The sequence below is a fragment of the Equus quagga genome, chromosome 1, assembly GCF_021613505.1.
Source record: "Equus quagga isolate Etosha38 chromosome 1, UCLA_HA_Equagga_1.0, whole genome shotgun sequence".
Lineage (NCBI taxonomy): Eukaryota > Metazoa > Chordata > Mammalia > Perissodactyla > Equidae > Equus > Equus quagga.
The window spans coordinates 19,059,406-19,121,603 of NC_060267.1; the positions used below are offsets into that span (position 1 = coordinate 19,059,406).

General features: G+C 50.2%; 3 protein-coding genes across 6 annotated transcripts; 2 read left to right on the top strand and 1 right to left on the bottom strand.

The window, feature by feature from the left end:
- Nucleotides 1-21,907: 21,907 nt before the first annotated feature.
- RND1 (Rho family GTPase 1) lies at nucleotides 21,908-28,860 on the top strand. Its single transcript, XM_046652421.1, has 5 exons — nucleotides 21,908-22,114; nucleotides 22,892-22,979; nucleotides 25,659-25,768; nucleotides 26,641-26,775; nucleotides 27,770-28,860. Exons 1-5 carry the CDS (start codon nucleotides 21,995-21,997, stop codon nucleotides 28,013-28,015), a joined length of 699 nt encoding a protein of 232 aa, XP_046508377.1. The 5' UTR covers nucleotides 21,908-21,994; the 3' UTR covers nucleotides 28,016-28,860.
- Nucleotides 28,861-32,052: 3,192 nt separating this feature from the next.
- Nucleotides 32,053-46,205, top strand: DDX23 (DEAD-box helicase 23). Its single transcript, XM_046680365.1, has 17 exons — nucleotides 32,053-32,165; nucleotides 36,292-36,500; nucleotides 36,921-37,031; nucleotides 38,189-38,282; nucleotides 38,385-38,450; nucleotides 39,004-39,142; nucleotides 39,425-39,558; nucleotides 39,688-39,800; nucleotides 40,018-40,161; nucleotides 40,260-40,485; nucleotides 40,800-40,945; nucleotides 41,569-41,746; nucleotides 42,708-42,950; nucleotides 43,390-43,541; nucleotides 43,772-43,880; nucleotides 44,664-44,838; nucleotides 45,293-46,205. The coding sequence occupies exons 2-17, from the start codon at nucleotides 36,292-36,294 to the stop codon at nucleotides 45,514-45,516; spliced, it is 2,463 nt and encodes an 820-aa protein (XP_046536321.1). The 5' UTR covers nucleotides 32,053-32,165; the 3' UTR covers nucleotides 45,517-46,205.
- An 898-nt stretch (nucleotides 46,206-47,103) lies between these two features.
- Nucleotides 47,104-60,550, bottom strand: CACNB3 (calcium voltage-gated channel auxiliary subunit beta 3). Of its 4 annotated transcripts, XM_046644246.1 has the most exons (14): nucleotides 59,318-59,466; nucleotides 56,013-56,661; nucleotides 52,244-52,366; nucleotides 51,903-52,025; nucleotides 51,322-51,437; nucleotides 50,973-51,037; nucleotides 50,740-50,759; nucleotides 50,463-50,543; nucleotides 50,200-50,258; nucleotides 49,921-50,030; nucleotides 49,475-49,626; nucleotides 49,183-49,278; nucleotides 48,908-49,057; nucleotides 47,104-48,499 (listed from the first exon to the last, which is right to left on the bottom strand). In XM_046644246.1, exons 2-14 carry the CDS (start codon nucleotides 56,055-56,057, stop codon nucleotides 48,185-48,187), a joined length of 1,455 nt encoding a protein of 484 aa, XP_046500202.1. In that variant the 5' UTR covers nucleotides 56,058-56,661; nucleotides 59,318-59,466; the 3' UTR covers nucleotides 47,104-48,184. The 4 variants fall into 4 exon arrangements, with proteins under 4 accessions (XP_046500202.1, XP_046500213.1, XP_046500207.1 ...); XM_046644257.1 differs by lacking the exons at nucleotides 56,013-56,661; nucleotides 59,318-59,466 and adding an exon at nucleotides 60,485-60,550; XM_046644251.1 differs by lacking the exon at nucleotides 56,013-56,661 and having other exon boundaries at nucleotides 59,318-59,491.
- Nucleotides 60,551-62,198: the final 1,648 nt, after the last annotated feature.

Genomic DNA, 62,198 nt, shown 5'->3' on the forward strand with positions numbered 1-62,198 from the left:
TTTTCCCCAATGCATAGTTACCCTGGTAAAGGTATAGGTCCTCTTGGGGAAGGCTAGGAGAAAGACTAATAGTATAAATTTTGGGTAGTGTACTGGGGTCCTTCCTCAAGAGGACCCAACCTTCCCTTCATTCAAGGGGTTCTGGTCCATAAAGTGGCTCGAATCTGAGAATTCCTGGAGGGGCCACGACTATCTCTCTTTTTATGATTCAGGTTAGAATTTTGTTCACTTGACCTAGAACTTTTCTGCTTATACAAATCAAGTAAGAATTTAGCAGGCTACCTATCTATTTTACTTCTAGGAACACCCTGATCAACTAGCCAATGCCATAGGTCTTTGTGAGTCAGACTATTCTGAATTCTGCTTGAACGGTCCATTATGGTAACCACTCCCACCCTGCCTTTGGTTCCCTCATTACTTGGCCCCTGCCACTCTGGGATCCAATTACTCCTATTGCACTTGGGTTTACCAATTCAGTGACTGCAGTTCCTACTAAAAGGTCTGGCCTACAGAGGAGAGCAATCCAGAGCTCTCCAAGGAAGCTGAGGCTCCTCTGACAAGTTTATTTCTCACAGTCATGGTGGAAGGTATGTCTTCGGGACCTTACCAGTGTGTGTGAATAGATCTTAAATGATAAATACACTCTAATATTCCAATCTCTCTAAGCCTTTGAATTCTTCCCTGTACATTAAACCAAGGCAGGTCTGGCATTTCCAGCTTGATCACTGTGGATCACCTTTTGGTCCATGTTTTAGCCAACCAACCAAATGGTTAGAACTCTTTCTAACTTTCTGAGCTGCAACATTAAATGCAGAATCTGCTTAATGAGCCCATGTCAATAAATTCAGCCTGACCCAACTTTATGTTCTTTCCACCATTATCCCACATTCTTTTTGTTTTGTTTTGTTTTTTGCAGAGGAAGATTTGCCCTGAGCTAAAATCTCTGCCAATCTCCCTCTATTTTTCATGTGGGTTGCCACCGCAGCATGCCCGCTGATGAGTGGTGTAGGTCCATGCCTGGGAACTGAACCCAGGCTGCCGAAGTGGAGTGCGCTGGACTTAACCACTAGGCCACGGGGTGGACCTATCCTACATTCTTAATATCTATTCCCAGACATGTTCTCTAGATTTCTGTCCGTATAAATTAGAAAATTCAAGTACTTCTTTTGCAGTGTAATGCACCTCCTCAAGGTCACACTTAGGGGTACCTCACCTTTAGGTGTCTGCTGGGGCTTGAATCTAGTTATAGGTCTAAAGCAGAGAGGGGTAGCGAGGGTGGGTCCTGAGGAGACTCAGCATTGTCTTGTACGGCAACTGCCGTGGGGGTGGCCATTACTGTTTCTTCAGGCAACACAAGACAAATCCCCTCAGATGAGGGTGGGAAGGCCTTTTCTGCTGGCAAAGAAGACTCATCAGAATTTAGGGGCTCAATGTCCTCAGCTTCAGGGTCTTCCCACACATTCCCCATTCCAACTTTCAAGATCTCATTCCTTCCAAGTCAATGCCCTCATTTTAACGGTAGACACCCTGTGAGGCTGGGAGTTCAATTTGCTTTGTAATTCAGCCAGTCAGCAGGATGAGATTCTGCCTTCTGATTTTCAGCAATCTCAGCCCTGAAGCTACAGGTGATCAGGGTCTCCTTGAAGGCACACATAGAAGCTTTCAGGTCATTTATGTGGCACTTGGGCTGGGAATTTGAATCTCTAAGCTCTTTCTTTTCTTTCCTTATTTTGTCCAGTAACAATAGGAGGAACCAGGTAATCTCAATGTCTTTGTTAGTTCGCCAAAAATGTTAGAAGTATCACATACATAGTCACCCAGATCCTTGCTTCTCATAAGTGGTTGATTAAGAGTATCCAATGGTGATATGTTGCATTTCTCTATGGCCAGATCAGTGTTGTCTTTACCACTGGAAATAGAGTTATTAGCATCTTTAAATCTAATCAGAATTAGAGAGCCAATTCCAAAACCCCAGCACTAATTCAGAAGACTCGTTTTTAAAATTCTGTTCATCTAGAACCACCCCCAGTACCAACCAAAATCTGTATTACTCGAGGTTCTCCAGAGAACAGAGCCAATAGGAGATATGTACATATGCATATATACACACACACACACACGCTCATATGATTATGGAGGCTGAGAAATCCCAATATCTGCAGTCAACAAACTGTAGTTTGCTGTGGCCTTTTTTTTTAACTATATAAAAATGAAATCATAAGCATGTATTACTTGTATATTACTTCTACTGTCAGTGGACATTTGGGTTGTTTCCGGTTTAGAGCTTTTATGAATAATGAGGTGGTGAATATTCTTGCATATGCTCCTTGGGGGCACCTATGCATGCATTTCTCTGGATGTGTACAGGTACTGGTTCACAGGGTTTGTAGATAATTAAACTTTATCTGAATAGACTGAGCTGTTTTCCAAAGTGATTGTGTCAAGTTACACTCCCACCAACACTGTATGAGAGTTCTTGTTGCTTCACTCCTCCTCAACACTTGGTATTTTCTGTCTTTTCAGTTTGAGTGTGTATTTTCTTGATGACTAATGAAGTCAAAAACCCTTGCCAGTGTTTAATTCCCATTTGGACATCCTCTTTTGTGGTGCATCTATTCAAATTTCTTGCCCACTTTGATACTAAGTTGTGTATCTCTCTTTTATTGATTTGTGGTAGTTCATTTTATATTCTAGATATAAGTCCTTTATCAGTATATACGTTCTAAATTCATTCTCCTAGTTTGTGGCTTACCTTTTCACTTTTAAAAAATTTAATTCACATACCATAATATTCATCCTTTTCCATTTCATCTTTTTACAGAATATTTAAAAAATTTAACATGATCAAATGTATCAGTCTTTTTCTTTAGGCTTACTATTTCTTTTTTGTATACTGTTTAAGAAGTCTTTCCCTACCCTAAAGTCATGAAGAGAGGGTCCTACCTTATTTTCTAGAGGTTTTATTGTTCTGCCTTTTACGTTTATGTCTATAATTCACCTGGAATTGATTTTTTTTCCTTTTTCTCCCCAAAGCTCCCCAGTACATAGTTGTATATTTTTAGTTCTGGGTCCTTCTGGTTGTGGTATGTAGGATGCCTCCTCAGCATGGCCTGATGAGCGGTGCCATGTCCGTGCCCAGGATCCAAATGGGCAAAACCCTGGGCCACCGAAGCAGAGTGTGGTGTCATGTCCGGGCCCAGGATCTGAACAGGCGAAACCGTGGGCCACTGAAGTGGAGCGAGCGAACCTAACCACTCAGCCACGGGGCAGCCCCTTGTTCTTCTTGAAGAGTGTCATGGTTATTCTTGGCCCATTGAATTTCTATATAAATTTGTAAGTCAGCTTGTCAGTTGCCATCAAAAAACTCTACTGGGGGCCCACCCGGTGGCGTGGCATACTGGTTAAGTTTGTGCTCCACTTCGGCAGCCCAGGATACGCAGGTTCAGATTCCAGGTGCAGACCTACTCACTGCTCATCAAGCCACACTGTGGTGGCATCCCAGATGCAAAATAGAGGAAGATTGGCACAGATGTTAGCTCAGGGCCAATCTTCCTCACCAAAAAAATAAAACCTCTATTGGGATTGCATGGGGGATTGCAGGGAATCTCTGGATGAGTTTGCAGAGAATTGCCAACCTTACAATATTGAGTCTTCTAATTCATGGACATGATATATCCCTCTATTTATTTACATCTTCTTTAATTTCTTTTAATATTGTTATATAGTTTTCCTTTTAGGGGTCTTGAACGTATTTTGTTAGAATTACTCATAGATATTTGATATTTTTTACTCAAATATAAATGGTATCTTTTAAAACTTACTTTTTCTGTTGCTGATATATTGATTTATATGAAATATTGATTTTTGAAAATTGATCATGTATTCAGCAATATTGCTAAACTCACTTCTTAATTTTTATAATTTATTTGTAAACTTCTCTATATTTTGTGTATCACAAATATGTCATCTGTGAATAATGACAAATTTTTCTCTTTTCCTCAAATCTTTTTCCCCCAAAGCCCCCCAGTACATAGTTGTATATTCTTCCTTGTGGGTCCTTCTAGTTGTGGCATGTGGGACACTACCTCAGCATGGCTTGATGAGCAGTGCCATGTCCGTGCCCAGGATTCGAACCAACGAAACACTGGGCCACCTGCAGCGGAGCGCGCAAACTTAACCACTCGGCCACGGGGCCAGCCCCTCCTCAAATCTTTTATTCCTTTTTCTTACCTTCCTGTACTGGTTAAGACTTCTGGGACAATATTAAACAATATTGAATAGAAAAATTATAGGAGGCATTTTGTCGTTGATCTCAAAGGGAAAACTTTCAACATTTCACTGCTAAGGGTGGTATTTGATTATGGGGATTTTGAAGTTATTCTTTATCAAATTAAGAAAGTTTTTGTTTATTCCTTACCTTATTAGATTTGATTGTTTTGAATCATGAATGGATGTTGAATTTTACCAAGTACTTTTCTGCATCTATTGCTCTGTACTACCCCCTTTGTCATAAATCAAGTGCCCATATATGTGGACAAAATCATCTGATTTTTCTTGCATGTTTGGTTCGTATAGTAAATTACATTGATTTTCAAATGTTCGAACAACTTTTCATTTCTAGACTAAAGAGAACATAATCATGATATCCTTTTATGTATGGCTAGATACTATTTGCTTATAGTAAAGCAAATGACTTTGCTTATAGGACTTTGCATTTGTGATCACGAGCATAATTTTCCTTTCTCGTAATATCTTTTTTTTTAAAGGAAGATTTCTAATTTATTTATTTATTTATTTATTTATTTATTTATTTATTTTGAGGAAGATTAACCCTGAGCTAACTGCTGCCAATCCTCCTCTTTTTGCTGAGGAAGACTGGCCTTGAGCTAACATCCGTGCCCATCTTCCTCCACTTTATATGTGGGACGCCTACCACAGCATGGCGTGCCAAGCGGTGCTATGTCCACACCCGGGATCTGAACTGGCCAACCCTGGGCTGCCGAAGCGGAGAGTGCGCACTTAGCCGCTGTGCCACTGGGCTGGCCCCAGATTTCTAATTTTTAAAAAACTTTTCCTTCTTCTCCCCAAAGCCCCCTAGTACATAGTTGTATATTTTAGTTGTGGGTCCTTCTAGCTGTGACATGTGGGTCGCTGCCTCAGCATGGCTTGATGAGCGGTACTAGGACCTTTCCCAGGATCCAAACCGGCGAAATCCTGGCCCCCCGAAGCAGAGCGTGCGAACTTAACCACTCGGCCATGGGGCCGGCCCCTCTTGTATTATCTTTATCAGGTTTGGATCAAAGTTATGCTTGCCTAATAAAATGAGTTGAGGAGAGTGGACTTTCTTTCCATTATTTGGAAGAATCTGTGTCCAACTGGCATTATGTCTTCCTTAAATGTTTGGTAGAATTCAGGTGACACATCTGGGCCTGGTATTTGATCAGTCGGAATTTTTTAAATAAGAGATTTATTGAGATAAAATCCACATCGCATATAATTCACCCACTTAAAATGTACAATTCATTGTTTTTTAGTATATTCACAGAGTTGAGCAACCATCCCCACAATCAATTTTAAAACATTTCCACCACCCCCAAAAGAAACCCTAAACCATTACCTGTCACTTTCCTTTTATGGGAATATTTTTAATTATAAATTGAATTGAGAGCTTTCAGCTTCCTTCACAGTCAAACCCAATACCCACACTTCAGGATGAGCTCTTCCCCAAGACTCCCTCTCCAGGATCAACGGCAACAAACAATGAGGCACTGACAGTCTGTGGCACCATGCTGGGCACAGGGACACACAGAAAGGAGTGACTGAATGGAGCAATGAACCCAGGCTCTATAGAATACTGAATTTTAGCACCAGGTTAGAGCTGAGCCTTTGAACAAGCTTAAACTCTGAATCTGCATCTTTGTCTGCCAAGTGGGAAGAGTAATCCCTTCTCTATTTTTCAGGATTGGGGTGAGACAAATGAGAGAATGTGTGTAAAAGCACTTTGAAAATTGTAAAGTATTAAGGTGTTATTGAAGGGCTGGCAATTTGGCTAAGGAGATGCAAATAATAAATATAGACACATAAGCATGTGTAACAATAACTACATTTTTGAACATTCAGTGTGTGCTAAGCACTATATTAAGTGCTGTATATGCATTACCTCATTGGACTCTTGTGAAGTAAGTGCTGCTATTATTTTTATTTTACAGATGAGAAAAGTGATGCTAGAGGGGTTAACTCACTCAAGGTTATACAGCTACAAAACAGCCGGTGGGGAGGGGGTGGTCAGTTTGGACCAACCTGTGGCCCAGGAGAGGTCTGTCAAGGGAGTTGCCTCTCTTCACCCCCCCCCCCCCCCCCCCCCATCTTCCATAGTTTCTGTGAATGTTTTCTCTTTTGCCCTTCCTATGCACCCACCCTGAAGTCCGGACTCTTCTCGTAGGTTCACAAATCAGCTCTGGAAGGGATGCAGAGACTCTTGTTTCCATGGTGATGAGGGGAGGCTGGTACACCACACGCCAAGTGTAGGCGATGCAGAGAATTGGCTCAGGATCCAAAGGTGTCGGCAGTGGCCAGGCCCCGAGAAAAAAGATCGATGAGAAAGCCAAGTCTGAGTGACTGAACCTCCCTTGAGCTCCAGAAGGACCTCCATCCCCACCACGCCCCGCGCCCTCCCCAAACTCCTAATTCAGGAGTAGAAGATAGGAAGGGAAGGGAAGTGGTGGAGGTGCCAAAGCAGAAGCTACCGCGCCTGACTTGTTTGAAGACAAAGCTTAACCTTGATGGGAAAGACTGCCAAGTCGGGGGCAGCCCCTTCCCCTGGCCCCCTACCTTGCCTCGCTCTCCGGTTCCGGCTCTGACCTCCTTTGAGCCGCCTGGCTCTCGGCCGCGGCGCTGAAGGGGAGCAGGGCAGCCAGCAGGGGGCAGAGTCTCCCTCCTTCAAGCCGCTGTGGGGCTCCTTCCCCTGCTCCCGCCACCCCTGCTCGCACCAGGATTATTTTCAGCTGACAGGCTGCAAAGGCGCAGTGGGTGGATTTCAGGACAGGAGGTAGGGTTCTGGCAGGGGCTGTGAGCCTCTGAAGCTTTCGTCTTAAGCCCACTCGGTTATTGAGCGTCCGGGAGTCAGGGGTGAAGCAAGGGACGCTTTAACTTTTACTGGCAAAGGTACCCTCAGATGTTTTTCTTGATCCGTTGAAAACATTAAAATCACCCTAACCCTGAGGAGGAGGCTTAGTCATCCATTCAATAACTGTTTATCGACTATCAGCGATTATATTCACGGATGGATGCATCCAATCAAAAGCAAGTGTTTGCCGAATGCCTACACAGTCGTTCTGACCCTGTTTTGCAGGGGAGGGGTGTTACATATCCTTTGAGATTACGATAAAAAAAAAACAGACTCTCTCCCATAAAGAATGCACTACAAATCTACAAACATTTTCGTATGATTTTTGGGAACCTCCTTGAAGCCCTGGAAGCTCATCCATGGGCCCCAGGGCATAAATCCTGGTCTATTATGGGCCCTGTGCTGGGCACCGGGGATATGATAACAAATAAGATCAACATGATCTCTGCCCTACCTGAGCTTGACAGGCTCGTGCGAGACACAGATGAGTAGACAGATGCTTGAGATACAGTGGGGAAATCCAGGCGCTGGGAGACCCACCTCCCTAGACCAGGGCCTTACAGAAGGCTTCCTGGAGGAAGTGACGGTAAGCTGCGACCTGAAGAAGAAGTAGGAGCTGGCCTGGCAAAGACCTGAGGAAGAACACTCCTGGCAAGGAGAAAAGCACATGTAAGGACCCCGAGGAGAGAGGAACAGCAAACCTGAGCAGCTGACAGCCAGCCTGTGTGGCTGGCTCAGAGATGCCAGGAGGAGGACTGGTGAGAAATGAGGCTGGAGGGATAAGTGCCATATGTAGGCCCTGGGATGCAACAGAGAACAGGGAGACAGCTGCTGCCCTCAAGGACAAAGACAAGAAAGCCGGCGGTTATAATAAGAAGCGTAAGCTCGACATTGAGAAGGAGCACAGGGTGGTAGGGGAATATGTGGGAGGAGCTTCAAACTCAGTCTTGAGGATGAGGCCCGGGGCTCAGGAAGTGGGGCTCGATGATACATTCAGTGTGTCCAGAATACCCTTAGCCTCTGAAACAGCTGGAGGGGGAGAAGGGAGGGTGTACCTTGATCTGACTGCAGCCTACCATTAGGAAGATCTTTTATTCTGGGGATGAAGAGGTTTGGTCTGGAGTGTGCTCAGCTCTGCCTACTTTCTTAAGTACTAGAGTTGCGGCCAGAGGCAGCCTTGGCTAGAAAAGTGGGTGAGGAAAGAGCAGTAAGCTTGGCTCCTGGCTCCTTGGCTGTAGGCCTAGGGGTAGACCTGGGAAAGCGTAGGATGAGACAGGGAAGTAGGAGATGTCACAATGATTTATCACCAGTGATTTATTTGACTTACCAAACACTCATATAGCACTTACTATATGCCAGGTGCTGTCTTAAAGACTTAACAGACGTTAACTCATAACACTCCTAGGAGATAGGCATGATCATTATCGTTTTACACATGGAGAAACTAAGGCACAGAGCAGTTAAGTAACTTGGCAAGGTCAAACAGCAAGTAAGTGACAGAACCAGCATCTGAACCCAGGCAGGCTGGCTCCAGAGTCTGTGTTCTTCGTTCAACTATGCTGCCTCTTGGGAGGAGAGGCAGGTGCAAGGGTTAAGAATTGAACCTGGGTGTCCCACAGAAGGTAGATGAGAATTCTACCATTCCACCTCCTAGGACGCTGATAGAGTACCAGCAGCAGCTGCTCTGTGGGAGTCCCGGGGAAGTGGGAGGAGCCACAGGGAATGGCGAGGCATTGCAAAACGATGGGGGGAGTTGGGGGGGGGGGGCTGCCAGAGACCAAGGCCTAGGGATCCAGGACTGGAGAGGGCCAACTAGTTAAGAGATAAGGTCAGGGGATGGGGTGAAATTGAAACTCCCACTGTGGCCTCTGAGACCCAGCCCCTTCCTCCCTTGTCAGAGTCATCTCTTGCCATTCTCCCCTCACTCACAATTTCTAGTTACGCCGTTTCTTCCTGCCCCAGGGACTTCTTACTTGCTGTTGCCTCTGCCCTGAACACCCTCCCCCACCCCAGCCTGCACACACACACACACCCTTACCTTTTCCTAGGCTGACCTCCACTCATCTTTTAGATCTCAGCCTCACTGTGGGTTCTTTAGAGAGACCCTCTTGGCTCCAATCTCTGAATTAGATCCCTTCTGTTATTCTCTCACAGGAGTACCCTATATTATAATTAGAAATTATATATTCAGTTGTGGTTATTTATATAATGCCTGACTCTCCCATTAGACTCTAAGCTTCCAGAGGGCAAGGACCCCATCTTACTCCCCACCGTAAATCCTGTCTTTGGCATAGTGCTGGGCACACAGAGATACTCCATAACATTTTGCTAAGTGAGTATATGAATTTAGAGGGATCTCAGAGGTCTAGTTGTCCAATGTTTCGTGCCCAACAGGCAGTCATCTACCTCCTCCTTGACTATTCCCCCTGGCAGAGAGCTCACTACTTCTCCAAGAGGCCCATTTCACTTTTGAAGAGATTTAATAGTTAGAAAGTTCTTCCTTATTTTCCTTAGAAAAATCTGACTTCCTGTTGCTTGTTGGTCCTAGTTTGGCCCTCTGGAGCTGTATGCGATCAAGATAACCCTTTAAACAGTTGCGCACAGCCATCATGCTCGCCCCCTCCACCCTCAAGGCTTCTCTGTGCCACCTAAACATTTTAGCTTTGAAAGGCTTGGTTTCTTAACTCTTCTCTACCCTGGTCCCCTTTCTCAAGGAATACTCCCTTTGGTCAGCACCCAGAGTGTAGTCTGATTTATGAATTGTTCTCATCCCCTCCAGCCGCTCCAGCTACTGGAATACAGGTCCAGCAGGGTGAGGGAGGAGAGAGAGGAGAAAGTGGGAAAATAAAAGGCTGTTTCTTTCTCACCAATGTAACTCGGGATGTATTTCTCCAGGAAACAATGTTATTAATGATGGTTAGGGCCCCGGGCTAGTCCTGAACCAGATGTACCATTGTCATTGTCAGCTGCATTATGGGTCAAGTGGCCTTTCTGGACCCATTTAATGCCTTTTCTCTGGGAAAAATGTCTTCGGTTTCCAAATAACCAAGTTATATATAAACCCTTTAGATAACCAGCTTACAAATTGGGAACTGCTTCTATAGAAGTATTTAGGTAACACCGAGTGGGAGAGTAAAGGGACGAGAACAGAGTGGGCTTGCTCAGAAAAGTTTCCAAGAGGTTTGTGAAGCAAAGGTGGGGAATGAGGAAAGGCACACAGGTTTTAGAGTCAGACAAACCTGGGTTCAAATCCCAGCTCTGCCTCTTACTGGCTGTGACACCTGCTGGCTTTACCTAACTTCCCCTCATTTCCTCTCTCCAGGAAACAAAGACAATCATTTTTGCCTCGAGAGTTAGAGGGGGCCTTAAAGAAAGATTGTTTGTATTGCCTTCAGCACAGTGCCCGGCACAGAAGTGGCAATGAATGGTAGGTGTTGTAATGTTGTCAAAATGGGGTCTTTCCCCTCCACGTGAGGTAACAGGATCTGTGACCTGCTGAGGTCTCTGAACCCGATATGCAGCTCTCCCACATGCAGGAGGGAGCCCAAGCTGGTCACAGAGAGGACTGCCTTCTGCCTTCCCTAAAGAGACGTTCCAAAGGATGCGGATGGAAAGGGGACTCCAGAGGAGGGTTGGGGGGGGAGGGGGAGGACAAAGGAGTAGGGGGTCTGAGTGCCCCAAAGACAGGGTGCTTCAGTGCACATTGTTTCTGTGGAGGTGTGTGTCTGTGGGGTCCTGTGCGGCTCTGGTGACTGCGTGTGTGAGCGTGACAATGTGTGCAAACGTTCTGCCTGTCAGCTGGACTCAGGAGATCCCCCTTCCTCTCTCAGGCCCCATTACTCAGCTCTTTGCGGTCCTAGGCCTTATCGCTTAGCTGTCTGCCCTCTGGCCTCTTCCCTTTGTTTACCAGCTTGGCTGGCTTTCTCCTCTGGGAACAAAGGAGGTGTTCAGTTCTGGGCAGTGCCTGGCTCCCGCTGCCCCACCCCCACTCCCTTCCCCTTTCTGGAGCATTGCCCCTCCTGGCTCAGGCAGACCCCTTGGTTCTGAGAGGTCCTTTTCCACAGTTCCAGGGAGAGGGGAGGCTGAGCTCCTCAGTTGGCACCCCATTTTTCTCATCCTCTGGCTCCCATTCCTGTCCCCATCGAGGCCCCTGAAGCTTCACTTGTCTGGGCCAGAGGCAGCTCCTCTCCCCATTGTCTGGCCAGGATTTGGAAGCTCTGGTTTCCATAGCAACCCCTGGGCATTTAATTAAGGGAGGAGGCCTTCATCTCTTCTAGTCTGGGCAGTTCCAAATCTCTACCCGAAAAGGGTACCCTGAGGGGGTGAGGGAAAAGCATTGTCCTCCAATATAGCACAATTCTGGCTTCTCCACAGAGCCCATTATAGCCTTCCCAGCCCACCCCCCTCCCACCTGCCACCCCTACACCCACCTCCCACCAGAGCAGCTGGGGGTGGGAGCCTCCAGACCACATAGGGCCAACCTCAGGTCCCAGGATAGCAGGGGTTTCCAGGGGGGGCAGGCAATTGTAAGCCCCTTCCTCCCCCAAGTACACTGTCACTTTGTTTACTGGACTCTGGGGCTGGGGGTGGGGTGGGAGGTAATTCAACACTGGCCCTACTATCCAATTGCTTTACCATGGAATGGGTTTATGGGTGCTTTGAACCCCCTGTAGTTGAATGTAAAATGTTGTATATACGTTCATTATAAGCTTTTTCCTGGGTAGTGGGTACACAGCTTTCATCAGATCCTCAAAAGAGATCTGTTTTCTCAAAAAGGTCCCTATCTCTGCCATTTGTCAGCTGTGGGACCTTAGACAATTTACTTAACCTCTCTGTGCTTCTGAGTCCTCATATGTGAAGTGGGGATAATGATACTTACTTCACCAGATGGTTGGTATCGGGTGAGCACTTGGTCAGGGGTTGCTGTTAAAGGTATTATGACTATGAGACAGGGCTAAATGGAGGACCCCACACCTTATCCGTTCCACACTCCCTCAAGACAACAGGTCTGCCCTCTCAGTGGGAGGCACTCACCTCCTCCCCGCTCATTCCTTTCCCTCTTTGCCCCACCCCAGCCTGCTGGAAAGTGCTCCAAACTCTGATCGGAAGCCAGCCGCTTTCAAGAACCTCGTCATGGAGTGGAATTTCCGAGTTATCCCAGTTCCTGAAATTCCTGTCTCTGATTTTTCAGCTGTTGCCATGACCACTTTTCCCCACTTCTGGTTAGGTTACTTTGTGTGTGTTTCCTTTTCGTTGTATTTTTAGACTTTGGAAAAAGTAAACATAGTTCACACAGTAGCACCTTCCTGATCTTTTGGTTCTCCACGGGCGCAGGGGCGGGGGCACTCCTTTCCCCTGACCATTCTTCAACCCTGCCTGCCTGCCCCCAAACATCCTTACCTTCTTTTAAAAATTCCCAGACTTACACCACCCATCTCTCATCACTCTGCCTATCCCATCCTCTCCGCGCTGAAACATGCAGATTGTAACACAATTCTGAACTGCATGTAACTCTGGGTCTTTTATCATTTTTATATTTTTATCATGTTTCCCTCCTGGAAACATCCCCCACTGTGGTATTTTTTCCTCCCTTCAGAAGACACAACTCTGTCCCTGTAGGTCTTTGCTTGTCACGCTGCGATCGCACCCTGATTCAAAGGAGGAGCTGGGAAGTCAGATGAACCCAGGACCCTGCACCCCATCAATTATGTTTAGGCTTCATCATCAATAAAATAGTATTTAACTAGTAGAGTTGTAAGAGGTTTAAGTGAAATAATGCAAGGAGAGCACTGAGCGCAGGGCCCTGCAGGTGGCCAAGGCCTCAATAACGGAGCTGTCATTCTACGGACCTGAGGCTTTCCAGGATGCAGCGTTATTTCTCAGCCTTCCTTCAACTCAGTTCACACCCCAGCCAGAGTCATGGAGCTGGACTGGGCGCTGCCAGTGTCAGAAGACACGGGTGCTACAGGGAGGTGGCGAAGGAGAGAGGTGGGAAGGACTGAGAATTAGACTTGTGAGGGCAAGAGAACGGGATCTGGATTATTCAGTCTGGAGAAAACCAGAAGAGGGAAGGACTCAATAATAACAGAGTTCAGGGCTCTCTCTGGCAATTATATTTTCTCTCCCTTGGAGAAGAGGAAGCGTTGGGGTTGAAGAGACCGAGGGTGGTCGTCAGAAGAATGTCCCCGCTGTGGATAAAACCCTGGCTCAGGAAATCCATGATCCTTGCTGAGGAAACTGAGGCTCACAGAGGTCATGGCTTATCTAAGGTCACAAGTCAGTAAGTGCTGGGCCCTGGGCTCAGACCTCAATCTGCTGAGTGCAGAGCCAAGGCTTTCTAGTGGCATCTGTTCCCCAGAGGCCAGGAGCCCCGTGGGGTCAGGTGGGATGACAGGCCGAGTGGAGACTCCTAGTTTGCTTCAGATTCCCACTCCCCAGGAAGCGCTGGAAAGAACATGAGGTGATGCAATTAATGCCGTCCCCATTTGAGACATAAGAAAGCTCAGTGAGAGGTTGAGTAATTTGCCCAAGGTCACACAACTGGTAACGGCTGGGCCAGGAGTCAAAGCCAGGCCGTGTGGCTTGAGTCTGCGCTCTCCACCTGTGCTGCCTCTGGAAGCTTCAGGAGTCAGGTTTTGAGTCTCTTCCGGCTGACTCCTGAGCCAGAATGCTAATGCTGTTCTGTACCACCTCTCTCACCCTCAGAGGCCAGAGGACTGAGTGAGAGAGTGCGGGGAGAGCACAGGAAGCATGCTGACGAGGCTGTCTTCCTTATGTGTGGCTGGCTCTGGTTCTGCCTTTTTTTTCCAGTGTTTGCTCTGTGCCTGGGTTTACACCTGGGCCATCACCAGCCTGGAAGCCAGGCCCTCCCTCAGCATTTTCCTCAGTCTGTACCCAGGATTGCGGTAAACAGGTGACTGCCTGACCCTCTCTGTCCCACTCGCCGCAGGACTCCTGTTGTGTGGAGCACATCCTCTAGTGTGTCCTGGAAAACCTGGCTGTAGGTAGAGCAGGAAGTGAGTCCAGGCTTGCATTTTGTAGCTGAGAATGCAGAGGCCCAAAGAGAGAAAGAGTTGATTAGGGTCATTCGCTCGGTCTAGACATTTACCGAGTGCCTGCTGTGCTCCAGGCTCTGTCGGGTGTTGGGGACATGGCAGGAACAACACTGATAAGGCCCTGCCCCCTGGAGTCCACCTTATCAGAGTGGAGGAGAAAGACAATCAACAAAAGAATAAGTAAATGAATAACATAAACCAGAACACTATCATATACCAGAGAACATGAAAGAGGACGATCAGGTGGCTACTTTAGTCCGGGTGACCTCTCTGGGCAGATGACATTAAACCTGAGATCTAAGGGATGGAAAAGTGCCAATTGGGACAGTCAAGGAGAAAGACATTCCTGGCAGAGGGAAGGCAGTGAAAAGGTCCTGAGCACAATCAGAGTATATTATCCTTAGCCAAGATACGTGTTTCGGGAAACTTTAATTTCAGTATAAATATATGCGTGTGTGTGTATATACTGTACATATGTATATATACGCTTGTAAAGCATGAGTATGTACAGGCGTTGAGTTGTGATATAACATGTATTTCTAACAGGTATTTCTGAGATGTAATATGTATTTCTGACACAAATCTGCATGACTTGTGGACAGAAAAGTTTGAAAGCCATCATTGGAGGGATCAAAACAAGTTCAAAGTGGCTGGAGCACAGTGTGGGAGAGGAAGAAGGTAGGCGATGAGGTCAACCAGGGGGAAAGGGCAGATCATGTAGGATGCTATGAGCCAGGATAAGAAATTGGACTCCGGGGGCTGGTCCTGTGGCTGAGTGGTTAAGTTCCTGCGCTCTGCTTTGGTGGCCCAGGGTTTCGTTGGTTCGGATCCTGGGCATTGACCTAACACCGCTCATCAAGCCACGCTGAATTGGCACCCCACATAGCAGAACTAGGACTTACAACTAGAATATACAACTATGTGCTGGGGGCTTTGGGGAGAAGAAGAAAAGAGAAGAAGAAGAAGAAAAGATTGGCAACAAATGTGAGCTCAGTGCCAATCTTTAAAAAAAGAAATTAGATTTTACTCAAAGTGGACTTGACCCCATAGGAAGGCTTAAGCAGAGGATGGACATGATCTACTGATCTATTAGTTTCTTGGTTTTATTTTTAATCCAACCATTTAGAAATAAAGAAACTAAGTCCCCTTACAGTCATTTCCCTACCAAAGCAGGTTTGCCTCACTTTTGCAGGCAAGAAATCTAGGGGCAGACGGGGAGAGTTATACTTATGTCTGTCTTGGCCAGCTCAGGAGGGACCTGCTGCAGGGCCCCAGGGGAGTGCAAGCACAAAGATCCCCAGGGAGGCTGTGATGAAGGGTGAGCAGAAGGAGGACCAGTCAGGGTATAGAGGGTGAGGGAGTTGCTACGCGGGAGGATGAGGAAGTGGCTGGACTTGGGAAACTGAAGAGGGAGTAGGTCTGGCTTAGGGGCCATATCATTTCCCAGCTCACTCCCATGTTCCTGAGGTGCTTTCCTCCCTTAGAATTCCCCTTGGCAAGAGGACTTCCTGCCACTAACCCAGCAAGTGGCCACCTTGGTCTTGACCAAGCCTGGGGTGGTGGCAAGAGAAGGCCTTTATGCTGTGGTCTCCAGTCTCCTGTACTCCAAGTGCCTGCCCCACATATGGCTGCTGTGAATTCCCTTCAGCTACATTCTGCTCCTCTGTTCCCCTCACTCCTACTCCCCAACTCAGCCCGAACCAGATAGAACACAGGCTTCTTCAGGACCACTCTCCTGCCTCTCTGTGTTTCCCCTCCTGCCCCATCCTCAGCTGAGCCATCTCCATCCTTCCCTCCTCGTTCTTAGTCCGGCTCAGGTGGCTTTTTCTTTTTCTGTCTTTTCTCCTCCTAGCTATACCTTTACTACCACAGACATATACATTCATTCGCTGGTCCTCTTCCCAGGTCTCCATCTCTTGCTTCCAAGCCATCCTATTCCCCTAGAACATTCCCAACGTCCTGCCATCCCATTCCCCTAGAACATTCCCTATACCCTGCCCCACTTCTCAGCATCATATTCTTATTTTACATCATGGCTCAGTGCTACTTCCTCCAGGAAATTTTCCTGGAAAATTCTCTTTCTTTTTGTTTCTCCTTCCAATCTTTCATCAGACTCATGTAAAAACACTCAGCTCCCAGGAAGGGGAGCAGCAGAGCATGGGAAGGAGAAAAGCCCCAGGAATGGGCCTGGAATTCATAGCCAGGCCTTAGTTTTCTCCTGTGGAACAGAGACAATTTCACAGAATACCAACCCCAAGCAAGGCCACTCTAGGACCATGATTGGTCAAGCACAAGACCTCTTGTAGTCACATCTGAACTCAGACAACAACAAGAACATTGTCCAAGCCACAAAAATGACCAAACATCCCCCATCTGGCTAATGTGTGTGGCTGCTTCCTCTTTCCCAATCACAGCTTTTGTTCTGCTTCATTCCTCCCACCTTCTAGAGAAGATTTGTTAAGGTATCCAATCGTAGAATTCTCCAGCTTTCTGACATCATCCAACCCAGAGTGAATCCTTGCTTCCTTGACCTCTCCCCAAATCAGCAAATACAAGTCCAAATCCCAAGTCCTTTCTAACCCCCTTTTCCTGGATGCCTCACAGTTCTGCCACAGTGTGTGTTCTCCTTGTTGAAATGAGCCCATAAGCCCAATTTTGTTCAACTGAAAGTGTCTGCTGGTGGTCTTTGGCTGGAGGGCACTGACACTCAAGAACAACATATAGGCATACTTGTTTGTATTTTTTTAAAACTATAAACTCCTGGGGCCAGCACAGTGATGCAGCAGTTAAGTTCCCACGTTCTGCTTTGGGGGTCCGGGGTTCACTGGTTCGGATCCCGGGTGCGGACATGGCGCCACTTGGCAGGCCATGCTGTGGCAGGCGTCCCACATATTAAGTGGAGGAAGATGGGCACGGATGTTAGCTCAGGGCCAGGCTTCCTTGGCAAAAAGAGGAGGATTGGCAGCAGATGTTAGCTCAGGGCTAATCTTCCTCAAAAACAAAACAAAACAAAACAAAACAAAACTATAAACTCCTGTATTTTGGATTTTAAGTGAATTTTATGATATTTTAGCATCGGATTTCCTTTCCTAATTATGTTCTCAGTCAAACTGCCCCACTCCCCACTCTGAATCATCTGTTCCACTTGAGTGGATTGATTCTTCAGTCTCTGGGCATGTTTAGCATTTTCCTGCATCCATATCTTGTTTCAGAATTAAGCCCAGGCAAAACCATCATCTTCCTAAGCCTTCCACATCACCTAACCAGATCTGACCCCTCCCTCCTCAGCACTTCTAGTGCACTTGGTTTTAATTACCCGCAGGCCTCGGCTTTATCTCCCCTTGTAGCTATAAACTCCCTGAAGGCAGGGACTGAGTCTTAAAACTTTTTAGCACTGTAGTGGCTGCTCCAGCTAAAATGCCCTGTCAAAAGGTCAGGTGTTCCCAAGTGCCAGGGGCCAGAGGTCCCTGAGATCATGACAAGTTATGACTTAGGACCGAGGACTGGAGCACCTGAGTCATATTGAGTGGGGAGAATGGGCCTTGCCCTGCCAGACTCCTGGGGGTTGCAGGTGGCCGGGTGCTTGGGAGCTCTTTGTAAGGAGCCCCAGGGCAGAGAAAGTACTGGGCTTGTGTACCCTGCTAAGAGTCAGAGTGAATTTGAATTTGCATCACCCTGAACACCTTTGTGTATTATGTCGCTGTCCCAGATAATGAACTTATCAGAGAAATCAGAGCCAAAAAATGATACTGCAGCCCTGAGCTTTGCATATGTGGTACACACACACGCACACACACACTATCTAGGCTAGTGGTTTTTAAACTGCATTCCCTGGGGTTTGTCTGTGGAGTTACTCCAGGAGAGGAGGGGAGGCTGAGTGAGTCCCACTCCGAGTCCCTCATTCTTTTTTTTCCTGAGGAAGATTCACCCTGAGCTAACATCTGTGCCAATCTTCCTCTATTTTGTATGTGGGTTGCCACCACAGCATGGCCGCCAACAAGTGGTGTAGGTCCCTGCAGGGGGGAACCGAACCCAGGGACCAAACTTGGGCCACCAAAGCAGAGCGTGCTGAACTTAACCCATGGGCCATGGGGCTGGCCCCAAGTCCCTCATTCTGATTCAACCAGAGCAGTTTTGTCTTTTTGGAATTCTGCATAAGATTTAATTTTTAAAGGAGTTTACTATATGTAAACAACACTATGGAGATGCAATCAGCAAAATCCAGAACATGGAAGACGCTGAAGAATAAACAACCTGGTTTCTTCAACAAATAAATTGCACAGAAAAAAAAGGGAGGTGGAACCTATGAAACAAAAGACACCTAAGAGCCACGTCAGCCAAATTCAACGTGTGGACCTTGTTTTGACTCTGATTTGAATAAATCAATGTATGACACAGTTGGGGAAATTTTAACACTGATTGGCTTTTGGGTGATATTAAGGAGTTACTTGTTTATTTTTAGTTGTAACAATGGTACTGTGGTTATATTAACAGAGTCCTTTTCTTTTAGAGATGAGTACTGAAATATCTATGGATTAAATGATATGATGTCTAAAACTTGCTTTAACATCCCCCAGTACAGGCGGCGCGGGGGAGACGTGAGGGGTCTACATGAAGCGAGGCTGTGCTGGTAATGGTTGAAGTTGGTGATGGGTACATAGGGCTTCATTGTATTATTCTTTTGACCTTTTTAAATGTTTGAGATTTTCCACACACAAGAAAGGCTTTTTAAATAAACAAGTTAAAGGAGACTCTATAAAGAAGATTCGGAAATATAACCTTATTTTTTTTAAAGAAACAGCTTTATCAAGCTATAATTCATATACCATACAATTCACCAATTTAAACTATACAATTCAGTGGTTTTTAGTGTATTCACAGAGTTGTACAACAATCACCACAATCAAATTTAGAAGATCTTCCTCATCCCAGAAGAAACCCCATACCCATTAGTGGTCATTCTCCATTGCCCCCCAGATCCTACGGCCCCAGGCCACCACTAATCTACTTTCAGTTTCATTGGATTTGCCTACTCTGGACATTTCATACAAAGGGAATTGTACAATATGCTGTTTTTTTGTGACAGGTTTCTTTTTAATGTTTTCAAGCATAACCTTGTTTTAAACTTGGTCTTGATAGGAAACAGCCACTTTGTAAATTTGTTATTCTTCTATGGATTTTTAGATAAATAATAAATTTAAAAGTATTTATTTTTAAATAAAGACACTTGGAAGAGGTTTAAACAAACTTGGGGGAGGGAGTCTAACTACTGAAAAAAAAGGCTAAAAGCTCCTTCTCCAGTCCAAACCCCTCACATTACATTCAAGGAAACAGGGGCCCAGAGAGGGAAGTGACTTTCCCAAATGCACACAGCTTGTTAAAGGCAGAGCTGGGTCCAACACTCAGGCCTGCTGGACTTTGGCTCCATCCTCTTTTTGTGTTGTCATGCTGCCTTCTGACCTAACACACAGACACAGGCACACACACCACTTTTCCCACCACAATGCATAAATATGTGACCCACAAAATATCTTCAGTGACACATCTTGAGAATCAGCCCTGATGGAGCCTGCTCTGTTTCACAGCTCAGGCTTTCTGCTGCCCTTCCCTGAAATGAGCCACCCAGGGAAGAATCAGTGTTAGCACTAGCTCCTAGAATTTCTATCTCAGAGGAGCTCAGGAATGGCAATCGTGTTAGAAGCCAGAGGAAGCTGTTTGCATAGCAGGAGGAAGCTGTTTGCATAGCAGGAACAGTTTTTACTTATATTGACTATTTATTTGGAGTGGCTGGTGGAGGGGGTGGGTGGAGGGGGAGGCTGTGGAGAACATGCGGGAGAGAGAGGGCTAAAGCCTTTGGGGCTGCCATTGGAGGGAACCCAGTTATGAGTTAAGAGAATGTATGGGAACCCTACTGATGCTTCCAGAACTGAGTCCAGATGAGACTGAGGGTGGGGAACAGGGGGAAAAGGTCAGGCTGAGGGAAAAGGACTCGAGGTTGAGGAAGTCTATGATCTTACAGCTGTTTCTGGAACTCTCCCAAACCATACTAACAGGCAGTTCAGAAAAAGGGCAAGAAGAGGACAAATTCTATATACAGAACATTATCTGAGGGCTGAGGATGGGGCCTGGGGAAGGGAGAGGGAAAAAACTTCCAGAGAGCCTGGGAGAGGAGGGCAACCAGCTAATGGTAGCACCTGGAAAACTCTCTTTCTAGTCTAGAGGTTCCTGTAGGTGATCCCTAATCCCTGGAAGGGGGACCTGAGGAGGTGGGTAGAGGACAGTCAAGGCCTTAGCCCCAAAGCCCTCACACAAACATGGATGGTGGACTTGGACTTGATGGAAGACATGCTGGCTGGGTTACGTTCTCAGAATACCCTCCATTCTCCTGTCTATAGTGGACATTGGAAATCTCACTCTCAGAGAGCTTTCCCTTCGGGTCTGGAGAAGGCTTTTAAACATCCTTTAGAAGAGGGAAAATAACCCTGAGTGGGGCAGCAATGATGGTGAATTAGGAGTAAAGCTCAGATGGAACGAGGCCTGCTCCAGAGGCACTGGGCTTGACAAGGGGACAGGACCTAAGGATGAACTCTGGAGTGCTCTCACTTTTGCCCAAGGTCAGTCTAATCCAGTCCCTGATCCGCAGGAGGCCTTATTTAGGCTGCCTTTGTTCCTGAATAACCAGTGGGTTATCCAAGCTATGTACATCCCATGGTTCTGCTAGCGGAGAGCTGCCTTAAGATGCATGGGCTCTGAGGGGCAGGGCTGGCAGGCAGTTAGGTAGCTCATTTCAACCTTAGGTTGCCCTCCAGCTTTCTAATCCTAGAGCCCCAGTCTTCCAGTCTGGACTTTCACCAGGTGACACACGCAGCGCGTCGGCATCAGCAGGTGTCAGCCTGAAACTGGACCTATGCCTGATTCATCCAGGAAGCTGAACCCAGGCAGCAGAACAAACACCCCTAAGCAGCTCCTGCCAGGCATGGGTAAGAGGTTGTCCAGCCAAACAGACAGTGGCTTTGTGTGCTTTGTTCTCCTCCTCTCTCCCATCCCCACTTACCAGAGTCCCCCCTTCCTTTCTCTCTGCCCATCTGTGGGTCAGAAGCTGTGTAGGTTTTTTCCAAATGATGAAAGAAGGCTTGTTGATTTATTTACTTTTTTAGTGAAGGTGATTCCTAAGGAAGAGACTTGGGTGTTGAAAGGGGTACAGCTGGAGCTAATAAAGGGGTACAGAGGGAGCTTCTGGGAGGGGAAGCCAGAAATGGGAACCGGTTTGGATGAAGATTAGATGGAACAAAGAGGTGGGAGATCCCTGGGGCTAGGCCCCGCACACATCCGGGGTGCCACTCGTCTATAGTTTAGGCAGGTCCTGCTCTTCTCTTGGGGCAATTCCAGCTTAACCTCACTTTCTGCGTTGATGGCTAGTTTATTGTTTTTGGCACTAATTGGTGGACACTCAAGACCATTTAATTTTGCTTCAAGTTCCCTCCCTCTTCCCAAATACAAATGGAAAACAGCGTGGGAATCCCCTTTCGGAGGAAGCAATGGTGCAGCTTTAAGAAAAAGGGAAGGGAGGAAGAGGGCACTGACTCAGATCCTCCTACCATTGGCTGCTGGAGGGGATCCCACCTCAGGGATTGGCCTGGACAGAGACCGCCTCCTCTTGTGATTGGCTCGGCTAGGGAGATATAAAGGGGCTGTGCTGGCCTCATTTTCAGTAGGAGGGAGGCAGGGAACCCGGCTGAGTTTGTGTGCTGAGACGCACCTGGCGCAACCCTCCTCTCTGAATCGGAGTCCAGGTCCCGCGGAGCCCGCAGCCATGAAGGAGAGACGGGCCCCCCAGCCGGTCGTGGCCAGATGTAAGCTCGTTCTGGTGGGGGATGTGCAGTGTGGGAAGACAGCGATGTTACAGGTGTTAGCGAAGGACTGCTATCCCGAGGTGAGCTGCTCGGCCGCCCGCTGGCCGGCTTTTCTCCTTGCCTACCTGTTCCGGGGTAGATTCCTAGCTGCCCAGGGGATCTGTCTCCCCCACCCCGCCCCGCCCCATCCTTAGCCGCCTTCTAGCGGAGGACCGCGCTGCCTTAGCCTCCCCTGAGACCTGTTCCACTTCTGCCGCCCTGCTGGCTCCTCCTCACCTCTTCACCCATAGGCCCCAATCAAATCCCCTCCCACCTCCCTTCATTCTGGAGTCTGCTCTCAGGAGAGGGAACTGGAGGCATTTGAGAGTCTGGGGTTTCTTCTTGACGTAATACCTGCCTGTCTTGTCACCCCATCCGCAAAGGTTCTATGAGCACGTCCCCAGGGAGGCTGCTGCTGCCTCTTTCTGCTGTTCTGCTGGACCAAGGGGCTTGTGGGGAGAAGATAAAGAGCTAGAACTGGCTTGTGGCTCCTTAATTGGGAGACAGGCAAATCTGGGGACGAGAGGAATCTGTGTGTGTGTGTGTCTCCCTGGCCATCTAGGATATGGGGGGCTTGCCCCTGGCTGGAAGTCATTCACATTTCTTACTTCAGTGTACCAAGTGCCTGTGCATCTACATTCCCCTCCTTCCTGTCCTATGTGGTTTCTCCTGCCCCAGGCATCCCCTCCCCTGGCCCCTTATCTTCTGCCACTTTAGTGTCTCACCAGGGTGAGTGGCTTCTTGTGTAGCCAGCAGTAATGGGGAGGATTATGGGGTAGGGGTGCCCAGAGTGTGACCAGTTCTTTTCTTTTTCACAGACTTATGTGCCCACCGTGTTTGAGAATTACACAGCCTGCTTGGAGACAGAGGAACAGCGAGTGGAGCTCAGTCTCTGGGACACGTCAGGTAAGACTGCTGGCCCCAAATCCCCGCTTCCCACCTCCACGGGGCTGCTGAGGCTGCTGCCGTTTAGAAATTGTTTCCCTCTTGGGTGAGGAGAAGGAGTACGGTGCCATCTTCAGAAAGGGACCTGAAGATTCCTTGGTTGGGGATGGGAGAGGGGTTTGATCAACTCACTTGGCTGGTCTAGGGGTGCAGAGTGGATGCAACCCCAGAAGCTACTCATTTCTTTGAGTATAGCTCCACCCTTCAGAGGTCTGGGAGGGTGAGGTGAGTGGACCTCTGAAGACTACTGGGGGACAGTCAGACAGGGTTTCTTCATTTCCACTCCCAACACATACACACATACACACACACACACACACACAGCTTTTACTGCCCCAGAGCAAAGCCAATTAGCAGGCAGGTGGCAGTGCTGCTGCTGGAGGCAGTTGTGGTCGAGGCAGGGAGACAAGCCTGCTTTTGGGGAAATATTGCTCCTGACTCAGTTTTCTCTCCTGCATTCCATCGTGGGCCACTGCTGTTCGCCTGCCGCAGCTCGGCTCTACTCGTCATGCCGCTGCGGCTCAGGGATGAAGCGATGCATCATCGCTGTTTTGGCGGGTGGGGGAGATGGCTTAATGTGGGGCATAGTCACACTGTGGACAGTGGCAGGAGGTGGGGGGTGTTGGCTTTGACCATTTCCCCCCATTCTGGGCTGAGGTAGAAGATGTTGTGTCCTTCTAGAATGTAGGAAGCAATATTTTTCCAGGCTCTCAGCCCTAAACCCTCAGTGCTAGGTTGATCTTTGCTTGGATTGTGACCCCTTCCCATTATCTCTTTCCTCTAGTCCTTTTTTAATAGCCTGGGGTCAGAGTCATAATTAAGGACTAAAAGCCAGGAATAGGAGAAAGAAAATCAAATCGACTCCTCTCCAAAAATGCATATTCAGGCTGAGTTTAAAGAGGAACTATAAAGCACTCAGGATTTCCTGTTACAGATAATAAATATGCTGGCCCTACTCCTCCTAAGAGCTCTTGTTCCTATGATCTGATTTTGAGATTTGAAAAGATTGGGGGTAGGGGATGCGTGAAAAGAAAAGGAGACTTCCTCTTGCTCCACCCTCCTCAAAACCAAACCAAACCCAAATTCCTCAACCTGGTGTGCTTTTCTCTGTTACAGCTCCAGGGCTTGGGAGGCAGGGTCTGGTTATCCTGGACTGTTCTATGCTGGCGAGATCAGACTGGAATGCAGCTTGGCTGCATGATATATGGTTTTTCATCTGCTGTACCCTGCCCACCTCTCACTCTTCCCAGAATCTTACTGCAGCTCATCTCTTTTTACTACCACCGCCTCAAAGCTCCCCCACCCCTGCTGCTTCCCCCCTCCTCCCACAGCCAGAAGGCAGCCCTTGAATCCCAATCCAGATAATAGAAAATCAGCAAGGTGGTCTGTATTCCCCGTGTCGCATCCCCACCCCTCAATTTCCCAAAGGATGCAGGCTCAAACTCCCTCTTTCAAATTAGGTGCCCACAAAAAAGGAGGAAGTGGCAGAGGTGTGTGGCCTGGGGCTTCCCAACACTGGGGCCAGGGTCGAACCTGTTCCCATTATTCACTTACTCTCTTAGGGGAGGGGGATCGCTTGGAGCCAGATGGAGGCCTCCTCCTCTCCCCCTCCCCCGTGCTGCAGTGCTCTCTTTGCTCAGTGCTGCCAGGATGAGACCCCACCTCAGAGAGGGGATGGGGGTGGATTGCTGAAGGAGCAGGCAGATATCCCAGGTCTCCTTTACTCCTTTTTTTTTTATGACCAACCCCCCCCCCCCCCCCCCGCTTGGATACCCCCCAGTTTCCATGGCAATTGCGGTGCAGGGAGAGGGGCTGCTTGCTATTCTGAGCACGAATTGTCTGGGTTCCAAATCTGCTACTGTTCCTTCCCCAGGGTGGAGGGGGCAGACTCAGCCCCTAGCATCCTACCATATTGGACCACCTGGGTCTGCAATGCCTACTCCCCTCCCAGTGAAGGACCCTCACTCAAGCCTCTAAATCCCCAGCTCTTGGTGGTGCTGTCTTTGAGACTGCCTCCCTGTGATCTTTGGGGGGTGGGGGTGGGTAGGGCTCTAGCTTTCCTTTTGCTTTTTTCAGTGTGAGCTGATTTGGGTGGGAGGAGGAGTGGGACAATGAATCCTTGATGCTCTCTCTGCTCTACCAGCCTCCTAGAGTTCTGACCCCATGGCAAAGAAGCAGGTCAGACAGTTACATAACAGGCAGGTTTGTTTCTTCACTAGGGGGACCCTGGAGCAGAGGAAGGGAGCAGAGGTTGGGCAGAAGGCAGGCAGACTCTAGAAAAGAGACATTAAACAGCCCTGGTCCCTCTGCAGGGGTGGGCACATCTTCCTCTATGACTCAGAAAACTGGCAGACCTTAAATTCAGCCCACTGTAAGACCCAGACAGGGTCAAATTATACTCCACCCCTTTTATTTTGCCCCCTTTCCCCTTTTCAGGACTAAGAAAGATGATACTCTTGCACTGCCTTTTGCAGGTAGTCAGGTCACAGGCTTCTAGGCTGCAGCACATTTCCCTGGGAGATGGGTGGGGCCAACAAACCTAAGGGACTGAGAATGATATTCTTAGGATTCTTTGGGTGTAGGCCTGTGGGAGAGGGAAAATGCCATGGCTCACCATCAGCTCTTTCTCTCCTGTACCAGGATCTCCCTACTATGACAATGTCCGTCCACTCTGCTACAGCGACTCAGATGCAGTATTATTATGCTTTGATATCAGCCGTCCGGAGACAGTGGACAGTGCACTCAAGAAGGTAAGGCTGGATAAACTCTACAATCTCAAGCTCAGCTTGAGAACAAAAAGGATTCCTGGGGACCTTGTCACTTAATCCCCATTGGTGTAAAAGGAAGAAACTGAGGCCAAGGAGAGAAGAGATTTGCCCAAGGCCACACCATTAGCTACAGCTCTGGGACTAGGACCAGATCTCCTGTCCCCTTGCCACTCTCCTATACTGCTCTTCCAGAGGCCTAGAAGGGGGATGGTGTGGAAGACTCAGGAAGCAAAGGACTGAGAGTCAGAGAACCTTTCGGTGATATGGTTTGGGGGTTGGGGATGGGGCCTTTTGGAGGCAGCTTCTATAGGCCTTGATCCCAGGCCCACTGGGACTGGGCAAGGCAGGCAGGCCTGAGCCGAACTGCTGGTAGGAAATGTCTTGGTCCGGGTGGCAAGGTCTGCCCATACTGAGGAGTCCCAAGATACCTTGTGGAACTAGCCTAGTTTTCCAGAAGACTCTAGGATTATCTCCTTCCCTTGGAAAGAAACTGGTTGGCTTCCCGCTGGCTTTCTGGACTTGAGAAGCCATTTGACTGGGTTGAAGGGGCTGATCCATGCCCTGTCTGCTTGGCAGAAGTGGGAGGAGATTTGCCTCTGTGCTTTCTCTGGTGACTCGGCTGTTGAATGAGGGCCCAGGCTCTTGGGTCAGCACTCCTGTGGCCCCAAAGGGCTCATGGGCAGGAAGATGATGTAATTAGTGCAGTGGCGATGCTGTGACTCAGAGAGAGGGCTGGGCTGGTGATAAGCTGGATGCTGTGTGTGACGTTGCCAACTGGGCTTCTCTGGGTATCTGTCAGCTACTGACTCCTTCCTTCCTCCTTCCCCTTCCCTTTGTCATGCATGGCTCTTCAGTGGAGGACAGAAATCCTAGATTATTGTCCCAGCACCCGTGTTTTGCTTATTGGCTGCAAGACAGACCTGCGAACAGACCTGAGCACTCTGATGGAGCTGTCCCACCAGAAGCAGGCACCCATCTCCTATGAGCAGGTGTGTGTGTGTGTGTGTGTGTGTTGAGGGGTGGGGTGGGGAAGGCCACAGGTAGAAGGCTTGAAATGTAGCCCTTGCTCAAATTATTTCACTATGCAAGAGAACTGGTATTCCAGGGGGCCATCTATAAGGAGCAAACTAGTCACCTAGATAGAGGTGGGGGGTTCCTGTTTACCCAGATTTATGCTATAGGTTGGCAGGTGAGACATTCCTGTGTGTGCCAGTGGTTCTCAGATTGCTCTTATGGAGCCACATGCGTTTACTCACTAGAAGTGCTTGTTAGAATTCCTGACTCCATACCTAGAGAGTCACTCTGGGAGAAAGATATGGGAACTGCATTTTTATTGATAATAAAATAATCATTTTAATTTGGATAATTTCTTATGCACATAGAAGTGTGAAGATCATTTCTTTTATTTTTCTTTTCTTTTCTTAGGAAGATTGGCCTGAGCTAACATCTGTTGCCAATCTTCCTCTTTTTTTTTCCTCCTGAAAGACCCCAGTACATAGTTGTATATCCTAGTTGTAGGTCTTTCTAGTTCCTTGATGTGGGACGCTGCCTCAGCATGGCTTGATGAGTAGTGCTAGGTCCGTGCCCAGAACGTGAACTGGTGAACCCTGGGCCACCGAATTGGAGCACACGAACTTAACCACTAGGCCACGGGGCCAGCCCAGATCATTTCTTTTAAACCAGTGTTTCACGTTAGAATCATCCGTGGAGCTCTTAAAATGACTAATGCCTGGGCCCTACCCCAAGAAATTCTGATTTACTTGCTCTAGCATCAGTATGGTTTTAAAAGTGTTCCAGGTGAATCTAAGGTACAGTGAGGCTTCACCTTCAGAAAAGTCAGCAGAGGGTGGTAGTAGGGGACTGGCAGTTGGGTCCCATCCAGAGTAGTCCTGGGGAGTACCACTAACCACAGAAGGTGGTGTTTCAGAGCCATTTTGGACCACTGCATTGATGACTCCCTCCCACCCCCCACCCCCCCCACAGGGCTGCGCAATAGCCAAGCAGCTGGGTGCAGAAATCTACCTGGAAGGCTCGGCTTTCACCTCGGAAAAGAGTATCCACAGCATCTTCCGGACAGCGTCCATGGTGTGTCTGAACAAGTCCAGCACAATGCCCCCGAAGAGCCCCGTCCGAAGCCTCTCCAAGCGACTGCTCCACCTGCCCAGTCGTTCTGAACTCATCTCTTCCACCTTCAAGAAGGAAAAGGCCAAAAGCTGTTCCATCATGTGAAATGGGGGTTGGAGAGGGGAGACAACCTCCCACTTCCTCCCTTGGGTTGCAGAGGCACGGGGAGAGGGAGGATGAGACAATTTAGGACTCTGGACACGAGTTTTTCAGATGGCCACGGTGAGGGCTTGGAAGGAGACAGGAATGGGATGAGGAAAGAGCCAGGCCCGGCTTGAGGACCTGACACTTAAGAAAGAACCATCACACCCCAAGCCAGGCACTAGGTGGTGGAGGGGGCAGCTGCCCCAGTGCCCCCCACTCCAGAGGAAGGAAAGGTGTGGGGGTATGGGGCATGCTGGCCTCAGGGGCTCGGGGGCCTACAGGAGCCTCACCTTCAGCATCATGCCTCTTCCACACAGCGTTTCCATGCAGGCCAGGGGATGAGAGGGGTCTCTGAGCCCTTCCCTTCCCCTCCGAGGAGGCCACAGAGGAGTGGAGAGTGGGGAAGCCAAGAGGCAGCTCCCTTGGGAGCTGAGCCCGGGTGCTTCAAAACTGAAGGGCAGGAGCTGGTCAGAGCCGATGAGAAGGAAACCTCATCTTTGCATAGCCCATGCCTCATGGAGAGGTGACATCATACATTCACATGCTTCTCACCTAAGTCCCCACGGTCCAAGGGAGAAGCCCCAGACCCCCTTCTCTCACAGTGTGGGGGTGGTGGTGCTGCAGGGGGCAGGGCTGGGTGGGGGTCACCAGACTCTTTCTGCCTTTAGGGCAGTACAGCTGGCATTTGTTTTATAGACTCTTGTCTTTGGAATCGGGGGGAGGGGGGAATGTTTCAATCTGTTATATGTTCTGTGTTTAAAGAAGAAAACCTATTTATTAATGAAAAATATAACATATATAAAGAAGTTGGCTCCATTTTTTTAGTTTCTTTCTGTTGCCTTTCGTCTTGATAGTGAAGAAAAAGCTGTCCCGGAGCCCTGTCTGTAGGTTGCAGAGGGCTGCGTCCACTGTTCCCTAGCACCTCCAACAGGATCTCCTCCCTTTCCCTCCACCCCGTCTCGTCCCTAACCCCACCTAAGTCCTACTAAGCCAGTGAAGAGCTCCTGAGCTGTTGAGCCGAGTTTTTCAACCTTGGGACTAATGAATTTTGGAGTAGATAATGCTTTGTCGTGGGGGCTGTCTTGTGCATTGGAAGATGTTTAGCATCATCCTGGCCTCTACCTTCTAGATGTCAGTAGCACCCCCCAGTTGTGACAACCAAAAACATCTCCAGATATTGCTAAATGTCTCCTGGGGCAAAATCACTCCTGGGTGAGAACCACTGCCCTAGAGAGCCTAGAGGAGAAAGACAAGGTTTAGTGACATCATTGATAGGGGAGGCAAGCTGCTGAGATCCCAACCCCTGCAGAGGGCGGACAGGCTGAAGCCAAGGTTGAGGGTAGGTTCCTGGGGTTCTGGTCTCCTGAATTCACATCTTTTGCTTTCTTGACCTTCCAATTCCATTGCTTGTTGATGGCAGCACAGGGGATGTAACGTCCCTTCTCTTCAGTGACTTATAGCTCTTTTTCCTAAGTTTCATAGTGTGCTAAAGATAAAAAGCTGCTATGTCTTGAGTACCATGTGCTCAGCACTGTGCTGAGAGCTTTACCCACATTATCACATTTAACCTCATAAAGGGTAATAGCTAACATTTGTTAAATGTCTGCTATGGGTCAAGGGTACCCATGAGTTTTTCATGTTATTTATTCTGTGATAACCCTGTGGGGTACTACCTACCTCATTTTACAGGCAAGGAAACTGAGGTTCAGAGAGATTAGTTAATGTGTCCAAGGTCACACAGCCAGAAAGTGGTAGAATCTGGATACAGATCCAGGTAACCTGGTTCCAGAACATGCACTTTTCACTGCTCTGCTATCCTATCCTGTGAGGCAAGTGGCATTATTATCCCTATTTTATAAATGAGGAAATAGGAAAGCCAGTGATGCCATATAACTTGCATGAGACCATTCTGCTAGTAAGTAATGGAGTCAGGATTCAAACTGGTTCTCAATGTTAAGTATAATCCCCATGGGCCCCTTATTGCTGGCTATGTGGTACCTAAATAGAAGACTCTACATATGGTCCTTACTAGAATATAGTCCCACTGTCTCCATCTCCAAACACGCATGTTTGTGAAAGAATTATCAGGGTAAGACAAAGAACGAGTATCCTTAAAGCTCAGTGTCTTCACGTGTCATGAGAGAGGCATGCACAAGTACTAGGGGAACTTTGCAACTATGAACTTGGACAAGCTTCATCACCTTTCTGGGTCTCAGTTTACTTATCTTTAAAGATGGCCAAGAGTGGTAACCTGGAAATAGGGAAACAGCATGGGCTCTGAGATTAAACGAACCTGGAGTTGAGTCCTTGCTCCACCCTTTTTTTGTTATTTTGAGGCAGATTACCCCTGAGCTAACATCTGCCATCAATCCTCCTCTTTTTGCTGGGGAAGACTGGCCCTGAGCTAAAATCTGAGCCCATCTTCCTCTATTTTGTATGGGATGCCTACCACAGGACGGCTTGACAAGCAGTGCATACATCTGCACCCAGGATCTGAAGCGGTGAACCCCGGGCCACCGAAGCGGAATGTGTGAACTTAACTGCTGCACCACCGGGCTGGCCCCTAGCTCTACTCTTTTAACGCACTTTGAAGGCATAATTAATCTTTCCGGGCCACAATCTCTGTATCAGTAAGGTGGAGATAATACTTATCTCATACTGTTATGAGAACTAAGTAAAATAAGTAAGCTAAGTGTCCAGCACAGAGTTGGGCACTTAGAAGATTCTCAGTAAATAGTGGCTGCAGCTCTTAAGGATTCCAGCCTACACTTTTGTCCGCTTGTTCCTTGAGGTTCCATTCTGTGAGTGGAGAGCCCTCCAGTGTTCATTGGGTGACTTACACCTAGCAGATTTCAGACATCCTTTCCCTTCAGTTCTGTCTTGGGAGCAGAAGTGGGCAGGCCAAAGGCTGCAGAGTTTTAAGAGCTGAAGGGTGCCTCTCCCAGGGTTACTCTGGGTCATTATGCGTGATGCTCAGGGCTTTAGGATTATTTGGGTCTATCCCGAGGAGTTGCTTGAGGAGAACTGAACACATATTCGGAGAGAAAAGCCAGACCTACAGCCATGTGGCACTGAAACCAAAAAGCTGATGATGGGAAAATGAGAAGGAAGGAGGCATTAGATACTTCCTAGTATCTATCTAAACCATCTTAGAAATGCCAAGGTTTTGGGGGTTCTTTGGGGTTTTGGGGGAGGAGGGGAGAATGATGAACTGTAAGACTAAAGAGAAACAAAGTGAACATACAATTTGGGGTAAAAGAGCTCAGTGGAGGCCTGAAGAGGGGGGGACTAGGAGGAAGAAAGAAGCCAAAATATGGAGATAGCACAACTGGCCAGATTCCAAAGGGCATGAAAATGAGGAAGCCAGGGTTCTATGTGGACACCAGGGGACACCATCCCTCACAGAGGCCTTTGAAAGAATCCATCGTTTGGGCTCATTTTGAGTTGTCACAATAACTGAGTTCGTTGAGTTGTTACTGCGGGGCCAGGGTTGCTAAAATATCCTCCTAAACCTGGGATAGTCCCGCACAATGAACTGTCCCACGCTCACCGTGAAATACTTGGCTACTCCCGTATCCTAACCTTTAGTTTTTCCACCTGTAAAATGGGGCTAATAATCCATCTCACAGACTTTTTGTAAAAAACGCTTTTCCACAAACGGTAAAGTATTTGTTGCTGTTACTGCAGCTGCTAGTTTATAATTACGTGCTATTGATAGCTAAGGAAGCCCTTAAATTCCTCCGTTGTAAGCCACAGGCTATGATAGTCGTTAACTGCAGTTTCCAAGAAACTGACCCACGATGAGACAACCTTTTGAGAGAACCTTTTGAGGGAATCCAAACCACGGAAAACTCTTCCGCCTGCATAGACTCAAACGTTTGGCGAACCACAGTGCCCAGCAGACCCCGCGGCCTGGGGCCGGCGCTCGCGCCATGCATTCTGGGATTGGTAGTTCTCAGGCCCTCATTGTCAGACTGCCCCGACCAACACCGGGAACTCACCTTCCCAGCTTGCCGCGCGCCCAGGGGTGCAGCTCGGCGACCAGGAAACGGGAAAAATGGCGACTGGTCGGCGACGTTGAGGCCGCGTTGGGCGGTTCAGACTCAGAGTGGTGAGTCCCGGGCGGTGGAAGCGGTTCCCACGAGCTTGCAGAGAGGGCGAGAGTGGGGCCACTTGCGATGGCCCTTGCCTCCAGCACGAGGCGGGGAAGAACGCTTTAGGGAAGGGGCACAATCTCGGAAAGCTTTGGCAGGCAGGAGCGAAGGGGTGCGGGCCCCAGGGGGTAACATTGGCTCCTGGGGGCACAGTCCAGGTCCCAGGACAATGTTACGTGCCAGACCTTTGCCCATGGGCACAGCACCTGTGATACCCCCAGTTTGACCTTATTCCTTCATGTTTCAAGTAACCCTTGCGGCAGCCAAACTGGAACTCTGGCTTTTCTCCCAGAACCAGTCATGCTTTCCCGCCTCTGTGCCTCTTATATTATTTCTTTTGCCGAGAATGACTCCTTTTCTACACCCGCAATTACACGTCTTCAAATTCTACCTATACTTAAATGTTCAAGAGCCAGTTCCTCTACAGATCTTTCCAAATCCCCTTTTACAAATGAAAGGACACTTCTTTTTTGAACTCATAGTGAACTTCATCTGAGCCTTCATCCTGGTATGTGTCTCATACCTTCTCTTGTTCTGTAATATTCCTTTGGACAGGATCTTCCTTTTGTAAATCACGTAGCGCCTAGCACGGTTCCTTGTATATAGTGGATGCTTGGTAAATACTTAACTGAATGAAAAAAAGAATCTGCTCTCGCCCTACAAGAACTGAAGAACTCAAAGTTCTGGAGATTTGCAAGGAAGGCTGCTGGGAAGCAATGGCCAGAGTGGGCCATTGTGATAAGTAGAACCTATAATAAAAGTTGCCTATATTTACTGTCTTCTTATTCTCACTTCTCTCTTCTTAAGTTATTCCAGTCAGGCTTCTATTCCCACCATGCTATGGAAACAGCTCTTGTCAAGGTCACCAACCATCTCCATTTTTCCAAATGCAAGGGTCACTCCTCTCTCTCTTAGTCTTTCTCCACTTGACACAGTTAACCACTCCCTCCTTGAAATACGTTGTTGCCTTCTGAGATGCCAGACTTTACTTTTTTTCCTCCTGTCTCACTGGCTTTTGCTTCTTTCCCATCTTTTTCTCTGGCTCCTCCTGTGCCTGACCTCTAAATGTTATAGTGTTCCGGAGCTCAATCCTGGGTCTTCTTCTCTTCTATTTTCTTTTTTTAACTATCCTGCCTACTTAGGTAATATCATTTAGTGTCTTACGGCTTTAAAAGCCATGTATATAATCATGACTCAAATTTTTGTCTCCAGGCTCTCTCTCCTGAGTTCCAGAATTGTGTTTTCAGCTGCCTTCTTGAAATCTCTGCTTGGCTTTCTTATTGACATCTTACAAACTTGGGCAAAATGAAACTTTTGATTTCCTCCTAAATCTGTTCCTTCCCCAGTCTTCTCTGGTCACTAATGGCACCATGAACCATAGGTTGGTCAAACCATAAATTTAGGAGCTTTGTGTCCGCCCTTTCCCTTCTCCCTTTGTCATTCCTCTCAGCTTTGCCTCCAAAGTATACCCTGAAGCTGTCTACTTCTTTTCATCTCTGTTGCCACTTTCCTAGAACAAGCCACTGTCACCTCTTGGCTAGACTCCTTTTTTTTTTTAAAGATTTTATTTTTTTCCTTTTTCTCCCCAAAGCACTACCCCGCCCCGTACATAGTTGTATATTCTTCATTGTGGGTTCTTCTAGTTCTGGCATGTGGGACGCCGCCTCAGCGTGGCTTGATGAGCAGTGCCGTGTCTGTACCCAGGATTCGAACCAACGAAACACTGGGCTGCCTGCAGCGGAGCACGCTAACTCAACCACTCGGCCACAGGGCCAGCCCCTAGACTTCTATAATAGCATTCTCAGTGGTTCTGTTTCCACTCTTGCCTCCCCGCTGTAAATTTTCTCAAGTCACCAAAGTAACTCTTTAAAAACATAAAATTAGATCATATCACTTCCTGTTTCACACCTTTTTTTCTAAGGTTCCCGTTTCAGTTAGATAAAAATCCAAGTTCCTTTACCGTAGCTTAAAACACATTTCCATGATCTGACTCCTGCTTACCTCCCTGAACTCATCTTGAATCAGTCTTCCCCCTCAGCCACACAAGTCTGTTTTTAATTGGCAAACATACTAAGCTAGTTCCTGCCCCAGTGCCTTAACTCTTGCTGTACCTTCTATCCAGTAAGTTCTTTTCTCTGATCTTTGCAGGCTCTCTCTCTCACCATTCAAATCTCAGCTTACATGTCATCTAAGAAATTCTTTCCTGAGCCCTCTATCCCTCTACCCCTCCCCATCATATCACCCAGTTTTATTCTTTTCATTAGCGCTCAATACTGTTTGAAATTCTCTTATTTTTCTGCCTGTTATCTGCTTCACTGGAATCTAAACATTATGAGATCAGAGACTTTGTTTTGTTTACTGCTATATCTCTAGTATGTAGAACAGTTTCTGGCATCTACCAGGTGCTGATTGAATATTTGTTGAAAGAATGAATGATATCCAGGATGCTTTATAGAGAAGATGGCCTTTCTTCGGGATTGTTTTCTTAGGGCTATAAGTGGAAGAGACGTAAGTATAATTTCCACGTGTTATGCGTGATGTACTGGCACAGAACATTCAGTCATTTCTCAGGCAGTTGTGAGATAAAATGGATTGTCTCTACCTTTTGAAAGTGCTACTTGTTCATTTTTCTTTTCTTTATACATTCTCCTGTCTCAAAGATATATGGCAGGAAATTACATGGGAAAGGGGGATTGTAAGCTAAGGCTTAGGGAACAGATATTCCAGCTGAACCATTTGGGGATAAAATGAGTTGTGTGAAATGTATCCCAAATCTTAGGGGTGGTAATGATGATGATGCTGCTGCTGCTGATGGCTGGGGGAGGGCCCAGAGGCAGATTCAGACTGGCTGTCATTTTAGATCCTGGCTGAAGGAGATTTTTATAGTCTGAAGGACAATTGACAGTGTGGCATGGTGTTCAGTGTCCCAGGCAGGTGGGGAACAGAACAAATTCCTGCTCAAACCTTTTATGGGACTAGGTGTTGATCAAGGCTGTGAAAACCTGAGCAGAATGTGTATGACCTCTAGTTTTTGTTGCATTTCTTTGTTTCTTTTTATTCTGAAATAATTATATATTCAGAGGAAGTTGCAAAAAAGTACATGGAAGTCCTTTGTATCCTTCACCAAGTTTTTCCCATTGCATAACTAGAAGTACATTTTTTTCCAATGATTGGAAGTAAATTAATAATACTAGAACACAGGTATTTTTATTTATTTATTTATTTTTGCTGGGAAAGATTTGCCCTGAGCTAACATCTGTTGCCAATCTTCTCTCTCTCTTTTTTTTCTTCCCCAAAGCTCCAAAGTAGAATATACAACTTAGAATAGTTACATATTCTACTTGTAAGTCCTTCTAGTTCTTCTGTGTGAGCTGCCACCACAGCATGGCTACTCACAGATGAGTGGTGTGATTCTGCACCCGGGAACTGAACTCGGGCCACTGAAGCAGAGAGTGCCAAACTTTAACCACTAGGCCATCAGGGCTGACTCCATTTTCTTTTTAATCTGAGCAGTAAAAGTGAATTTGTTTTTCCATTTAAATTTGGCTTTTCCTCAGGGTGCTGATTATAATCCCAAATCTCGAAGTTAAACTTTTTTTCCTCTCTTTTAAGCTCTCTTTATGAGCTCAAGACAACTTTTCTTCCTGAGATGTATATGTATTGACTTAGCCTGGTGGGCTGGCAGACCTAATAGACTCCTAAGATAAGCAATACAGGATGTTTCTAGAGAAAGCTACAACACTATTCGTTCGCTAACATTGCTTTTATAGTCTAATTATAAAAATGAGGTGTATTCATTGTATACTTATAGAAATGAATATATACAAAAAGGAATCACAGAGAGAGTGTAGTATAGTGAGCAGGAGTGGGCCTCTGGTGCTGGACTGCCTGGGACCCTCCCACTTAGCACTTGTTTGCCCTTAGGCAAGTAACTTTATATACTTGAGCTTCAGTTTCCTTGTCTCTAACGTAGGCATACCACTATATCTACCTCAGAGGGTTGTTTTGAGATTAAGTGAATTATATATAAACAGTTTAGAGCACTAACTAGTACATAGTAAGTACTTCTCTTACCCATGACAGATGGCAGGAGAGCTGGCTGACAAGAAGGAGCGTGATGTATCACCTTCCAAGGAGGAAAGGAAGCGATCTCGAACTCCTGACAGAGAGCGGGATAGAGACCGGGACCGGAAGTCTTCCCCATCTAAAGATAGGAAGCGGCATCGTTCGAGGGATAGGCGTAGAGGAGGCAGCCGTTCTCGCTCCCGTTCCCGTTCCAAGTCTACAGAAAGGTAAAGTAACTTTGTATGTCTTTCACAGGGGAAGGGAGAGTACGTTTCAGACGTCTTCATTCCTGGTTCCGCTGATGTCTTCAGTATTAGGACATTAGACTTCCATACATTTCTCTACACCTAGTAACCCAGTGACTCTTAAAGGTTAAGAGGGACCTTGTAAGCTGAAGGTCCAGATGATCGAGGAAGACACTTCATCTGTTCATATAGCCCATGGTCTATCATTGCCGTTAACATTTAGCAGTATAACTCTGAGCTTATGACCTTCTTAGAATTCCCTCATAACTTCCCCAGGAAACACATTCCCCAATTTGTAAAATATTGCTTGGGGGAGAAAAGAACATGAGAACCTTCTTAGGGCAGCAGTGAAACAGGGTATTCTGGAAACATCAAGTGATTTCTTAAATGTGCTGTCTTCAGAGACCGACGGCACAAAGAACGAGAACGAGATAAGGAGCGAGATCGGAATAAGAAGGACCGAGATCGGGATAAGGATGGGCACAGACGGGACAAGGACCGGAAACGATCCAGGTACCTGAGGGAATGGGAATGGACTTTAGGGGAATGTTCCATCTCTTCCTCTCTGCATCTGAGCTGGCTCAGCTTTGTAGCAAAGTAAATTTTTCTTAGTGGATCCTATTGGTAGTTACTGCAGAGCTGTCTGTTTTAGAAAGCACGTGTCTCCTTTAGAAAGTAGAGCCAGTTAATAAAGTCACAACCCTTTGGGTGTCAACTTGTTCTTAGAATTTAGAAATTAGTTTGAAAAGGTTACCAGCCTACAAAATGTTCCTTTACCTCCATCAGACCATTTAGTTTTCTACCCAGGATATACAATATATATTTGTTGGGATAGCTTAATACCTCTGTATCTTGATCTCTTTCTTCTGGAAACTTTCTATGCAAAGTTTTTATTAGGCCTTGAATGTGTAGGTTAGAATTCAGGGCAAAGGACAGAATTCTCCTAACACACGCAGTGGGTTGTTTGAGATCTCTTGTAGATTAAGCTTATAGCAGATGTGGGGAAAGGATTGCTGCAACTGGTATGAGGGAAAATGAGAGGGGGTGGCATACATAGCAGTATCTGGGAAGGGTGTGTGTGGGTGGCCTGTAGGCTAAAATCATTGTGTGTTATAAAGTTACGCAGGATTTTTTTCAACGTGCAACTGCTATTTGGAGGAAATTTCTTTTTTTTTTTTAAAGATTGTATTTTTCCTTTTTCTCCCCAAAGCCCTCCGGTACATAGTTGTGTATCTTTAGTTGTGGGTCCTTCTAGTTGTGGCATGTGGGACGCTGCCTCAGCATGGCCTGATGAGCAGTGCCATGTCTGTGCCCAGGATTCGAACCCTGGGCCGCCGAAGTGGAGCGCGCAAACTCAACCACTTGGCCACAGGGCCAACCCCTGGAGGAAATATTTTTGATGGCAGTAGTGAAGACCCACTTCCCAGAAGAGATAAGTCTCAGAAAAAGAGATTCAGATAGAATGGGGCCAAGACAAGTCCATCATTAGATTTCAGAGTAGGCAGAGTGATCATGTCTGCAAAGGGAGCTTCAGGACATGATGGATGACTAGGGGCCAGTCTTGTTGAGGCACGGGAAAACTTCCATCCTCTTTTTGGGGCTCAGCCTGAACCTCATCAAGGGCTTGGGTAAGACGGTGATATGGACTCTTCTTGTTCCTTTGCTAAAAGTTTATCTCCTGGCCGAGGAAAAGACTTTAAATCTCGGAAAGACAGAGACTCTAAGAAGGATGAAGAGGATGAACATGGTGATAAGAAGCCTAAGGTAAAGGAGAGGAAGGATTTTCTCGTCTTCCTCTTCAATTCAAGCCCAGTGTTGTTGATCTTCAAAGGAAGAGAGCCTTTATGGACTGTGTTTTATCTTCAGGCCCAGCCGTTGTCTCTGGAGGAACTTCTGGCCAAGAAAAAGGCTGAAGAAGAAGCTGAAGCTAAGGTAAGAACTTGAGGGTCTGTATTAATTAGTTGGCTAGGGCTCCCAGAACAGGACACCACAGACTGAGTGACTTAGCCAACAGAAAATAATTTTCTCACCATTCTGGAGGCTAGAATCTGAGATCAGTGTCAGTAGGGTTGTTTCTTGAGAGGCCTTTCTCCTTGGCTAGTAGATGGATGTCTTCTCTCTCTTCACATGGTCTTCCCTGTGTGTGTGCATCCCTGATGTCTCTCTGTGTGTCCAAATTCTCTTCTTATAAGGACACCAGTGAGATTGGATTAGGGCCCACCCTAAGAGCTTTATTTTACCTTAATCATCTCTTTAAAGGCTCTGTCTCCAAATACAGTCATGTTCTGAGGTACTGGGGGTTAGGGTTTCAACATATTTTGAGGGGGAGGGGGACCCATAACAGAGTCCAAGGCCTATTGGTGTTTTTCCTTAGCAGGTTTAATGCCTGAGCAAATATGTTTGGACTCCCTGCCATCTCCCCATCAGTGACGTGATTATACCATGCTCCCAGATCCTTTGTTTACATTTGTAATCTATTTTGTAGCCCAAGTTCCTCTCCAAAGCAGAACGAGAGGCCGAAGCCCTAAAGCGACGGCAGCAGGAGGTCGAGGAGCGGCAGAGGATGCTTGAAGAAGAGAGGAAGAAAAGAAAACAATTCCAGGACTTGGGCAGGAAAATGTTGGGTTCGTTTTCCTACCCAGGGTAGCCCCTCAATGGGGTCAGAAAAAGCGAGATGGGATTGTAGTGTCATTCAGGAGAGCTAGAAACCTGTTTGCTATGGAATTTGGAAGAGGGAAGGAAGGGGGAAGTATATGAGAAAAATACCTTTCTGTTAGGTCTTCATTTGCCTTGTATCATAAACCTCCCCATTTTTTTCTTATTTGGTGTCCATTGTCTGGATCCCCCTGGGTCCTCTTTTTTCTTCCACTGAGCTCTTCTGCAGCTTTGCTTTCTTTGGTCTGCAGAAGACCCTCAGGAACGGGAGCGTCGGGAACGCAGGGAGAGGATGGAGCGGGAGACCAATGGAAATGAGGATGAGGAAGGGCGGCAGAAGATCCGGGAGGAGAAGGACAAGAGCAAGGAGCTGCATGCCATTAAGGTGCAGGCCTTGGCTCTCTTCACTTCCCCCGACACACAACAATGAGGCTTAGTTATTTGGCCATTCTGATCTCTGTATGTGGGGTTTGGGTCTTGAGCTTGATGGGTTTTGTATTCTCTCCCTGGGCAGGAGCGTTACCTGGGCGGCATCAAGAAGCGGCGCCGAACGAGGCATCTCAATGATCGCAAGTTTGTCTTTGAGTGGGATGCATCTGAGGACACATCCATCGACTACAACCCACTGTGAGTGGCTTTGGGCCTTAACTAGAGAGAACCAGTGACTACAGAGATGGTAGTGAGATAAGCTGAGATGAGGGAAACTAGTAAACCAGTAGTCTGCCAGCCCTCTGGGTGAGGAAGGACCCTGGCCAGGAAGGGGAACTGGTACATATTGGCAGTCTGCCCTTCCCTCCTGCTGTAACAACTCCTTTCTTTTTTTCTTCCTCTCTCTCAATCCCAGGTACAAAGAACGGCACCAAGTGCAGCTGTTGGGGCGAGGCTTCATTGCAGGCATTGACCTAAAGCAGCAGAAACGAGAGCAGTCACGTTTCTATGGAGACCTGATGGAGAAGAGGCGGACACTGGAAGAAAAGGAGCAAGAGGAGTATGTGCTCAGGGCTAGGGGTGATTGGGCAGAGCCTAGAGTCTATAGGAAGGAGATGAGGGAGACCGATCCCACTTATTCCTCCTGTTCTGCTCCAGGGCGAGACTCCGCAAACTTCGTAAGAAGGAAGCCAAGCAGCGCTGGGATGATCGACATTGGTCCCAGAAGAAATTAGATGAGATGACAGACAGGGACTGGCGCATCTTCCGCGAGGACTACAGCATCACCACCAAAGGTGGCAAGATCCCCAATCCCATCCGATCCTGGAAAGACTCTTCCCTGCCCCCACACATCTTGGAGGTCATTGATAAATGTGGCTACAAGGTAAGGAGGGGCAGATTGGTCCAGAAGACTTGACGTATTCCTACGTCCTAGGGGGTACAAACTTAACTTGGGAACAGAGCACTTTGTTCCTTGCCTATTCGGTGCCTTCTCTGCCAGTGGCCACCAAGATGACATTGTCTGTCACTTTCTGATGGAAGTATTGGCCTTTGGTGATTGTGTTTCTTCTTGGGTCCCCATTCCTGTTTGCTGTGCTTAATGTCCTCCTGTCGTCCTAGCATATGTGCCCACTCTGTCAGCAGTAGCCCAGGTAGTATAATTCTGCCTGGTCTCTTACTCTCTCTGCATCACTGCAGGAACCAACACCTATCCAGCGTCAGGCAATTCCCATTGGGCTACAGAATCGTGACATCATTGGTGTGGCTGAGACCGGCAGCGGCAAGACAGCAGCCTTCCTCATCCCGTTGCTGGTCTGGATCACCACTCTTCCCAAAATTGACAGGTGGGGTCAGTTGACACCAGTTGGAGTGGGTTTGACTGAGTAGGAAAGGTGGAAGTGACCAATGAGTATTTGGTTTTCTTTTTAAGTCAATAATCAGAAGCCCCTTCTTTAGTTTGGGTCAGATATTAGGGAATGAGTGGATGATGATATCAACAAAGTGTGTCATTTTTATTGTTGGCAAGGACCACTCCCTGGAGAACTTGGGTGTTCTGGAGTCTCTGATTTTTTTTTTTTTTTTTTGAGGAAGATTAGCCCTGAGCTAACATCTGCTGCCAATCAATCCTCCTCTTTTTGCTGAGGAAGACTGGCCTTGAGCTAACATCCGTGCCCATCTTCCTCTACTTTGTATGTGGGACGCCTACCACAGCATGGCTTGCCAAGCAGTGCCGTGTCCACACCCAGGATCTGAACTGGCGAATCCCGGGCTGCTGAAGCGGAATGTGCGCACTTAATCACTGTGCCATTGGGCCAGCCCCTGGAGTCTCTGATTTTTAAAGGAGATCATTGCATCCTTTTCCCACCACCCTCTCCGTTCATGTAGCTGCCCTTAATTTGTCTTTGCCTGTTTGTGGTTGGATGAGAACCAAAGCTCATGAAACTGTGGGATGCCCCATTTATCACAGGATCGAAGAGTCAGACCAGGGCCCTTATGCCATCATCCTGGCCCCCACCCGTGAATTGGCTCAGCAGATTGAGGAAGAGACCATCAAGTTTGGGAAGCCACTGGGCATCCGTACTGTGGCTGTCATTGGCGGCATCTCCAGAGAAGACCAGGGCTTCCGTTTGCGCATGGGTTGTGAGGTTTGTTCACCCAGCCAGTAGCAAACCCACCATTTGGGCAGGTGCTGTTCTGGGGCTCTGTTTCTAGTTTCTGCCATAGATGTACAGTCAAATGAGGAAAAGGGCTGGTTTAGATGTATCTGCTATTATTCTTGACAACTTCTGCACCAGGGATTGTCCTGTGCACATCATTATTTCTCACAACAAACATATGAGAGGAGGTGGTGGTATCTCCATTTTACAGATGAAGCTTAGGCTCAGGTTAGTAACTTATCAAAATCACACACAGCTGGTGGTGGGCAGAGCTGCATTTCATAACCAAAGCCTGTGCTCTTTTTTTTAAAGATTTGATTTTTCCTTTTTCTCCCCAAAGACCCTCGATACATAGTTGGGTATTTTTAGTTGTGGGTCCTTCCAGTTGTGGCATGTGGGATGCTGCCTCAGCATGGCTTGATGAGCGGTGCCACATCCACGCCCAGGATCCGAACTGGCGAAACCCTGGGCCGCCAAAGCGGAGCGCGTGAACTTAACCACTCGGCCATGGGGCCGGCCCCCAAAGCCTGTGCTCTTAATCACTCTGCCAGACCATGTCATTGACTTTGTGTGCTGCCTTCTTCTCAGGAGAGGGGAGGAGAGCTTTTTACCAGAAGTCTGCTGTAGAAATTGAGTCTTCTTAGGGTAATCCTTTTATAAAACACCCTCCACAGTATCCCTTAGTCTCTCTTTCATCTAAGAAAATTCATTTTGATTTTGCCTCCTCTGTCTAACCCCTGGACCTTACTCAGAGACCGCATTCATTCCTGAAAAACTCCAAGGTAGCAACAAGTGACTTCATGCCAGTTCTCAGGAACCTTCCTTGCCAAACATAACTAGAGGTTGGGATCCAAGTTCCTTAGCGTTGCCCAAGTAGGTGGGTGGTTCACAGGAGGGAGAAGAAAGGAGTAGTTGCTGGGGCTGCATATGATTCCACTGTACCCCCTAGATCGTGATTGCTACCCCGGGACGTCTGATTGATGTGCTGGAGAACCGCTACCTGGTGCTGAGCCGCTGTACCTATGTGGTTCTGGATGAGGCAGATAGGATGATTGACATGGGCTTTGAGCCAGATGTCCAGAAGATCCTGGAGCACATGCCTGTCAGCAACCAGAAGCCAGACACCGATGAAGCTGAGGACCCTGAGAAGATGTTGGCCAACTTTGAGTCAGGAAAACATAAATACCGCCAAGTAAGGCTGCTTTCCCTATACTGGGAAAAGTTGGGCAAGTTGCCAAACCATCTCTAGGGCCCTCCTTGTCCTAGGTGGGCCCAGAGTACATGTTTCCAGAATGGTGAGGCATGCCTAGGTGCATCCTTCTCACAGTCCTAGCAGTGTAGCCGTTTAGCTTAGCCATGGAAAAATGATTCCAAAGAGTCATACTACTACCCACCATAGGTGCTAGAAAATGCTCTCAGCCCTCCTGTCATCGTAAGATGTAAAATATAAAGTATCTTGATGAACAGGTACTGAGGAGAGAAATGGGAAGGCAAAGGATACTATTTCTTAAGGTGATGGCTGTCAAAACTTGCACCAAGGCTCATTTTAGATTGTTTAGCCTGGGCTGTGCTGCCTGTGGGATATGTGATGTGTCTGCCTGGGTCCAGGGCTGAGCCTCCTGTTTTCATAGACAGTCATGTTCACGGCCACCATGCCCCCAGCGGTGGAGCGTCTCGCCCGGAGCTATCTTCGGCGACCTGCTGTGGTATACATTGGCTCGGCAGGCAAGCCCCATGAACGTGTGGAACAGAAGGTCTTCCTCATGTCAGAGTCAGAAAAGAGGTATGGGGGCAGCGGAGACGAGGGAAACGAGATGGAGAAGGACCTTTTTTCAATGGGGTGGTGGCTGGAGGGCGATTGTTCTGCTGTGTTGAAGAGCTTCTGTTTCCTCATTCAGGGTGCCATGGGCACTGAAGATCCTGGAATTGGTGTTCATAGGTCAGGGTTGGGCATTTCACTTGGAGTGGGAGGTGGTAGGCATCTCATTTTTATCTTCTTCCTCTTCTCCCCAGGAAAAAGCTGCTGGCAATCTTGGAGCAAGGCTTTGATCCGCCCATCATTATTTTTGTCAATCAGAAGAAGGGCTGCGACGTTTTGGCCAAATCCCTGGAGAAGATGGGGGTGTGTCTGGCAGGGGAGAGCGAAGTCTGGTCTCTTTGGTGCTGTTTCCTGAGACTAGAGTGGTCCCCTAGTCTCCTGCTTTGAATTCTCAACCATTCTTGAACCTCTCCAGTATTCCACAATTCAGGGCCTGAGGGAAAAGCGTGGTTTGATGGGGACAAGGAGGACTGGTCAATTGCTGAGACTCCCTGTCCATTCCAGCAGTGCCAGCCAGAAGTGGTTGTGTCTTCCTCCAAATAGGCTAGGGCCAAGGAGAGGTTTTGAGACATATCCTGGCAGGATCTGACTATGATGAATAGAGTGGGTCAGAGTTTTCGTGTCTATGTTTGGGAGAGGGGATGATGTGGTTAGGAGGAGATGCTGGTGATCAGTGTCCTTGGCTCCTGATACTGGTGTTTGAGGGGAAGGGTGTGTCCTCTCCACTCAGTGCTTAAACTTCCTTACACTTCTGGCCCCTGCTTTCCACCCTCATCTCTCACCCTCACTCTCTGCTTCTCATCTATCTGGTTGCACATCTCACCCCTGATTGCTTTACCTTTGGCCTTGCCCAGTCTGTCCCTGCCTCACCATCCTCCACTATGTTCTCTCCTGTCCCTTTCTTCAGCTCACCTCTTCTCTCCTTACTTCCAGTTGCATTTTGCATTCATTCTTTCTCTGCCTCCTCCCTGTCTCCTCCTCCCCTGTTGCTCTCTGCAAGCCCTGCTCTCTGGCCCTACTCCCTCTTCACTTCTGTGTCTTCCCCGATCCCATTGCTCTGTCTTCACCTCACCATTCTTCCAACAGTACAATGCTTGTACACTGCATGGTGGAAAAGGCCAGGAGCAGCGAGAGTTTGCACTGTCCAACCTCAAGGCTGGGGCCAAGGATATTTTGGTGGCTACAGATGTGGCGGGTCGTGGTATCGACATCCAAGACGTGTCCATGGTTGTCAACTATGATATGGCCAAAAATATTGAAGGTAAGTCCAGGGGAAAGCAGTTTCAATCCAGCTAAAGAGAGACTCCTTGTCTCTTTCCACTTGAAGTTGTGGCACTGCACTGCACTGTTGCCGCCATGTCCCCGAGCTCCGAATCTAAGATTGCTTGTCCCAATGAGAAGAGCTTCTGCCCTTTATCTCACCTGGGTTTCTTATCCCAGCACCTGGGACAGCCCTCTGTCCTCAGGATGTGGAGAAGAATGGAGCCAGGCCACTCTCAGTCTTAGGGTCATAGGATGACCCCCATAAATGGTAGTAGTGGGGAGACAGACCCCAGTGGAGAGCATGTGGGCACTAGAGGTTCAGGCAGCACGAGCTCATATACTGCCCTTGGCGGTGTAGTGGGGAGGAGGATGCCTTAGAAAGCAGAGATTCCGACAGTGCCCACCAGGGCATCTGGCCTGGTGCCGTAAATGACATTCCTTTCCCTCCCCAGATTATATCCACCGCATTGGCCGCACAGGACGAGCAGGCAAGAGTGGTGTGGCCATCACCTTCCTCACCAAAGAGGACTCTGCTGTATTCTATGAGCTGAAGCAAGCCATCCTGGAGAGCCCAGTGTCCTCCTGCCCCCCGGAGCTAGCCAACCACCCAGATGCCCAGCACAAGCCAGGCACCATCCTCACCAAGAAGCGCCGGGAAGAGACCATCTTTGCCTGACGCAGCACTCTCCCACAGGTTTAAGGACATGCTCTGAAGCCTATTCTTCAGGACCCTCACATCTCTCTTTCCAGGTCCTCACTCTTGGCTTATGGGGGCTTGGGAAACAATCAGACTCCCTGGCCTAGACCCTCAGGTCTGATGGCCTGAGTGTGGGGCTGCAGATGGAGCGGAAGCTGCTATAGGAGGCAGGGAGAACAAATTACCACAGAGTTTGGCCCAGCTCTGCCTCTCTGGCGGGCTTTGGGATTGCATTGGGCCATCGGCTCTTGCCAATTAGGGGGGCAGCCAATTGGCATTGCCTCCCAGACTGAACAAAAACCCAGCAGCCGGATGGGACTTCTTTGGCAGACTTGACTGCGTAGCTGCAGCAAAGTCATTGCCCTAGATGACCCAGGGGATCTGGCACTGTGAGGATTATGGACCTTGGACTCTTATTGTCATTTTGACAGCTGTTTGCCCATTTGGATTATAAAACAAGTTGAAAGCCTTGTTTAGAGCTGTGCACGGCCCCTGTGCCAAGGGGTGCTGTGCACTCTAGGCATCCCTCACCCAGGGACTTTTTTTAGTAGATGTGGGGACAGGGTGAGCTGGCTGTGTCCATCTTTAAGTCACTGAGTGAAATTTCTGTTTTCTATTCTCTGAGAAGATGAGTTTGTATGTTCTGAGAATAAATACATGAATATTAAGGCTGTGTCTAGTTCTAGCTAAACTCATCTCCCAGATTCTCCCTGGTACCACAGAAGACAGGAGGACAGCATTGAGCACGCTGGGTTGACTTGGGAGATGCAAGAAAATCACATCAAGAGAAGAGCCTAGGATCTCAGCTGATAGTCTAAGTCTACAGGTGGCACCTGAGGGGAGATGGAAAAGCCATTGACAGCAGAATCATAATGCATCTTCTCTCTCCTGCTCTAGCCTCCCATAACTTGTAGCTCTGGCCTGGACACCCTCTAGGGGGCTCTGCATGAGGAGCAGGAAGGAAAGCAGTTGTGGAACTTTGACAGGCGAGGCACAGTCAGAAGCACTCTGCCGCCCTGCTGCAGTGTGCCTGACACCATCTTCACTACCTTTGCTTGTGGCTCCCTAAATGCTCATGGGAGAGGATGAAGATGGGCACCAGAGGCATCAAGGAATGATGAGCTGGGCCTGGCTGAGTTAGGTTGTGGGGAGAGGGCTGCAGGGCCTAAGTTCTCCCCCCAGTACCACTCTTATTCACATGCTCTTCCTTACTCTTCAAAGAGCTGGGCAGGAACATGGAGTTGAGGTTGCAACTACTTCTAGGGCCTTTTGGCCTGCAGCAGAGACTGTAAAGCTGTGACTAATTAGCCTCTTCTTCCCTACCTCCCAGAACAAGTCCCTTCTGTGCTGCCAAATGCTTGCCTCCAGGCACCTGGGCATGAGCGGGTGGGGGAGGGGAGCCTGGAAGTATAGTGCTTCCCCCGTCTGTGTCCCTTTCTCTTCCCCCTCAAGGGATCCTTTGTGAAAGAAAGGCAGCCTGGATACTTCTTTACCTCCTCCAGACTTGGGCCATGCAGTGAGGAACTTAGCCACCTGAGGCAGCAGACATAGAACAGGAGCCTGAGGGACTGTGCATGGTGTTTATTAGTGATGACAGTGAAGTGGGGCAGGGTCTTGTGGAGCATGCTCTGTAGGTCACAAACTAGAGCCATAAGGCAAGGGTAGCCAGGTAGACAGGGCCTCTGGGGGCTGTCACTGCATCCTGTCTGTCCCCATCTAACCCTAACTTAACAAGCAGCAGCAATGAATCAGGGAATAAAGTCTGGGGCCCGTACCCCCCCTGGAGGCATGAGGGCCAAGAACAGAAATGTCAGGATGCAAGAGCAAAAGAATGAGGGGGGCGGGGAGGCCCCTGAAGCTGTTCCATACATCCTCTGCTACACACGCTCTCCCTTCCCAAACCCCCAATCCAGGTTGGCTCCCGTCCACCATTGTGCTTGACCATGCTTCTGGTCTCTGGTCCTGTCAGATGTTAAGAAGCTTCCTGGCAGGGTGAGGAGAGCCCTTCCCTTCAAGAGCTTCAGCTGTGAGGCGTCTGGCCCCAGCTGAGCCTACCTGCTGCTCCAGAGCCTTGTGTGTGCATGCCCTACCCCAGCTGATGGGTGGGAGTGCCACCCTGTCGGGCTTTGATTGTCTCATTTCTAATGTGTGGCAGTGAGGTGAATGGAGGCCCTCAGACCCCAAAGCACAACCCCTGAGTCCCTTGACTGTTAGGACTTGTGCCTGCTCAGGGACCTTGTTTCTTCCTCATGCCATGCTGCTCACACCCCCACCCTCTTGTCACTTTGAGGGGGCATCTCTTCCCTGAGTCTGGTGGGAAGGCCCCTGCTAAGGGGATCCTGGCCTGAGGGCACTGCCCAGTGAGGCAGCTTCTTGTGCAGGAGAGGAAGGTGCCAGGGGTGCAGCATACACAACTAGTACCTGGAATGGGAGCCTAGGGGGGGGTCACTGTGCCCAGGAGGTGAGGGGGCCCCCTGCTTCTCCCAGAACCTTGGGGACCACAGGCAGCCTTGGAGCTGGGGCTGGGCAGGGGGTTTTGGGGGCTGAGCCTAGGGACAGCCTAATGCCAGTCTAACTCCAGCCTGCCTGAAGGGACTGCCCCAGCCAACTGTGCCTGTGCCTGCCAGGGTAGGGCAAGAGGAGGCTGTCAGTAGCTATCTTTGGGCCAGGGCCGGTTGCGCTGCCAGTTCCGGTCATTGTGGTTGTGCTCCGAGTCCTGGGCTAGGAGCCGGTCTTGGGGGTCGTGCCCATTAGCACTAGGCAGCCCCGAGGTGTGTTGGCGGTGAGGCTGGTACAGGTCCTGGTAGGCGTCTGCATAGTCCTCCTCCAGGTGGCGGGAGCTACGCTGCGAAGATCCTGTCCAGGCTTGGCGGGAGCTCTCGCTGGCCTCATCTGAGGGCATCAAGCTGTCCCGCTCGAGGGGTGAATGCTCATCGCCACGCTCCCCCAGCAGCTGCTGGTTCTGGGGGCAACAGAACAGCTCTAACTGAGGCAGTGCAGACCTTGCCTTAGCCTCCCTTCCACCTCTACTGGCTGGGAGTTTTCCCCGCTCCACTCTCAGTTCCTGGGTAGGAAATACCAGTGCAAAGAAGGGAAGCACACTGGAGCATTCCTCTACTTCAGACACAGAAAACTGGTGCTTTCGACTCCTGCAAAATTCAGGCCCTGCCTTCAAGACAGACTAGGAGAAAGGATTGGAGAGTGTGTTTCTTTTGAGCCTTAGAAAAGTGACCTCTTTTACCAATCTAAAGATTGAGTTCTCCAATCCTTTGGCCTTCGAGCTAGAGGCCAAGGTCAATCCTCTGGGTGGGGAGGGTGCAGTGCTTTGGCTGGCTTAGCCTGAGCATCTGTGCCTACTGGAAATGGTTACCTGAAGTCCAGGGATGGCACTGGGAGGGCCCAGAAGTCCAGGGCCAGGGGCTGGGTGGTGGGTGGCCCGCCAGTAAACCTCCAGGTACTCAGCCAGGTGCTCACAGGCATCCTCTAGCTGGTTCTCATCCAGAATCACATCAAATGACTCCTGGGGTGGGAAGGGAAAGGATGAATGTTAGCTTCCTCTCAGCAGAAGCCCCCCACCCATCTCATTGCTCCCCCAGCCCTGGAAAAGTAAGAGAGGGCACAGGACCAGCTACCCCAGGCACTCACTGGTGGGCACTGAACCAGCTTGTCATATGCCATCATCTGTACTGTCAGGTGCTTCATCTGTGACTTTCCCCTGGAGCGGATGAGACGCTGGAGTACCTGATGGGAAGGGCAGAGCTGGGCCTAGAAAGAACTGGACATGTCCCCCACTTGCAATACAGCATCAGTAGCAGGCAGAAGAGTGTTAAGGGGCAGTAGGAAAAGGGAACTCAGGAGCCCTTGGGCAGGGACCAAGCAGAGTGGTACTGCATTCTAGGAGGCAGCCTTCTGGGCCTCCATCACCACTGCCACTTACTTTTGGTGAAGATACTTTAACAAAGACGATGATGGGGGCCAATGAGGTCTTGGCTAGCTGTGCTGGGTGGTTGATGGTGTCAGCATCCAACACTACTAGCTGCAGGGACTTGGCCAACTCGAATATGCGCTCGATCTCACTTTGTACTTCAGCTATGGAGGGAACAAGGGAGCCGCAGTGCTCACAAGGGACTCTACCCATTTCTTACTCCAACAGGGCTTTGGGGGGTTCCCAAATGGTGGACAGGAAGGAATTGGAGGGAGAGGGTGTTCATCAAGGCCTGGGCAGGCAGAGGAACGGAACTGAGGAGACTGGGGTAGGTTCTTGCCAGTCCCGGGGCAGACAGAGAAGGAGTTGGGCAGGAATGCAAGTTGTGGGGAAGGGAGAGGAGGAAGATTCTTATTTTGCTGGAGTGGGCAGAGAAGCAGGAGATGGGAACTTCTCACCAATGCTGGAGCGGGCAGAGGAACGCTCAATGATGGTCCTCTTGCCAGGATTGTTGAGCACAGATCTCTTTGCCAGTGAGAGGTCAGCTGTGACTCGGGTGATGGAGATCCTGGGGTGTGGGTGGAGAATCACAGCTCACCTCTAAATTTCAAGCCCTAGGCCCCTCCTTACCCAGCTCCTACTGATTCCCTTTAGAGAAGGAAGACCTTGCTATAGGCATCTGGAAGGAGGCAATGATCTCCTCGGTTCTCATGCTAGCCCAGGCCAGGGCAGCTTACCTGCCGTCAAACCTATGTTTGAGGAAGTCGAAGAGAGCCTTCTGCATCATGTCTGTGACCTAGGTGGGAGGGGTCGGGGGAAAGGCATGGAATTGACTGAGGGCCCTCTTGGAGAGTGGCTTGGCCCCCCAGGCATGGCCCTGGAGCCCACCCCCTCCACACACAGACCTTGGTGGGGAGAACACCCCCTCCCACAGTCCCTAGGGCCTTCCTGTGGCAGGACTGGTAGAGGTGACTCTTTGGGTTCAGGGACCTCCTCTCACCTCATAACCTTTCAGAGAGGGTCCCACCAGTACTACAGGCCGCATGGAGGGCACCACATCATACGGGGGAACATGTTCTGCCTGTGGAATTGACTTGAGGTCAGGCAAAGTCATGGCCCTGTGGCCTGCCCTCTGCCTGACTGGTGTGGGCAGAATCAGAAGTTCTGGGCTCCCTCCCCTCTGTGTTCTTCTGCCCCTCCAACAATGACTGCCCAGAAACCTGTCCCCACAGCCCTATGTCATGAGCCCCCCAGCCCAGGTCCCTTCCTTGACTCACCTGCTTTTGCTTCTGCTTGGCTTTTTGGAAAAGGAAATAAAAGATTAAAGTTGGTGAAGGGGGAAAAGCCCTGGGGGCATGGTGTTCCCTTCCCGTGGGAGACACTGGGCTTCTCCCAGCTCTTTGGATCCCTCCACCAACCCCTGCCCACACAGTTCACCTGGGGAGAATCTCCCTCCCCCTGTCTTAGTTATCCACCCACCCAAGGCTCGGGGTGGTGGTAGGGAGACTACCTAGAGATGGAGGAGGGGAGCGTCGGTTGCCAATGTCACTCAGGCTGGAGGGGTTCCCAGATCTCCTAAGAGCAGAAAGGGAGGTCAATAAATGTCTTTGTGTGTGTACGTTCTATACATTATTTAACAGTTATATACGTTTCCTTATTTTGTAGCTAGTGAGGGAGGTGTGCATGTGACATATGTACATTTGTGTGTGTATGCTTGTATATCTGTGCATGTAAATGTGTACAGCTGGGCATGACTGTGTATCTGTGGGGGGATATGTGTGCACGTGTGGTGACGGAGACTGTGGGTAAAGTGCACACGTTTGGGGTGTGTGTTTATTGAGTCACAGCCCTGCTCTCACCTGGCCTTCTGCTCCTGCTTGAGCCGGATGCTCTCCAGGCGCTGGGGGCTGGGGATGAAGGCGATGTCTCCGCCCTCTTTCACTAGCCGCCCGATCCACCAGTCGTTGCTGTACTTCTGGGGGTGGGTGGAGCAGAAAGGGGCGGTGAGAGGAGGTGGCGTAGCCCTCAGTCCTGGCTTTTCCATTTGAAGGAGCTAGGGAGGCATTCAGAAAGCTGGTCGAGGAAGAGGAAGGCAGCGCAAGGGGAGGGGGGCAAGAGAAGGCGCCAGAGAGAAGGGCAGCCAGAGTGGAGCCACCCAAGATTTCAGCGTGAGGCATCACAGCTGTCACGGGACCTAAGAGGCAGGTAATCTAACTGCTCACTTTACAGATAAGGAGACTGAGGCCCAAGCCAAGTCTCAGAAGGATGGAGACCCTGGGGATTGGGTCTTGGATATGACGGGTGTACAGGTATGTGTTAAGGATAAGAGTTTAGGAGTCTGGGGACTTGTTTATAAATGAGGACTGAGGTAAGAGACATGGGAAGTGGGGCAAAAGCAGGGAAGTTAAGTGGCTTCTACTTGGGGGGAGGGGCTGGTCACCTCTTTAATGTGCAGAAAATCTTTGGCCTCAAAGTTGACTCCAGAGCCCTGGACTGGGCACTCCTCGTCCAGTACACCACAGTAGCTGACATTGGTCCTCACAGCAAATGCCACGGGTTTGTGCTGGAGAATTTGGCCATTGGGGCAAATGAGGGGAGCCTCAGAGCACCCCTTCCAGCTGCAGTGCCCCATTAGCAGAGGGCAGAGGCCCCATCGGTCCGCCCATCACACACACACTCTCACACTCACGTACATCATGCCCACTGACCCTCAGGACTTAGGACAGAGCACAAGCTTCCACCCTGCCTGGCCTGTCCTACTCCAAGCCCACAAGGCGGTACCTTGGCCCTTTCAAGCTGCTGCTGAGCCTGGCTCTCCACCTCACGCCGGGCACTCTCCCGGTCCTCCTCCAGGGAGACGTCTGAGTCCAGAGATGGGCGGCTGGTATAGGAGTCAGCTGAACCCTGGCAAGGGGGAGAGGCTGTGACCCCTGGGCTCAGGTGTCAAGGGCACTATAGAGGCACCCTCTGAAGCCTACAGCAATGCCTCTACTAACCCCAGCCTCTCCATGTCCACGGGGGTGGCTGGGTGCCAGTGGTCCCTCCTATCTCCCTGAGGAGGTCCCCAGTGCCTCTAGGGCTGCAGGAAACCCAGCCCAATCCATATGTGCTAAGATCTGGGCCCCTCCCCCCAGCCTATTAATACTGCAGCTTTGAATAGAGCCTTGACTTCCCTCCTTCCTCCCTTTTCTCCCCTCTACCATGTCCTCCGCAGCAGAGGGAAGGGAGATGTACTGAAGATGATATATTGGAGATGACTCTGAATCCAGGAGACCCAGCCCTCTTGTTCCTATCAGCCTGCAAAGCAGCCTGGACAGTATCCCTTTAAAATGCCTGGCAGGAATAGAACCAGCAGGGAACATAGATGCTGGTTGGCATGGCACTGGTCCTGAGTGTCGGGATACAGCCATCCACCCCCTTAGAGCTCATCTCCCCAAGTCCCTACCTTTCCAGGGTGAAGAGGAGGACACAGAGCTGCCAACTCCTGGAAGTTACTTCCTCTCTACTCTCCCCACCCCCTACTTTCCTCTCACACCTGCTGGGGCAACTGGTCAGGTGTGGGCAGCAAACAAGACACAGACTGGGAAGGCAACACAAAGAACACAAAGCTATCTCTCTGGGCCCCGCTGAGGCTGGGCCATGCCTACCACCTGGCCTACATCTCCCAACCCCTTCCCCAAGGGGATATCAACCCTGGAGGAAAGCCATGTTGATGCCAGGCAACCCAGCCACGCAGCAGGAGCCTCGGGATGTAGGGAGGGGGTCTCTGGTAACCTGAGCCAGGAGAGTTTGTGCATAGGAAGGGTCTTCGGGCAATGAAGGTGCATTTGGAGGGTTGCAGAGGCCACCTTCAAGGCCATGAGGGAGATGCAGAAATGAGCAACAGAAGCTGATAGAAGTCAGGATGTCTGGGGAAAAGGGAATCTTTTGTTTTCTGCCTCAGTTTCCCCTCTTTACGATCAGAGGCCTGAAGTGGTACTTCCATCAATTCTGAGGAGCAGGTGGCAGGGATAAGGTAGGAGCCTAGACAAGGAGTCCATGTGGGAATATATATGTGTGTATGTGTGTTTGTGTGTATGTGTGTTTGTGTGTAGGGAGGGGGTTTTAGAATGTTCCCAGGCTGAGGAACATTCCTTCAAGCCCACTGTGCATGCCATCTACAGAAGGCAGCGGAGACCAGGCTCTCAGTGGGGAAGACAAACTCACACACCTGTGTCCGCCATGCCCTCTGCGCCAAGGCCACCTTGGGCAGGAGGGCTGGTCAGCTTGAAGTCAGCCCAGGCCCTGCAGCCTAAGCTAAAGACAATGCCTGTGGTGGACCGAAGGCATGAAGATAGCACAAGGGGGAAAAGTTTTTCATTTTAACGTAGGCTCTGCCTGCTTGAGGATAAAATCAGGCTGGCTTGGCAGCAGGATAAAGAGCAGCTGAGCCCCAGGAAGAACCTTTGCATTGGCAGTAGAGTGGGGGACCTCCTTCCAGGGGCCTTAGACACAGGAGATAACTCTGTGGGAGACGGCTGTCTGAAGTACACAGGGGCCACAGGCAGGGGGCCAGGAGGCAAGGCAGGACGACCCCTCACTTTGATAAGTACACATCAGATGCCTCCTAGATGCCCAGACCTGGGAGGAGAGAGGAGTCTGACCTTTATTCTCTGCTCTCCGGGCTCTCAGCCTAATTTACTAATCTTAATGTCCCTGCCTGGGGCATCTGGGTTACCTGGCTTCTCACCATAGGATGGGAATGACAGGTTCTCTCCCTAAATGTTTAATGAGCCGTGCTTAGAATGGACCCCCCTCTCCATTATTCCCAAGTCCTCAGAACTTACCCATCTCTCACATGCTGGTATCACTCGGGGAGGCCAGGGCTGCCCTGCCAAGCACGCTCTGGGGTCCTGCCCTCCCCCCCCCGTTATGCCAAAACAGCCAGAGGCTCAGTACTTTGGAGATGCCAGGAGTTGGCACAGTGCCCTGGTGGTGCCCCCCTTGCCTGGTGAATGTGTGGGCAGGCTGCAGCTCCACTCTTGCCTGGCACGGGGGAAGGAGAGGAGGGAGATGAGCCGGTGGATTTATTTAGAGCCTGATCTCCCTCCTACTGTTTCAGAGGGGGCCTCAGGGAGAGCAAGGAGCCAGGCAAGAGAAAGAGAAGTGGGGGAGGGTGATCCAGGAGCCAGAGAGGTGGGGAGCAAGCAAGGGGTTAGCAGGCTGCCCCCCACACCATCCATATGTCAGTCTTTACCTTGCAATAGCCCTTGCCTTCTCACCAGGGATGGGAAGAACCTTCTAGGGCCCTCCAGCTCCACAGAGAGGTTCGTTCTCAAGCTCACCTTGGCACCCTGGGCCATGCCAGCTGTCCCTTCAACCGTCAGAAAGAGGTGTCCACCAGAGCCTTGAAAATCATCTGCTCTAGCTGCACTGTAATTAGCCCCAGAGGCCCAGGGGGGAATTGGGCCCAGCAGGAGCCCAGTCCCAGAAAAGGACTGACAGCTGCCTATTCTGAGCGCTACAACTCACCTATCCCAGGCAGCAAGAGATGGGAGAGGACTCAAACACTCCTCTTTTGACCCTGGAGTGCTCTACCCTCTACACCTATCAAGGAGCCCTTCTAAGCCATCTCGTGGTCCTCTCCTCAGGAGGCCTTCTTGCAGGATATTTGAGAGAAGGGACTGAGAAGCTGCTCCCCATCCTTGCCCCATCTTTCCAGGCTGAGCTCCGGGAATCACTGCCTAATGAGCTGATTTGTCTCAGTGGGTCAGGAGATAAAAGCAAAGAGGAGAATTAAATATTTATCGGTTGCCTGGTTCTCTGAGCAAAGAGCTTCCTCTCCATCCCCAGGCCCTCAGCTCCTCTGGCCTCACCTCCAGGCCCTTCATGCTGAGCAGCAGCTCAGGATGCCCCCTCAGCAGGAGGTGTTGAATGGATGGGGCTCAGTCAGCTGGCCCACACCCGTGCTGGGTGCCCAGTTTCCAGCCTGGGAGAGAAGCTGGGCTGGAAGCAGGGTGAGGAGATAAGGGATGGACAGCGGAGGGAATAATGGAGGTCCTCAAGTTTACGATCCTTGTGTCTGAAGAGGCTGGTACTTGACTCTCTGATGCTCTCCCAGGCTCCCTAAATTTGTCCCCTACTTGAAGCACAGGAGGTCTGGATTGTCCCCGTCCCCAAGAGCCCTTGCTTCCCCTGTAGCTGCTGTGTTCAGACCCCATAAATCTTCCCCTGGGAACTCCAGACGTTGCATGTGCCCTCTTTAAAGCCTCTGTGCTCTCAGTCTCCAGCCCTTCCTCTCTCTACCCTCTGTCCTGGGCTTGGAGCCACCTGCTTGAGCCTTTCCCCACGCTGCCCCCTCCTTACGTACACCGAATACCCCTTGGTCTAGGAATGGGGCACTGGGAGCCCTTGGCATGAAAATCCATCTCCCCACTTTCCTGGAGCGCCCACCTACACGCCCTGCCCCGCCACTGAGGCGTTTTCTAAAGTCCTGAACTGGGGGAAGGGTCCAAGGGAGAGGAGGTGTCACCCCAACTCCCCCACCCCCACCCTCACCGTGGACACTCACCGCCTCCGAGTCCTCAAACCCGGGCACGTAGGAGTCGTCATACATGGGGGAGTCCGGGTGGGGGGAAGCGAGCGGCGCCGGGGGCGGGAGCGGCCCGGAGGCAGGGGCGAGGACAGCGGGCCGCGCCCGAGAGATGCCACCAAGCCCCGCAGCCCTGCGGGAGGCGGCGGAGAGCGAGAGAGCGCGAAGGAGGGAGCGAGCCGCGAAGACCAGCTGCTCGGAGCTCAAATCACCGCTCCCCCCACCCCACCCCCCTAAACCCTGCCGGTCCCACCCCAAGCGCGGCTGAGGAATCTGGCGCCGGCTCCTACAACAATAGTGCCCGCCCACCTGACCCCCCCTCCCAGGGAAGCAGGCGGGGGTGGCGGCGGGGGGCGCCGGCCACCCGGGGAGCCCGCGACCGGGCCGGGAGAGGGTAGCTGACCGGAGCTGGGTAGAAGATGGGTCCCCAGGCACCTATGGGGATGAGGGGCGGCGGGGAGGAAGGGGAGGAGAGACTGCGGGCGGGGCGGATCCAGGCTTGGAGGAGGCGGGGCGAGGAGAGATGCAGAGACAGAGACGCTCAGCAACCCAGGAAATACTCCGCCGGGAAACAAAGGGCTCGAGCGGGGGAGGGGTGGGAGCGCGGAGAACGGGAGGGAGATGGGACCTGAGGAGAGAAAGGAGAGGGCGCAGGTTACAGGGAGGCAGGAGAAAGAGAAAGGAGGGCTAGAGGCAGAGGGAGGAAGAGGGGAGACAGGAAAATGGGGAGACTGGAGGAGACCGAGGAGGAGGAACGGGGGCGGGGGCCGCGCGGTGGACGGGGGAGGGGCCCCAGGTGCGAGGGCGGCGTGACTGGGCCCTGGCGGTCCCGGGGACTCCACAAGGAAACCCCGCCGCAGTGGTACGGGGGAGGGATGGGTTTGGCGACCCCAGGCCAATGCCATGAAAGTAGCCCTTACCCCGCCAGGTGCTCGCCCCCTTCAGTTTTTGGGACCCTGCAGCAATGGGCCCTGTCACCCAACCTGTGCAAAGGGGGAGTTTTTGGGTCTGGCCGCCCCACACCTGTTGCGCGGGCAGATTTCGTCCTAGTCTGGCCAGGATGGGGGTTCCCTTCCTCACTTCCTTGCCAAGGACTGTGCCAGGCGTTGCCAAAGCATCCGTGGGAACTCGGGCAGGGAGGGGCTGTTTTGGGTGAGCCTTAAGAGAGGGGGATTGTTGCGGCTGGGACAGAAGGTGGGATCCTGGCCACACTGGGATTGAGGGGGGAAGGGCAAGTCTCCCCAGAGTCACTAGTGTAAAGCCAGATTCCCTCCTTAGCAAAAGGATGGGTATGAGGTGGTCTATCGGCATCTTGGTTGGAGCCACATGGACCACTCTGCATCACAGTCCTTCAAAGGAGCACAGATTTGAGGTTAGAGACAGAGCAGCAGCCGTTGTCTTGAGCAAACTTCCCCAAAGATCTATCCATCTGAGCTCCCTCCTTTTTCCCATCTCCTGAGCAAAATTATTCCTTTGAATTTTGATTGTCTACCTGCCTCCCCCACCTGCCACCCCATAAGATGTGAGATAGACAGAGGGTTATTATACTGGAAGAGTTTGGAGCTCAGTCCTTCTCCATTCCCTGTTACTCACACCCAGGAGGGTGAATCAGGAGTCTGTTCATCCCTTTACCTTCCCCGGCTACATGGGAATCAGAAAACCAGAACTCTCACAGGGTTTGACAAGATCTGTGGTAGGAAGCACCATGCATGGGAGAGAGAGGAGGACCACCCAAAGCAACTGGCTTCTCACTTATGTCACCTGTTCATGTCCCCTCCACAAGAAAAAGAGAGAGAAGGGGTCTTATCTTAAGACTATCTTTTGTCTGCCTTTAGTCTGTCTACCCCTGAGAGTGGTCCAGCCCTGCCCAGCATCCTCCTCCTGCTGGATTTGGGCAACAGCTTGGTTGGAGCCCCTGTGGCTGAGGGGACCAGTCACTTCTAGGGGAGGCAGTCTGCTTTCACACTTCCCTCTCCTGGGTCCAGCACCATTTGGGGGTTGGTTATATGTTGGATTCTTCTGTATTGGAAGTTCCCAGACACTCTGTCTTCTCACTTTTGTGCCCTCTCCCAGTTCCTCAGTGTTCCTTTTATTCTCTGCCTCTTCAATTCCTTCTGAGGGGCAGAAAAGAGGCATGAGGTATGAAAGAAAAGACCCTCAAGGTGCTGTCTTTTGGGAGATGATTCTAATGAAGAAAACAGCTGCCCAGGCATCTGCTTCTCTCCCCATCCCTAATCTACTCTCCTGGCCTCTCCTTTTGGTACTCTCCTCACCGCCAGGGGGTCCTGGGGACTGTAGGTAACAATGTATCTGCCATCAGCCTCACTGTTTCCTCACAAACCTTGTTGATTTCGTCCCCATCTGGGACAGTGGTGTCTAAGTCTGCTTATGAAGCTGAGTTGCCATGCCAACCGCCCCCAGGAGATGGGTTCAAGTTCCTTATACCTGGGCCCATCCTCTGGGTCCTGCAGGAGCTTCAAAGCGTCTCTCCCTCCTTCTCTTATCTCTGAGTTGCCCCTTGCCATTCTCACCTCACCTACACGTGCCTGCTCCAGTTCTCATGCCAACCTAGTGACTTCCCATTCTGTAACAAGACAAGTGCTTGTCAGTATCCATGTGGCCCCCAACTCCTTTTCTTTTCCATTGCTGACCATAAGGGGAGAGAGCTGAGGACAAAAAAAGGATTTGAGGAGAGGATTCCTCCTGCCCTCCTCTTTCTAGAGCTGTTAGAGGGACAGCTGGCAGGTACCCAAAACATGGAAGCAGGACTTAGAGGGGAAAGCCTGAATAACCAGGTTTGGGAGTTGGAGTTCTTGGGGGCCTCCAGAATACATTCTAGCTTCTCCTATAGGTGCACCGGGAAGCTGGGCAGATCCCAATCCCTGAGCAGTGAATGGGGAAACTGAGGCAGGAGCTTGGACCTCTGGGAAGTCCTCCTCCCCAGGAGTCTTTAAGATCTGGACCAGGCCAAAGCTCCTAGTATTCTAGCTCCTAGGCTGCCCCCAGGGAACCCAAGGAGCGGCAGTGGGGGAGCTCGGCAGAGTCCCCCTCTCTCCTGCCCCTTATGTAGCCCCTGTTCTGGCTCCCCTCCCATCCCAGTCCTAGTCCTTAGAAGCTGCCAGCTCTGGCCGCTCCCTTCTTTCTTACCGCGCCTCTTCTACCCTTAGCCTCACCTCGGGTCTCCATCCCTCCCCATCACTGGATCTCCCCCAAATGCCGGCTCTCTTCTTAGCTTGGAGTGGGGCTCTCCTCCCACCCACTGGGGAGGGGGCCCCCGTCTTTACCTCATTCAGCAGGAAGGTTGCACTGGAGTCAGAAAAAGACATAGACCAGGCTAGAGGCCTCTCCCCCTCCCCCGGGCCTGGGGCTCCGAGGCGGGAGCAGGACCCGGCCGCCGCTCTGCACACTGGCTCCCGCCTGCACGCCTGGCCTCGCCCCGCGCCCGCCCGGCTCCGCCGCCTGCTCCCTTCCCTCTCTCTGGGTTCCCTCCCCCTTTCCTCCTCCCTCCCTCCTCCCTCCCTCTCCCTTCCTTTCTCGCCGCCTCTGTCACTCTCCCTCTCCCGTCGCCTTTCAGTCCTCCTCTCTACATTTCCGTCTCTTCCTCCTCTACGGTCCCTGTTCTCTGTTTATCTGAGTGCCTCCCACTGTCCTTCCATGCCCATATCTCGCCCCCCTTCTCCGTTTTTCCCTCCCTCTCCCCTGCTTCTTCCTCAACCCCTTCCCCAGAAAAGGTAGAGACTCTGGAGCTCCCACTGCCACAGGCAGAAGGGCGGGAGTAGCTCAAGAGCTGCCTGGACTCCGGAGCTTTAGGCGGAAGGTTCTGCTCCCTCCCGGCCCCTGCTCCGTGCGCCCGGCGCCCAGCCTCCGGCGCCCGAGGGAGAAAGGCGCCGCGGTCCCAGGCGAGGAAAGGATCACAGAGGAAGAGTGCTCGCGAACGGCTCGCTAGCCGCAGCGCCAAGGCGCCCCCTCTGGGTTCCGGGGAAGACAGGTCCACCCACCCGTCCCAGGCCCAGACCACGATGCGCCCCGCGCCTGGGTCTCTACTGTCACTTCTCTCTCCTGGGTTCTTGCGCCGCGGCACTCAGCCCGCCAAGGCGAAGGGGGAGGCGAGGCGGCTCCTCCCCGACCCGCTGCAGCGCCCCCTGGGCTCACTCTCCGGGCGGCCACACACGCCCTCCAGGTGGCGGCACCCGCCCGGGGGTCCCGTCTGTTGGCTGGCAGGGGTCCGGCCCTGCCAGCAGGAGGCGCTGCCCTGGTCGGAGCAGAGGGGTCGCGACTCGGAGCCAGACCCCCGCCGAAGCCTGGGAGGAACCCCTTTCCCTCTCCTCTTTCCAGGAACTGGAGTACCACCGCCAGACCCCTAGAATGGGACTCCAGGCTGCATTCTATCCCCACCCCCATGGGGCTCCTTTGCGATACTTGGCCTTTCTGGGGCCCTAGACCGCTCCTACCTCCATCCTGGTCTCCAGGGCCGCCCCCGCCGGGCCCAGCAGCGTCTCAACAGGGCCTGGGCAGCAGGGAGTACAGAGTCGCGGGACCGCTCCGCCGGTCAGTACCCCCTCCCGCCCCCTTCGGCGGGCACGTCAAACAGGACAAGCCCAAGTTCTGGCGGGGGAAGGGGGGAGCAGGGGTGTAGCCCCAGCCAGCTCTCTCCCTGCACCCTTTTGAGCGGATCAGCCTCTCATTGGTTCCTCCACAACCCCGACAACCCTAGTCTGGACTCTTCTCATGACTGCGGCTGAGGGGGAGGAGGCGGCGACCCCCTTGCAGAGACAGAAACGCTGAAGCTGAATGACCCGGATCCCCAACTTCCACCCGGCACCAACTAGAACTCTTCCCTTACAGATCGAGGCGCTCCACCGTCCTCCTCGGCCCTTCTTTTAACTCTCTTCCCCTGAGGGTTCCCGGAACCCTTCGCCTCAATCTTCCTATCGGGATCTTGGAAAACTTCCCAACCTCTCTGTTCAGCTGACCCTCCACTTGCCCCCATTCCAGAGGGGGCTAAATTAGGGGAGAGTCAGTTCTCTTCTCGCCACCCCCGGTGTCATCTCCTCCTCCTGGCAAGTGCTTTGGGAGGGCACCTCCTCCCCTCTCTCTGTGGTCTAGTCCAATCGGTCCAAGGATCCCCTACTGCCCACCTACCCCCAAGTTACTCAGCTTCAACTATTCAGAAGAGCTAAAGAGGTTGTGTGCGTGTTTTTAAAATGTGCATGGAGGTTTGCATGTTTTTTGTTTTGTTTTTGTTTTTAGCTCTAACAGAAGAAGCAGAAGCTTTGCCTTTCATTTGGCAATAAGACCTGGAGGGAGAGAGGCCCCCCCTGCACCCCCGCTGACCACAGCTAATGGACTAGCTCCTCTGAGCCTTGGGGCAGCTTAAGTTTCCATAGGAGAAGGGGGGTTGGGTGGTGCTGGCCAAGGCAAGCAATTGTCCCTGGCTTCCCCTCCCTTCCTCCTTCCCTCCCTCTACTCTCCTAGAACCTACAGCCCAAACACCATCCCTCTCTCTACCCCTTACTTTAGAATGGAAATATCAATGACTTCTCCCTGAGCCTATCAGAGGGAATCTGAAGGTGCATAGGGGCAGTTCTGCACCTTTCACTTTTTCTCATTTCCAGTCCAGTTGCTGGACCACACACTCCTCTCCCTTCTGCCTTGGAGAGAAGGTAGGAACCTCAGAGCTAAAGCTGGGAGCCCAGCCCCCAGGTCCCCAGAACCGTCCTCTCTCAGCCCCTTCCCAGCGAGATGACTGGCAGGGTTAGCCCTCTTTGGGTCCTGTCCAGGACCCACACCCTCTTCCTCCTCACTCTACCTCCCTCGGGTCCCCCATCTCTGGCTCTGATCTTGCCATATCTGGCACCTTGCTAAGAGGGACCTCTAGCCTGACTGCACTCCTGGGAGCCATGCCTTAGCATGGCCCCTTCTGTCCTCAGCTCCAGCATACAGGTCCCCAGGGCTTCCCAGGCAGCCTTCATCCCTTTGCCCTGAGGTCAGCTCACCCTATTTTCTAAGCTCCCAGATCCCCAGGTTGTTGGGACCTCAGGATATCTGGCAGAGCCTCTGCGAGCCCTTTCAGCTGGTCTTCATGCAGACACAGCTCCGCGCTGGGGGTTGCCCTACTGATCTAGAATTGGATGTCAGTCCCCACTTGCCTCCTCAGCAAGGCAT

Bases quoted from the DNA above. Each gene is read 5' to 3' on its own strand.
- RND1 (XM_046652421.1), top strand. From the start codon at position 21,995: ATGAAGGAGAGACGGGCCCCCCAGCCGGTCGTGGCCAGATGTAAGCTC. The intron at 22,115-22,891 runs GTGAGCTGCTCG...TCTTTTTCACAG, and splicing joins CGAAGGACTGCTATCCCGAG to ACTTATGTGCCCACCGTGTT. The intron at 25,769-26,640 runs GTAAGGCTGGAT...ATGGCTCTTCAG, and splicing joins TGGACAGTGCACTCAAGAAG to TGGAGGACAGAAATCCTAGA.
- DDX23 (XM_046680365.1), top strand. From the start codon at position 36,292: ATGGCAGGAGAGCTGGCTGACAAGAAGGAGCGTGATGTATCACCTTCC. The intron at 38,451-39,003 runs GTAAGAACTTGA...TCTATTTTGTAG, and splicing joins AAGAAGAAGCTGAAGCTAAG to CCCAAGTTCCTCTCCAAAGC. The intron at 41,747-42,707 runs GTTTGTTCACCC...TGTACCCCCTAG, and splicing joins GTTTGCGCATGGGTTGTGAG to ATCGTGATTGCTACCCCGGG.
- CACNB3 (XM_046644246.1), bottom strand. From the start codon at position 56,057: ATGTATGACGACTCCTACGTGCCCGGGTTTGAGGACTCGGAGGCG. The intron at 52,026-52,243 runs GTACCGCCTTGT...CAAATTCTCCAG, and splicing joins AGCAGCTTGAAAGGGCCAAG to CACAAACCCGTGGCATTTGC. The intron at 49,058-49,182 runs GTGAGTGCCTGG...TTCCCACCCCAG, and splicing joins AGCTGGTTCAGTGCCCACCA to GAGTCATTTGATGTGATTCT.